The 72089-nt window shown below is 42.2% G+C and overlaps 3 protein-coding genes across 4 annotated transcripts; 1 reads left to right on the top strand and 2 right to left on the bottom strand.

Moving 5' to 3' along the window:
• Positions 1–13808: 13808 nt before the first annotated feature.
• Positions 13809–38166, top strand: LOC134533737 (probable cytochrome P450 6a13). The gene is made up of 5 exons (XM_063371345.1): positions 13809–14039; positions 19713–20730; positions 21991–22212; positions 30189–30440; positions 35988–38166. Exons 2-5 carry the CDS (start codon positions 19761–19763, stop codon positions 36155–36157), a joined length of 1614 nt encoding a protein of 537 aa, XP_063227415.1. The 5' UTR covers positions 13809–14039; positions 19713–19760; the 3' UTR covers positions 36158–38166.
• Positions 38167–50306: 12140 nt separating this feature from the next.
• On the bottom strand, positions 50307–57683 carry LOC134534509 (uncharacterized). The gene is made up of 3 exons (XM_063372987.1): positions 56926–57683; positions 53342–53441; positions 50307–50555 (listed from the first exon to the last, which is right to left on the bottom strand). Exons 1-3 carry the CDS (start codon positions 57681–57683, stop codon positions 50307–50309), a joined length of 1107 nt encoding a protein of 368 aa, XP_063229057.1.
• Positions 57684–63324: 5641 nt separating this feature from the next.
• Positions 63325–71797, bottom strand: LOC134533736 (large ribosomal subunit protein uL2m). Of its 2 annotated transcripts, XM_063371344.1 has the most exons (4): positions 71269–71797; positions 68678–68926; positions 65325–65537; positions 63325–63789 (listed from the first exon to the last, which is right to left on the bottom strand). In XM_063371344.1, exons 1-4 carry the CDS (start codon positions 71486–71488, stop codon positions 63584–63586), a joined length of 888 nt encoding a protein of 295 aa, XP_063227414.1. In that variant the 5' UTR covers positions 71489–71797; the 3' UTR covers positions 63325–63583. The 2 variants fall into 2 exon arrangements, with proteins under 2 accessions (XP_063227414.1, XP_063227413.1); XM_063371343.1 differs by having other exon boundaries at positions 63325–65537; positions 71269–71600.
• Positions 71798–72089: the final 292 nt, after the last annotated feature.

Below are 72089 nucleotides of genomic sequence, written 5' to 3'. Positions count from 1 at the left end.
ACGGAGAAGTAAAATGGTTTTTTCAAGGCCTGTAATGGGCGGGTGAAGCTATTGCCTGCAAGTAAAACTGGGCGCGCGATCTTGTTGCTGTCCGTCGGCATTAAAAGTGTCGGCCCAGACTAAAATTCTGATGAGTATATTTTGTTAAGTAAGGTGACAGCTTTCATTTGGTACATGGCTGATGTTCGGCCAATACATGGTGTGAGTCCTGGAGACGTTTATATATAAAGAAATTTGTAAAATATATGGGCTGTGTTTATCTTGATATTTCAACAATTTAATTTTTTTATTGTTTAAAACTTTTTTTGTTAATATTATGGTACATATATGTTGTTATGTTGTATATTTAATACATTTTTCTTTTTTTTATATGCTTTTATTTTCGTTAAATTATGTTAAAAAAGTGATGTTTTCAGCGTGTGTAGTAGAATTCCCTCCCATACAGTATGGCGCCATGTTTTGCTGTTGCTGTCCAGCGCATTTACTTGACCACGGTCTTCTACCTGCTGCCGACTTGTTTTGATTAATTCTAAGCCTTCGGCAAATAAAAAAACAGTTGTTCATAAATTGAGTAATGTTTTGTACAGAAATACATATAAATTAATGTACTTAATTTTAGTTTCTAATACATAATTTGCATAGGCGTGCCCAGAATTTCCTATTCCGGGGGGGGGGGGGGGGGGGGCTGATAAATTTTTAAGTCAGAAGCTGAATTTAGAATGTTAAATAGCCTAAATACGTTCACTCATTGCCGTGTTTATATTTTTTGTGCAGTATCAACGAGATATGTTTACTTGTTAATATTTATATCCGTATAGTTTTAACAATCTTGAAAATATGTTTTTTTTTTTCATAGACAATGTTTAAAGGGTACTGTACTTACAGATTCCCCCTCTAATTTCCCAATAGCTTGGTCCAGATCTACCTTGAAATGAACTTCTTTTTAGTTAATGCAAACACAGCAATTCCGACAACAGAACCTTAACAAACCTCTTAAAATATTTTTTTTTTGCTTGGTCTTTTAAATAAACTAAGGTGGCTGTATTTCCAGAATGATAAAATGTTTAAAAATATTGTTAATTAGCACGCTGCAACATTGAAAAACAGTTTGAGTGTCACAGTGCCAGAAATATACGAATATTAACGAACGCATTAGAGAAAAGGCCGATCTGAGTAATTACATTATGACGGGGGGGGGGCATGGCCCACCTGGCCCCCACCCTGTAGGCAAGCCTATGATAATTTTAACCACGAGAGAAGAATGATGTCGTGGTTTTGTGACATGCACTCTAACCATAAGATCATGAGTCTAACCTAATACATACACTAATACACAGTGTTACAGGGTGTGAATCGTTCAGCCCAGTGTGGCTTGCTGGGAGACTTCCCAGTGTTGGAAGATAAAGTGTCATTGCGGCCTATCTGGAACACTCATTAGTCTATGTATTGCAGACCCGTGGACACGCCTTGCCTAGATTAGCATAGCCTCTCGCTGGGACATGTGTCGGGAGAGGAAAGGAATGGTTAAGAAAGTATTCACAGTTCTAGGTCGCAGCAAAATATTGGTTTATTGTAGCGAGCAATCAACGAAAAGTGCTGCTACAATCGCACATCACACTTATTTGCACAGTAATGTAGACTCTCTATGTTGGCACTGGTCAACAGTCAAAAAAATTTTGTTCCAGCATCTGGTAGTAACCAGAGTTGTAACTCAGAAAAACCCTGAGCTGGCTGGTCCCATACATTGTTGCCAGTCACCTGCCGATGGTGCACAGCTACTGCATGAAAAAATAGGGGGGGGGGGTTTATCAGCCCCCTATTAAAACCCGACAAGAGGCTTGGAGCTCAATAACGATAGAGGCATTGTAGCCAAATGCAGATGGAGGCATTGTAGCAAGATGGAGCTAAATGCAGGTGGAGGCATCGTAGCGAGGCGGAGCCAAATTCAGATAGAGCCAAATGTAGATAGAGCTGGATTCTACCATATCCTGTCGATCATATCCTACTAATGGGATAGTATCCCTTTGGTGGGACTGTATCCTACTGATGGGATCATATCCCTTTGATGGTAACAACACCTGTTGGGGGTCCCTACGGTCACTTAGGCAGTTTTTGCCCATTGTCGACCTTTTTGCCCCTGCGGGCACTATAAATGAGTGCAGTGTGGCATATGCTATGTAATTAATGGCCCGCGCTGCCAATATATTAATAGCCACCTATGGGGATATTGACCTATGGTTATGTATCACTCTGTCAATCTTTTAATGTCAAAACTTATTACAAACTATTTATGTAGGTACCGGTTTTCAAAGCACTGTCATATGCCTTTTACTATTTAACTGTAATTCAACATGCGACTAAGGGAGGCATTCCAAGATATGCGGATTAGGTAGCGAATAAGCTCTTCTTGTTGGGATACAACTGTATCCTAAATCATAAGCCATATTCCAAAATGTGTCTAAACCCAATACCTGTTAGGTAATGAAAAAGCAGCCATTTTATTGAACTGTGCCCTGCACGAGGCTAGAAACTGATTTCAGAGCATTCTAGTAGATGTTTGGCAACCATCGCTACATTTTTTGCGCAAAAATACTACAGATAGCAGCACGATCACACAAAATAAATGGTACCTACCTATAATATTAATTTTCTCAAGTACTTTTAAAGTTGTTATTATTTGTTTTTATGACTATTAATGTGTACAAAAGGTATTTCAGGATAGTTTCGCTATCATAAAGTTTCATTTGGCACACCAACATTGCATGGTACCATGTCCCCAGATGATCACAAAAAAGACTATATACGAGTTAATGGTGCCAGATACAATTCAGCCATCTGTCCAGATTCAACGAAAAAGTGAGCTTTGTGTAGGCGCGAAATTTGGGCAACAAAATGGCAATGGATAGGACATCATAACCCGTGCCTAAAAATAAGGGACTGGACATGTCCTATCATGCACTAGGGGTATGGTTAGGGTACAAGTAAAGAATATTCAACACCTTGACGTCGTCTGGCCGACGACCACCCCAGAGCCCGACCTGCACCCGCCAGTATACGCTCCCGCTAACGGAACACACCCCTGGCCATGGCCCACCCGAGTCAGGCGAGCCGAACAGCAATTAAAGGCAAAACCGCGGAAACCTGAGTAGACAAGAGAAGAACCGTACCCATTCCTCCTGAAACATTAAATTAGGATTTTAGCGACAATAAAATCTCTTCCAGACACACCCGTTTGGAGTCTAGCGTAATGAGGTCACGCCTGGCGCGAGAGAGGCCGAGCCTCCCTCGGACGCCATGCCAGTTCGGCAGTTCAGCGCAGCTCATGGACCGGGGCGGACCTACGTCCCACGGAGAGGCAACATCCTTTGTCTACATTGAAAGTAACGTCCGGTAAATATAGTCACTAATTAACAAAACCCCCTTTATTACTTAACCTCTCCGTGAGTACCCGGTCCCTTTTTTCGGTCCAGGACCTAATCCGGCCGCATCAACTTAAGGACACCCCGCACCACACTTGGTCAACGGGGCTGCTCTTCAGCATACGGCACGGGCCGTCTCCCGCAACGTACAGAACTTTATTTAAGGTCACGCGCACAGCGCTGACCACAAACCCGCAAGGGGAACTTGGACAAACTTAATTGCGGTGCGTGTTTCACCACAGTGGGCACAACACCCGCGCCGAGACATTTGCATACGGGATTGGCCGTCTCCAATCGCCCGCCCCCTTAATTCAGTGTATTTGTGTATCCCGTATTTTGTACTGCTAACTTACGTTACCCGAGTAACGAGTGCCACGTAACTTGTGCGCGCCCCCTTAATCCAGTGTATTTTTGTATCCCGTGTTTTGTATTGCTAACTTACGTTACCCGAGTAACGAGTGCCACGTAACCTGTACGCGCCCCCTTAATTCAGCGTATTTTGTGTCCCGCCTTTGTGTTACGAAATTACGTTACCTGCGTACCCAGTGAGACGTCTGAGACATAACAGCATCCGAGGCCACGTAACGCGGAACACAAACAATACGGCGCCACGGAATAACAAGTAACAACCCCCCGGGGACCTCTGTAGAGTGTTGTATTGTGTACGACTCGCTCCTCTGAATAAAAGGTACGACACCACCACCTCAACTCCACGTCTCTTATTTAAAATCATCTCACGCAACACCGCCGCCGGCCCTAGTGGGCCATGCAGGGGCACATACATCCACGACCCCAAATTCACGACTAGAAACGAGCTAGTCTGGCGCCCACCCGGACAACACAGATCAAGAACTGCCTTTTCCCACTAGGAGCCACACCGGGACTCGAGCCCGAGACCCCGGACGACGGCATTTGGCGCCCGCTGCGTGGGGCAGAAAATAACGTGAAATTTTTTTTTCTCCACCTCCTGGACATTTTCGAGATAAATTCACCAACAGGCGACAGCGGAGACACGAAACGGCCATTTTGGACACAGGAAGGGTCGAAGGCCAGACAGACCGGCGCGACGAGGCGAGCGGACAAAGGACACTCCAACCACCCCCACCTCCACACGTCATCACGGCGAGGCGAGCAACGGAGCGACACCACCACCCCCACCCCGCGCGGACCGTTTTCGCCTCCTCTTTGTGCGGCTGTCCGGGCGCTCTCGGCCATCGCCTCACACGCCCATCCGCACCCCCGCCCATGCCGCGGCCATTCTCGGCCTCTGTTTTGTGCGGCTGTCCGGGCACCTGCCTAGCCGGCGAGCGCGACCCCGCGCGCAGACTTGCACAGCGCGCACAGAGCCACGAGTGAAAAACACGACTCGACACAGCTGAACACGCACGATAACAAGAGATGGATGCAGACGAATGCAGCGGGTGTTACCACCTCTACCCGAGATGGTACTTAAACGGCAGGATCGCCGCGGGGTACGAGTGTGGCTATTGTCAAGAGTATCGCACATACGGGATGACGATGTGTGGAAGCCGGTCGTGTCCTGGAGGAAGTAGCATGGGCTACCACTGCGACGAGTGTACCGACCTATGGCATCGTGACTGCACCAACGAGCGTGAAGGTACTTTGAGGCGCGAGTCCTTCACGTTCACGTGCGCGCGATGTACCGCAGAACGAGCCACCCAAGTGCAGTATTCGGGAGCAGCGCTACTAATTCCTCCCCTACGATACGCCGCGACAATTCACGACATCGAGACGCCACTCACGCGGACGCATGACGTATCACGAACTCACGCCCCGACGACATCCGCACCGTCACGTACAACCGTCCCGACGCCGACGACCTTCATCATGCCGCCAACAATCCCGCTCCCGTCGCCTCCTGTCCCGGAGCCACCAACCTCGGCATCCCTCGTAGACCTGACGCCTCCGGACCCAAGTACGGAAACACCGTCACCAGCGAGACCACGCTACATCAACCTGACGCCACTCACGCCGACGCACTACGCCTCACCAAGGACGCCTTCCGTCCCGACGCCGACGCTCGTCAACCTCTCGCCGCCAATCCTGCTCCCTCCACCCTCGGGCCCAAAGCCACCAGCCTCAACACCCCTCGCAGACCAGACGCCACTCAACATGACTGTGACGACGCTGGACCCGCCGAAGCCGACCGAACGACGCATGACGCCGACCGTCCCACCGCAGTCTGTCACGACGTCACGAACCCGCCTCGTGTCGGAGACAACTCACGACGCCGGGATGGCCTCGCCACCGCACCTGACCACCGTCACCGTGCCGCGAAGGACCATTCCGACGCAACCCGCATCGTCTCCGACACACGCCTCATCCGGGACGCCACCAGACTCGACAACGACACGTCGCGCCACACTGTCGCCACCGCCTAGCTTCAACATCATGCAGCCGGCCTCACTGCCACATGAGTACGCGGTCTCAAAACAGCAGCTGGACAAGGCAACGCCCAGGGCCACGACGCCGAGACGCCTGTGCGAGGCCCCGCCGCCAGGATTCGCCCCGCGGTGCCCGCCTGGCTTCGAGGCTCAGGCGCCACGACGCCGCCCCTCGGCCGGCCTGCCACAGCAGCCGCCGAGGCGACGCGCACTCTGCGCTCCAGAGGCGCCACGACGCCGCCCCTCGGACAGTCTGCCACAGCAGCCGCCGAGGCGACGCGCGCTCAAGTCGCTAGAGTCGCCACGACGCCACTCCTCGGCCGGCCTGCCACAGCAGCCGCCGAGGCGACGCGCGCTCAAGCCGCCAGAGGCGCCACGACGCCGCCCCTCCGTCAGCCTGCCACAGCAGCCGCCGAGGCGACGCGCGCTCAAGCCGCCAGAGGCGCCACGACGCCACCCCTCGGCCGGCCTGCCACAGCAGCCGCCGAGGCGACGCGCACTCTGTGCTCCAGAGGTGCCACGACGCCGCCCCTCGGACAGTCTGCCACAGCAGCTGCCGAAGCGACGCGCACTCTGTGCTCCAGAGGCGCCACGACGCCGCCCCTCGGACAGTCTGCCACAGCAGCCGCCGAGGCGACGCGCCCTCAAGCCGCCAGAGGCGCCACGACGCCGCCCCTCGGTCAGCCTGCCACAGCAGCCGCCGAGGCGACGCGCGCTCAAGCCACCAGAGGCGCCACGACGCCGCCCCTCGGTCAGCCTGCCACAGCAGCCGCCGAGGCGACGCGCGCTCAAGTCGCCACAGGCGCCGTGCCACAACACCGTGACGTCACCGCGGCTACCGGGTCGCCTGAGCTCCCTGCATCTGCCTGACGCAATGCAGGTCGACGCCACGGCACCTGGACGCCCGACCGCCCCACCACCGCACGTGACCGTCACTCGGCCGATGACACCTATCATCCGTCTGGCAAGACGAGCCGCGAAACGCCCGCATGTCAGCAAGGCTGAGCCGGGCCGTGCCGAGTGCCGCCCGCGCTTGCTGCCCGCCTGCCGAGAGCCACCTGACCTTGGTCGCCGCCGCCCCTGCCGGCCGGCACCCTGGCCACCACCGCACCGCCGCTCGCTGCGACGCACCGCAGCCACACTCGGAACCACTGTCACCCCCCGAGAACGAGTCCGGGGAGGTGCTTAGGGCACAACCGCATAACGACCACGCCGACACCACCCTCATGATGATGGAACTGGACGACGGGGACGAGGAGGCCTCTACTCCAAACCCGCCCGGCACACCGGAACGGGAGAGGAGGCTGTACCCATCCACGCCGTACCAGACGCTGAGGGCCAACGTCAACAGGCCACCTCGACGAGTCGACCCCCGGATGTTCGGCGTGGGACGACCCGGGACAGGTGCTCGGGCCCTACCAACTGCGGCCACCGCGAGCACCACCCGGGTGGGGCTGTTGCCGGAACTAGGAGGCGCCACGACGCCGCCCCCGGCACGCCTGCCACGACGGCAACCGGGGCGGCACGCACGTTGGCCCAGTCGGCCACAATCACCAGGTCCAGTGCGCTGACCCTATCAGCCGCTGACCCCGCCCAGGCGCCACGACGCCGCCCCCGGCACGCCTGCCACGTCGGCAACCGGGGCGGCGCGCACGTTGGCCCAGTCGGCCACGTTCACCAGGTCCAGTGCGCTGACCCTATCAGCCGCTGACCCCACACAGGCGCTGCGACGCCGCACCCGGCACGCCTGCCACGACGACAACCGGGGCGGCGCGCACGCTGGCCCAGTCGGCCACGATCACCAGGTCCAGTGCGCTGACCCTATCAGCCGCTGACCCCGCCCAGGCGCCGCGACGCCGCCCCCGGCACACCTGCCACGACGGCAACCGGGGCGGCGCGCGCGCTGGCCCAGTCGGCCATGATCACCAGGTCCAGTGCGCTGACCCTATCAGCCGCTGACCCCGCCCAGGCGCCACGACGCCGCCCCCGGCACGTCTGCCACGACGGCAACCGGGGCGGCGCGCACGTTGGCCCAGTCGGCCACGATCACCAGGTCCAGTGCGCTGACCCTATCAGCCGCAGACCCCACACAGGCGCTGCGACGCCGCACCCGGCACGCCTGCCACGATGGCAACCGGGGCGGCGCGCACGCTGGCCCAGTCGGCCACGATCACCAGGTCCAGTGCGCTGACCCTATCAGCCGCTGACCCCGCCCAGGCGCCACGACGCCGCCCCCGGCACGTCTGCCACGACGGCAACCGGGGCGGCGCGCACGTTGGCCCAGTCGGCCTTGATCACCAGGTCCAGTGCGCTGACCCTATCAGCCGCTGACCCCGCACAGGCGCCACGACGCCGCCCCCGGCACGCCTGCCACGACGGCAACCGGGGCGGCGCGCACGTTGGCCCAGTCGGCCTTGATCACCAGGTCCAGTACGCGGAGCCAACCAGCTGCTGAGCCGCGAACCACGCCGGGATGGAGCGGCCGGAGCTAGGGGTGGCCCCATGTTAGCGGGACCATAAGCGGCGCAAGGTCGGGCTTCACAGGGGGGGGGGGGCGTTTGACGTCGTCTGGCCGACGACCACCCCAGAGCCCGACCTGCACCCGCCAGTATACGCTCCCGCTAACGGAACACACCCCTGGCCATGGCCCACCCGAGTCAGGCGAGCCGAACAGCAATTAAAGGCAAAACCGCGGAAACCTGAGTAGACAAGAGAAGAACCGTACCCATTCCTCCTGAAACATTAAATTAGGATTTTAGCGACAATAAAATCTCTTCCAGACACACCCGTTTGGAGTCTAGCGTAATGAGGTCACGCCTGGCGCGAGAGAGGCCGAGCCTCCCTCGGACGCCATGCCAGTTCGGCAATTCAGCGCAGCTCATGGACCGGGGCGGACCTACGTCCCACGGAGAGGCAACATCCTTTGTCTACATTGAAAGTAACGTCCGGTAAATATAGTCACTAATTAACAAAACCCCCTTTATTACTTAACCTCTCCGTGAGTACCCGGTCCCTTTTTTCGGTCCAGGACCTAATCCGGCCGCATCAACTTAAGGACACCCCGCACCACACTTGGTCAACGGGGCTGCTCTTCAGCATACGGCACGGGCCGTCTCCCGCAACGTACAGAACTTTATTTAAGGTCACGCGCACAGCGCTGACCACAAACCCGCAAGGGGAACTTGGACAAACTTAATTGCGGTGCGTGTTTCACCACAGTGGGCACAACACCCGCGCCGAGACATTTGCATACGGGATTGGCCGTCTCCAATCGCCCGCCCCCTTAATTCAGTGTATTTGTGTATCCCATATTTTGTACTGCTAACTTACGTTACCCGAGTAACGAGTGCCACGTAACTTGTGCGCGCCCCCTTAATCCAGTGTATTTTTGTATCCCGTGTTTTGTATTGCTTACTTACGTTACCCGAGTAACGAGTGCCACGTAACCTGTACGCGCCCCCTTAATTCAGCGTATTTTGTGTCCCGCCTTTGTGTTACGAAATTACGTTACCTGCGTACCCAGTGAGACGTCTGAGACATAACAGCATCCGAGGCCACGTAACGCGGAACACAAACAATACGGCGCCACAGAATAACAAGTAACAACCCCCCGGGGACCTCTGTAGAGTGTTGTATTGTGTACGACTCGCTCCTCTGAATAAAAGGTACGACACCACCACCTCAACTCCACGTCTCTTATTTAAAATCATCTCACGCAACACCGCCGCCGGCCCTAGTGGGCCACGCAGGGGCACATACATCCACGACCCCAAATTCACGACTAGAAACGAGCTAGTCTGGCGCCCACCCGGACAACACAGATCAAGAACCGCCTTTTCCCACTAGGAGCCACACCGGGACTCGAGCCCGAGACCCCGGACGACGGCAACCTAAACCTTCTTTCGTGTTTTGGAATACCTGCCTAAGTCTTCGATCATAGCCTGTTTTGTATCCCGGTCTCTGCACTTTTCTTGCGCGAACCCAGCACCGCAGCAGAGCATCTCCCAGTACCGTAGCAGTAGAACTCAGCCCTCCGCCAGGGCCGGATGCATGCGGGCACTGCGGAACCATTACTATCTTGCCACCATTGAGGTAGTTTTCCATAGTTAATATTTTCTGAATCAATTTTCATCAGCTCCACGGCGGGTTTTTCTCGGCCAAAACCTAAATAGCTGACCACTTAATGAATATGTTAGCCCTCCTCTGAGAGGTGTTTTATGTTCCTACGATTTAACCACTTGTTTTACTGGCTCCGGCCACAAGCATGACCTGGACTTCAGTTCACAAAAACTTTGCCACTATGTTTTTCAAGCATCGCTCACATGGGGCCACCTGCGGACTAAGTGTGTAGACACATTTTTGGACGAGTTATTTCCCTGGAGCTTTGCAGGAGAGCATTGCCATGTTCACGAAGTGGACCACTTGTAGGGGCCTTCTGCCCAGGTTTTACACCAGACAGTGTCAAGGTATTTTATGTAATTCCATCATCAGTGTACTTTGTAACTTCTTGTACATTTGGTAACTTCCATCTTCACTCGTACAACGGACCCTAAGGGCTCTCCGCCCAGTTTTAGCACCAGATAGCGGCAGTTATAGAGAGCTCATGTACTATTCTGTAATATTTTGTAGGTGCCATGTAACTTTGTGTAACTCTGTGTAACTGTGAAGTAACCACGAGTAATCTGTCATCCCGCTCGCGCAATCTGTACCACGCCTATAGTGCACCTACTCAAGCATGCGACAAGCTAGGGACTTGGACAGCACCGTGTACAGTGTCATGCAATTAAGAATAAATCTACAGTTTGCAACAGTCTTCTTTAATTCCCGAATTAGTGCATGCTGGATACCCTTAACAGTTTAATTAGCTTCTACTGACCGCGAGCCACTGCCTTTGGCCACGTGGCCAACACCCATCCCCTGAGATACTCGCATGTACCAGTGCATTGTAATTCATTGGTAATTCATTCAGCAAATCATCCCATGAGGCAGCTGGATCGACGTCAATGGGATTGTATTCTACAGATGTGATAATATCACTTTAATGGGATTGTATTCTAATGATGGGATCGAATTCTACCGATGGGATCGCATCCCTTTTGTTGAAATCATATCCTACTGATGGGATCATATCCTTTTAATGTGTTCATATCCTACTGATGGGATCGTATTACTTTGATTGGATCGTATCCTACTGATGAGATTGTATCCCTTTGATGGGATCATATCCTTATTGATAGGATCGTACCTTATCGATTTGAATGATTGTACATATGTTAATCCTTTTTCGTTAAATGTGTGTAGTCAAATCTGTAGTCAGGACTGGATATTTAATGGTTTAAAACCTCTTGTTTATGTAGTAAGCTAAAATATTTTCAGGGATTCTCAGTTTTATAGAAGGCATAAAATATGATTAGTTTGTTGGCCTATTTTTTAAAAATAGATTTTCCTTGCACAATAGATCTGACAGTTTCGAGACTCTTGTTTGCTGGCTTGAAATATGACATAATTGTTTGAATGATATTCCAAGTATAGAAAAAAAATGATGGCCCGGTGGTTCGGATTCGCTTGGCCTATACGCCTAATATTGAATATGGTTGGACTCGTGTTTCGGAGATGCCTGGTATATATGTCTGACATTGTACATTACTTGGTTAAAAGGCATGTGAAGTTCTGAAGAAGAAGGTCTCGTGGTGGGGGGGCACACATTCTGTATGGCTGTCATTGGTTTTTACATGGATACGTACTTAATATTTAATACTGATAAAGATTACTTCGTGGTTCGGAGATAATTAGCCTATACACCTGTAGTTGGCACTCTAATTTTTAAAATGTGCACCTAATATGGCATCCATTGTAGGCATAGTGATATCGAGTAACTTATTATTCAACCATGCATGAGTCCTTGTTTGCAGTGAGGATGACTAATAAAATATATATTTTGGAGCATAAATTACTTTTTGCATCGACCATCAAACTAAGGACTGAAATGAATCGACTCAATCATTACATTAATAGGTGACTTTTTGATGATTTTTAGATTTTTTTTTTTTCAGAATTTCTTGCTTAGTACACATTTATAAGATTGTGGTCAATATGTCATCATCGGCTTATTGGAGGCTGGTAGATGATGAATTAAAGACTTTTGGAGGATTTTTCACCATGTTTTATTAAATAAGTGTTTTTAACCCAAAAAAATTGTATCGAGAAAGGATCGAACCAAGTACAGGAATAAATTGTGTCAATCAGTATATTAGTTGCTGTTTCTTGATAATTAATTGACATTTTTCCGAATTTCTAGCATAATAATTGCAGATTTTTCAAGATGGTGACCAATATGACCTACAAGATGACGGATGTCATGGTATTAAATACTATTGCTATCTAGCAAAAAAATTAAACTAATAAGGTGGCAGCACACACTAGCACATGATGTGTTTACATACTATGTGACACTAGCACTCCTAGTATCGAGTAGCCTATTGTAAACAAGATGATGGCAGCGTTGACTAGCAATCTGTTTGTTCACTAGTGCTCCTAGTAGCAAGTAGGTACTGAAAACAAAGATGGCGACTCGGTCTCCAACATGATGATACTCTTATTCATTCAAATTAAAGAAATTTGCATGTTCGAATATGTGTGTTATTTTTTATACATCCCTATTTAATTCGCAGACATTCCTGGAATATGACTTTAGCAGTTGAGATTTATTTTACGTTATTGGGAAATCCTAGTGTTTTTTCGATGAATATTGGAATTTTTCCCAAATTTCTAGCTACATAATTACAGATTTGCAAGATGGCGGACATAAAGACTTACTGAAGGCTGGTTTATGTTGAACTTAGGCTGCTTTTAGTATTTCGAAATGATTTATTAAATTAGTTTTTTTTTACATAAAATTAAAATATTTGCATCGGTCAAGGTTCGAACCAAGGAGAGGAACTAATCGAATCAATCAGTATATTAATTTTGGAATATTGCCCGAAATTATAGCTAAATAATTACGTATTTCCAATATGGCATCCATATTTCAAGATGGTGACACCACGGTAATAATAAATTATTACTAAACTCTACCATGTAAAAATTGACTAACATGATGGTAGCACATTATATTATTCGAAAACCAGATGGTGGACTCCAGCAGATGAAAACAAGATGGTGGACATGACATGACACTAGCTGGCGATGTAGATATATAGGCCTATACCTTGGCATAAGTGGTGGGAGGTCAGTCTGCCTGCGGCTTCCATGGAGGCAGGATCGGTCGCTGATTTTTTATTTTGCCCTCCCTGTTTTTGAACCAAGGACTCCGAGCTCCATGACATAAGTGCGTTTATGAAAAAATAATATTTTATTAAAACTTGATTAATTAATGCTTTTAAAAAATTTTAAATCGTTTCCAAATTTCAAGCATAAAAATTATGATTTTTCAAGATGGCGGCAGTAACGAAAATTGCAATTGTGATGTCATAATTAAAAATGGCGGAAAGCTTTAGAAAACAAAATGGTGGGATTCAAAATGGTGGAAAGTTCGAGAAAACAAAATGGCGGATACAAGATGTGGATCCGAAATGGCGGATCAGAAATGGCCACTGGGGTCAAGGTCAATGTCAAGGTCATCCAAGATGGCCACCGTGAAGTCAAAATGCAAGAAGGCGGACCCCATCCACATCCACACCCAGAACCCAAGCGCAGGAGCCCCTACTCTACATTACTATAAATAAAGTTGAAACAAAGTTAAAAATTGTTCTCCTGAAAAGTTACAATTTTTTGACATGGTGTCATATGCCTCCTGGGTACAGACACACACACAGTTGTTTATATATGTTTGTCGGGCGGGTAAGGACGGCATGTCCACAATAATTACTGTCGCATAGCGCAGATGGTGCTCGTGGGAGTGTCGTTGCGTGGGGGATGGTGACGGGGCAGGGGGAGTGAGGGGGGTGCCCCGCTTGGGGGCGCGCTTGTCGCGCAGTCAGCGATCACGCGAAGCCCGACGACGGCGCGGTGGCGCAACGGTCCGCGCGGCCGAAATAAAAACTCTTGCGTTATCGGCCGCGGCCGAGACCTCCAGGCGGGCCGCTATCAGCGCGACCTCTCGACACCGCCAGCAGCTCCTGTCAGCGCGCCCGGCGCTGGACCGGACTGAACTGACTGACTGACTGTCTGTCGGCAGTGGCGAGCGTGACGAGTCGCGGCGCGCCGTCCTCTGCAGGTGGGTGCGCGCGCCGTCTCTGTCCTTCATTGGGTGGGGCTCCGTGCAGGCTCTGATTCCAGGGGAGGGTTGGAGGTGCATATCGCCCGCCCTGCGTTCGCTGCTGTTGGTCTCGCATGCCGAGTTGGATTCTTCATTCTCTTGATTATTTTTAACTAAGGGATTTTGTTGTAAATGTATGCAGATAGCTATTACGCATTTCTTGTAGTCACTAGTTTCCTTTTATTAGATATTCACTAAACGTAATTTTTTTTTTTTCAATCTGTTGAAGGTCACGCAAGTCATTTTGTGCGACGTTTTACAGCTATAATGTAATATTAAGTTAACATAATCTGTTTTGAGAAAATATGAGACGAAACATAATTTGAATTTTGCGGGGAAAGCCCTCAAACAACAGTTACAGCATGAACGGCACGTGAGACCGTGAGACTTGCTCTCTGCAAGCTTGCAGAAGACTTAAACTGGGCTTCCTGCAGCACTTTTGATCCGAGCATGGCTTGGCAGGCTTGCTGCAGGATTACCGCGCGGAGACCAGTTAGCTTGAAGCAAGATTGCTGCATGCTGACATACATGCCACGAAAATCTTGCTGCAAGTAAGTTTGATTCGAGCTTAAATCAAGCATATTTTGCTATCTGGAAGGAGGGTTGAAATTATAACATGGAGCAGAGGTGAGTTGGTTTGGTGGGAAAATAAATAAGTACCTACTCTGCATTCATCTGCATGCTCGCGGCAAAGTCCGCCACGTTTTTAATTTGCAGAATAAAAACCCCGGGATTTTATACGCTGGGATTCGAACCCGTATCATCTTGGCGAGTTGTATGACCACTCAATCATCACTTCCCCCCCCCCTTTTCATTCACACTCTCCTCCACCTTATTCTTCACAAAGATACTTGGAGACTTTGACACGATACGCATTTACCTGTATGCACACCTATGAGCCTGAGATCGAAGGAAGCCAGAATCGACAGTAATAGGTCAGAAACTTGCCATGGATTGGTTTGGATTGCACATGGATATCCAAAGGATATTTCAAGCAAAGTGTCCTGCGTGTATTCTCTGGCCATCCATTGTCCCATTGTCTACTGCGTGCTAGCAAATCTTGTGGATATCCTGATATAATATTGAAGCTATAGCTGAAATATTCCTGCAATATGTTATTCTGTATGTGTGTATGTATGTATATATGTACATATATATGTGTGTGTCATGTTACTGTTCATATGTTACAGTACTTGCGCTAGCGTCCCTCAATACTAGTGCCCAGGGTAATTTAAAAATGAAAGCAAGGAGCGTGCAACACAAAGCAAAAAAATAAAAAATAAAATAAATTACAACACTGGTAATTAAAATAATTATTTAAAAAAAAATGATTAAAAATTAAACCTATGTTAACACAGGGTTTGAGGAGTGGGACACGTCTCTCTCTCTCTCTCTCTCTCTCTCTCTCTCTATTTCTTTCTATCTATATATCTTTCTATCCATCTATATCTCTCGATATATATGTGTATATATATATATATATATATAACTTGCATGTGTGCATACACTTGACGTGCCTGTCGACGTATGTCTAATCCAACATGGCCGATTGAATGTTCTTCCAGCTATTTGTGGACAACATGACACATCTACACATTTACGGCCAGTTTTGCAAATATTGCTGTATGTGTTCGTTTTAACAACCATTTACAAAAGCCTTTATGTAACTAAAGTCATAGGTACTTGCAAACTGACGATTATAGATTGGCACATTTGGAGCCACTGTAGTAACCACAGATGCGCAGCGGTGTAGTGGAAGAACTGATCTTCTACCACATGATGGGTTACGTGGCAGACCTTGCTGTCTGTCTCTCACTACACACAGAGAGCGGCTCGAATCCAAAGACATGCCCTCCTATCGGCCATCGACTCCGCTCTAGGAGGAGAACGCCCTTGGAATAAATAAGTGGTGTTGATGAATTGAATGAACCAGTGACCTTCACCTTGATTCCTACCCCCATACACCGTCCCGGGCAACTCTCTCTCTCTCTCTCTCTCTCTCTCTCTCTCTCTCTCTCTCTCTCTCTCTCTCTCTCTCTCTCTCTCTCTATCTCTCCCCCCCTTCAGCATGTTTATATCCATCGTCTTCTTTTGTTCTAACAGGGGATAGCACAGTGTTTTGTTTTATCAAAATAATAAAACCTTGGTAATATATATATATATATTTTTTTTTTGTAAAATAAGTACTCGGTCAGAAACCAAGGCAATCTTTGGAGAATTTGTGGAAATTCTCATACTTTATTCAAAGATTATAAAGTTTTTAAATCTATTTTAGGTATATGAAAAATTACACAATTTCCCATGTTACAATACAAACTATCACTTGATAAGTTTATCATAATTTTAACTCAGGCATCAAAAATGTAATTGAATTGTGTTCCAATGCATGACTCGTAGTGCTGGTAGCAATTTACTGTTTTCAACTTTTATGTAGTATAATGAGAAGACGTGTAAACAGTGTAGGTAACTCGTTTACTCGAAAAAGGTTACTTTTGACTTGGGATTACTGTGTTATAAGTTTATGAAAGTAATAACAGAACTTTCTTTCAAGGTTTATTTCTTAAAATTTGAAAACCATTCCGTTGAGTTAAAATGATCTCTGAAGTTGGTACGGACTCATGCCTATTTCGGTATACACCCATTATTTCGGGGGCCTACCATTTGTCGAAGAAGTGGACTTTCAGACAAATGGTATACACCACCACAATTTTCTCGGCTGAAGGAAAAAAAAAAAATGGCTGAAAATATATTCGCTGGAAAAAAAAAATTATATGCACCTACTAGTCGGTGTAGCAATTTGCTCAATATTAAAAATGTCTGAGTACATATTTTTTTAAGTTTGTTAGATTAAATAATTTTCAATCGTTTGAAAATCAGCATTCCTGGCTGCTAACTCTGAGTTCGAGTGCTACCTCAGGTAACTGTTGGCAATAGTTTGTAAGCCGTGTTCCACAAAACTTGTTCAAAACAAAAATACAGGTTGCTGTTATATTGGTAATGAAAAATTCCCAGAAATCATTATGGAATATAAAACAAAATATTTCACTAAATATGCTTTGATGGCGAGGTATATTGCTCAGATTGTTAAATACAGAATGATGTAAATTTATACAACAGAAGAGTGCAATCAAATCGCTTTAAAATGTACGAAATGGCTCATAAAAACTTATATCCACAACACATTTTTTAACGAGCTTAAGATGTTAAAAGATTTATAATCATTTTCTAAAACGATCTAACGACAACTCAGAATTCTATTCAACTGCAAACTATCCTTAATGATGTTTAAAATTTTGCTCAGTAATATTTATTCAATATTTATGTACGAAATTTGTTTTTCGTACAAACGGGTTCACCAGAGCCAATATTTTGGAAGGGAACACATATGACATGTATATACATACCAATACACGCTGAAGTCACTGTCAAATTTTAAGCAATTTATTTCTAGAAAAATATGCCCTGAATGAATCGGTGGTGAACATCGAACTTTGTGCCGGACGTAAAACTTAAAAAAAAAAAAAAAAAAAAAAAGCTTTAAAAATGTTGATGAAAGCGTTAATCGTACTTCTTGATAACCTTTGGTCGAATCATCAGATACACTTCCGAACATTCATTTTGAAAGTAAATGGGCACAGACTGAAATGGGTTGACTAAATCTACATCGCTCAGTACAGTTGTTGCGAGACATTATGCATGAATATTTGTATCGTTCAAGGCAAAATGTTAAAGGTTTTTTTTTTCCAAAGTGTAGGTACATGCGCTTTAGCATTCCTCTTAAATAGCATTTTATTTCCAACATTCTGTATTTTTAATTTACAAACCAAATTATATTTTTTTTCTTACGTAACAGAAGACACGTTTTAAAACTATATCCATGAAAAACCGATACCTTCTTTGGCTCCACGATAGTTTATATATTTAATAAAATCTCCTCGTGTTTTTATTAATAAAGAAGTTCAGTGTATTACATAACTTACAAATAATATATGTTTAAACTTTGCGAAGCTTGGACTATTATGAGCTTCATTATGTAACAAACAAATGTTTCAAAAATAAAGATCAGTGGTAAGTTCAAATGCTTCCAAAGAATGTTATCTTCTAGAGATTGCAACCATGGTTTTTAATTCTTTCTAAACGCCAAATGATAAACTTTTTTGACCCAACCTTGTTTTTTTACTGTAATCGTGTAAAAATATTCAGAAAGTTTTCCATTTTTTTTTTTTTTTTCAATATGTACCTAAGACCACTGTATCGTCTGTTCTGAAACTGTTATCTGCAAGTTTCATCAAACACGCCTACCCACAGAATTAAATATCTTGAGTCTAAATCAGCTACAAGCTGGCGTAGAATGATTAAATTCAATCAAGGAAGGCCACTAAAAAACACCATGAGCATCGTAAATTACTCTCCTGTAATCACTTATTGATGTGTAAACATCTTAGCTCTCGGTATATGGCATTTGGTAGAAGTAATTTCGTCGATGAACGGAAATGTGTCACGTGTAGCAATATAAACCCGTATATAGTTACTTTCATAAACATTAGGGTAGTACATACCAAACGAATTGGTGTAATAAATAAAACTTCATGATAGTAAAACTACCCTAGAATATTTTTGGTAAACTAAAATAGTCATAGTAAAAAGAAATCACAAGTTTAAATTACCTAAAAAAAAAACTGGCTTTACACTGGTTAGAATGCATATTCTTCTTCCCACACCCCAATAGTCTCGATAGCGTACTACGCGCGGTTGATAAGCTGAATGGGGTACTTTTTACTTGGTCCAAACCCTTGTCACTGAAAAAAAAAATGACTGAGAACACATTACTTGATTACATAGATTTTGCTTTAAGCCAATTTATTTTTATACATGTTGTTTGTTTAGATTAATGCTATAATATTATTACATTTTAAGCTCAGTCCATTGGAGTTCATATTAGTTAGGCCTATATCTTTTATGTTTACTTAAAATAAAAAAATAATTGTGTTATTAAAAATGAATGTCTATGAATTCGCATATTTATTAAAAATTAAAGCATTAGGTATAATAGTACAACTAAACTTTAACATTTAATGTTATAATTTATAGTTATCTAACATATGCGTAAACTTTTCTAAACTGTTTAATGAATTTTGACAAGGGCAATATTTTATTAAATTTTCTTGTCGAAAATCGGGTTCAAAGCTGGGGGTTTAGCATTTTTTCGAGGCTTGTTCGCTTTTATCGGAGCCGTTTCTATTGTTTCGTGCTACTATCTGCACGTAATGGCAGCAAGTAATGTTTACGATTCAGGCAACTTATTCTCATGGCGGCCGCAGAAAGTACATGTGGTATTCGCATCCAGAAATTTAGTTACGTAGGTACTTGAAAAGCGAATATTTTATTTATCATTTTATTTATAACGCTCGGAATTATTTAAAAAAATTTACGTTAAATTTCGTGTGAGAGTTTCGTATTAAGTTTATTTGCAACACGAGACCACATGAATTTGCTCTTTACCGAGGTTAGATGTTGACACAACACTGGCGAGTATTGAAAGACTCGCTCACAATATTTTTTATTTAGAAAATCCTGCTACTGTTCTCTTTGATTCTAAAATTAAGATACAATTTTTTTTGTTTGTCACAGGGAACAGTTGGAACTGACTGCAGAGCCGCATTGGTCGCGTCTTTCGTGATGGGATTCTTCTTCAGCTCCCTTCTCTGGGAGCTGTTCATAGTCATCGTCGCGGTGGTCGGCTACATCTACTACTTCTTCACGTCCACGTTCAACTACTGGAAGCGGAGGGGCGTCGCCTACGTGAAGCCCCTGCCGATCGTCGGCAACCTGAAGGACATGGCCTTCCTGAGGACCACCCAGGCGGAGGGCTTCAAGGACCTGTACTTCAAGTTCGTGGGCGAGCGCTTCGCGGGGCTGTACCAGACCCGCATCCCCATGCTGATGCTGCGCGACCCGGAGCTGATCAAGCAGGTGCTGATCAAGGACTTCTCGCACTTCCACGACCGCGGCATGCCGCACGACATCCCCAACGACCCCATCACGGGCAACCTGGTGATCCTGGAGGGCGCGCCGTGGCGCAGCCTGCGCACCACGCTCAACCCCGCCTTCAACGCCAGCAAGATGCGCATGCTGTTCCACCTGGTGAGCCAGTGCGCGGACCAGCTCGCCGGCTGCCTGGACGAGGTGGCCACCTCGGACCAGGTGGTCGACCTGCGCGACTTCCTCGCGCGCTTCGCCACCGACGTGATCGGCACCTGCGCCTTCGGCGTCGACTGCAACTCGATGCGCGACCCCGAGTCGGAGTTCCGCAAGTTCGGCGAGAGGATCATCTCGCCGCCCACCACGTTCAGCCTGGCGCGGCTGCTGCGCTACTCCGCGCCCGGACTGCTCAAGATGCTCGGCATCAGGATCTTCGACAAGGACATGACCGACTTCTTCATCAGGGTGGTGAAGGACGCGCTCGACTACCGCGAGAAGAACCACGTGCAGAGGAAGGACTTCCTGCAGTTGCTCATCAACATGAAGAACAACGTGGACGTGAACGAGGACGACGACGAGGAGGAGAAAGAGCAGCATCGCCTGGAGAGAGAGGCGGACCGGAACAACTTGGACTACGGAGCCAAGGGCAAGTGGAACTACGACATAGGTGAGCTTTGCCATGCTGACTAGTACCTAGTGTATGAATGGTGGGCCTGCGCCTGGTTCCTGGTTGTGGAGTGCGGAGCCGGTCAATGACCGACTGCCCTGACGTCACAGCGACCATTTAGAGTCAAATTTCCTTCAAAGAACTCGTTTCGTAATAAGTAGTTGAGGTGTCAGTCGCATAAAGCACTACCAGCTTGTAATGGGTATTAGGGCTCAGTAGAGGTGCGCTCGATGTTAAGATGGGTGGCCTCAAACAAGAATATTGTAACACCAAACAAAACGACATTGTAGAGTAATCTTTGTCAAATGGAAAGGTATTTCCTGTGTGAACCATTTATCACAAGGAGGAAAAAGTGATTACACAGTTGCTCTATCTCAACACCTTCCCACCTCCACGAAGTATGGGATGAAATATGATGGAAACATGAGATTTTGCTATGTGACCTACGAGGTGGGAACGAATATGGAATTGTGAATCTGGTTGCAAACTTATCCATATGCAAGGTTGCGGACATATGGTCCTGACAGTGACCATGTATCTTCTTGTGATTTTTGCTTGCAAACGCTTGCACAGCCCCGATCTATGACCGACAGTGATTGGTAGATCTCTGACGAGCAAACTGTAGGGATGAGGTTCATTTGGTGTCCTTCGAAGCGGTGGAGTCAAGTTGGGGCGAATACTTGGTGTGCATCCTAGATATACAAGTATATGAGCGACCGGCGTAAAAGCCATGATCTGTGGCATGCCAATCACCTTGGGTTGTTTTATATGGAGCAGGTGTTTTAAGAATTAAGTATGAGGTAAGCCTTGAAGGTAAGTTTGAGGTAAGCTTTGAATTTGAATTTGTCGTTGGTTGACCCAGTAGCCAAGTTACTTGTTAAGACTAGTGAACAGAATGCCTATAGTAGAGAGAACCTTTTCCTGGGCAGCCGAGATATATGCCTTACGCAGATAACGATTTGTTGTGGTCGTCATGGAATAAGGTCCGTTACGAAACGAGTCCGTGGAGGTGGGATAGCTCTATAACCCACCTAGGTGACCTGTATATGTTCAATCGTACGTGTAGCTGTAGGTAGAAGCATGGGTTTTACATGTAATATTGCAATAGTCCCAAATCCTTTACCTTAGCATTTAGCCCAGATTATGCAGATACACCATTCGGGTACCAGTTACAGGCGCAAAAACGTCTGTGATAGTACAGCCGAGCTCAAATATCTACCAACAATTAACGGAGTGAAGTGGCGACTGTGTTCTGTGCAGAGTTCGACGACAACATGATAGCAGCGCAGGTGTGCGTTTTCTTCCTGGGCGGCTTCGAGACGGCTTCGACCACGATGAGCTTCTGCCTGTACGAGCTGGCTCTGAACACAGACCTTCAGCGACGCGTGCGCGAAGAGGTGGACCAGGTGGTGCAGCTGCACGGTGGCAAGATAACATACAACACCTTGCAAGACATGGAATACCTTGATCTCGTCATCAAAGGTGAGTGTCTGATGTGCAAGAGAAGGTGGACCATGTATTGAAGGTGGGCCAGGTATTGCAGCTGCGCGGTGGCAAGATAATGTACAACACCTTGCAGAATATAGAGTACCTTGATCTCGTCATCAAAGGTGAGTGTCTGATGTGCAAGAGAAGGTCGACCATGTATTGAAGGTGGGCCAGGTATTGCAGCTGCGCGGTGGCAAGATAATGTACAACACCTTGCAGAATATAGAGTACCTTGATCTCGTCATCAAAGGTGAGTGTCTGATGTGCAAGAGAAGGTCGACCATGTATTGAAGGTGGGCCAGGTATTGCAGCTGCGCTGTGGCAAGATAATGTACAACACCTTGCAGAATATAGAGTACCTTGATCTCGTCACCAAAGGTGAGTGTCTGATGTGCAAGAGAAGGTGGACCATGTACCTATTGAAGTTGGACCAGATATTGCATCTGCGCGGTGGCAAGATAACATACAACACCTTGAAGAATATAGAGTACCTTGATCTCGTCATCAAAGGTGAGTGTCTGATGTGCAAGAGAAGGTCGACCATGTATTGAAGGTGGGCCAGGTATTGCAGCTGCGCGGTGGCAAGATAATGTACAACACCTTGCAGAATATAGAGTACCTTGATCTCGTCACCAAAGGTGAGTGTCTGATGTGCAAGAGAAGGTCGACCATGTATTGAAGGTGGGCCAGGTATTGCAGCTGCACGGTGGCAAGATAACGTACAACACCTTGCAAGACATGGAGTACCTTGTTCTCGTCGTCAAAGGTGAATGTTTGATGTGCACCAGGAGGTTGGCAAGCTTTTTTATATTACACATATGTGTTAATGAAGACGCATAACACACATGCAGTCAGCAACGTGGCGAACTTCTGTGCGTACAACAGATTCGCTGACTAGTACTACCTATGTTGGAAACAACGAACAAAAAAATATATATGCAAAACTGTTTTAATGTACATTTCTCAACTTAATCGTTTGGGCCATACTTCTATTAAAATGATTTGATTACTCCATTTTCTTATATTAGTCGAAAAATAAATGTTTAATGACTTAGCCACAGAAACTCGCAATATAAATTTTATTTGGATTATATTTTCTCAGCTGAACAAATAGTTATTGACTTTTAATTTAATCTTCAAACACAAATTATAAAATAAAGTTAGGGTAAGTATAGGTAAATAACTTACTTAGACTTATATCGCTGTGCGCATACTAAGATAGTTTAGGGAAAATAAATTTCTAAAAACACGACTCTGGTTCATCTACAACAAACACCCTGGGTTATCTCGACGTCATGAGAAGGTTGTAGGTATGTACGGGAGGAGGTGGACTTGGTGACACAGACACCATAGTAGCCCGCTTCCCAATCTACGACACTCTGCGTGACGCACCTTAGCTCTCGCCACGAGCTTCGCAGTCAGATGCGTGTGTCCGCGCGTGAGTTAGCGTCACAGTCAAGAAGCGAGTGGCCGGGAACCCCACAGCGGGCAGCTTAGCGGCCATAGACCTCGCAGAGACAAGCCACAGGAGCAGGCGCGATCCCCCCCTTTTTTTTTTTTTTTTTCCACTGCGCAGAGCCACGGCTCAAGTTATTACTGTTTACAGGGAAAATACCCATTTTTGAAATTTTTTAATTCCCGAAGAACAATTCCTGAATAGAAAATGTTTTGACGCAATACGATTTTTTTGCAATCCGAAAAAAAAATTTTTACAGTAAATACACTTTTTTTTTTAAGTATTGCCGTTGTATAGGTGTTTGTATAAGCTAAAAAAAATAATAAGTTAAAAATTAATTTGTAGTCTCTTGTTTATAAACGCTCTGGTTTAAATGCCCATTAACGCGCTTTTTACGCTTCAATAATTAATTGATATCTCAGCTAATTTCACAACGCATGTGTGCATCCCAACTTTGAGATGGTCAAATCAGTAGTAAAGTTAGGTGGTACATTGACAGTTTGATAGCTGTGATGATCGTTCACTCTCATCGGCAGATCTCGCCGGGCACAGGAAACTAAATGTAAATCAATCAAGTCAATGTGTCCCGTTGTTTTGTCGGGGAAAGGCACGCTGTCGCCCCTCTTGGGTGTGTTCCAGACATTCCTACAACGGGCAAGTTCGCTGGTCGCCTTCCCCTCCCCCCTCTGAGTTACTGAGGCTCTGAGATATGGGGCGCGTAATATATGTACTTGTTAACTTGATGTAAGCTTTTGGACATACGCCATTGCTAAGCACATGTATGTCTGTAGAAGAAAACTACAAAAAACACAAAAGACAAAAACACAAATTAAGCAAAAACTGCTGTTGTCAACAGGATATAAACACCACATAATATTCCATAACAGGAATTTGGTCAACAAACAAAGAAAAAACAAAGAAAAATGACTAACAGAACGAAAAACACCCCCACAAATGATGACCACAAAAAATATTGAACCCAAAAAAATTCAGCACAACAGTTGACACGAGACAAAAACACGACAAAACGAAAAGACGAAACAAACACAATGTACTTGTTGGATTGAAGAAAAAAAAAAGTTTGGTTTATTGACCAGTCGTATAAGATTCGGGTTGATTTAAATCGCGGTATTGCTGTGCAATGCAAACATTATTTAGTGTGACGATTTTTTAAGCGAACATCCTTTTGCAATAAATAATTATTATGAGTGCAGTGATCGTTTCGTCGCTTCCAATAAGTGTGAATACTCGAAGGAAAGTTGTACTTATACGTTTATAATGAAACCACTGAGATCAAAGCATTGCTTTTATAGTAATTGGTATCTCGTTTACGAGTTCATTTAAATAAATTTTATAATTCTTCAAACAATAGTTGCTGCAACTTAAGAGGAAATTTAATTATGTACCTTATTGAAATGATCTAGATCAATATATAAATTATTAGAATTAAGATTTCTACGAAGTGAAACAATCCACGTATACTTAATATATTAATATTATAAATAATATTCCCGTGTAGTTTCTCCACAAACATTGGCCTCAAATAATGAAGAAGAAAAATGCATTTTTAAACTTTTCTAAAGTGTATTCTGTTTTTTAAAGTTCTAAAAGTATTTATTTTTATTTTTAAAACATATTTTAATGTATTCTATTTGTTTAATTAGTAACGTCGAGAACTGCGACGGCGCTCGGTCTCGTTGCTGATTGCGCAACACTATTTGCCACATAAAAAATAAGCAATTAATAAATAAGTCATAGCTGCGAAGTCCAGATTAATTTTTAGGAAATTTTCTCCTCTTTTAGAATTTTTTTTGCTCCTTATTTTAGTTTCTTGTTCATCGGTAAAAAAAAAAAAAAAAAAAAAAAAACTTTTTTAAATTTAAATTTTTAGTAACTAAATATATAAACAACTAAAAACTCAATTTTTGGTTAATGTAATTATTATAACAACTTCAAAAGAATATCGCCAGTTTAGCAAATGTTAGGACACTCATTTAATTGTACATCACTCATATAATTAATGTTATGTGACCATTTTCCCCCTTAGTAGATTTTGTGCACGTCACTGAAATCTCGCACTTGGTTGGCTGAGGGGATTTATTCTTGACACTGAGTTCACCTGCGCATCTCTGTGTTGTCTGTGTGTTGGGGAAGCCTTCTTTTCACAGACGAGAGAGACAAACGCCCGATCGTGCATCTTCGGGGTTTATTTAATTTGTACAACTCATGATAACTAATGGTAAATTAAGTTAGGTTAGCTACATTATAAATAATTTAAAACATTGTGGACGGTTGATTTGGTTAGGATAGCTACATTAAAGATACTGTGAAATCATGTAGGTAAACGGTCTCCTAGCCCTGGAAAGCTACATATTAATAAGTTATTTGCTAAGCAACCTTCGGGGAACTTCGGGTTTGGCTCTCTTGTCTGTGAAATGAAGGCTTCCCTTTGTGTTGTCCACATAATCTGTTTAGTATCATCGTCGAGTTCGTCTGTTTGTCGTTGTGTTATCCAAGATCATTTTTTTTGTCTTTATTTTCTGTTCTTGTTGCTAATGTATTGTCTTTGTTAGCACACTGTGTTCGTCTGTACTGTAATAATGTTTTGACCAATTCCTACCATGGAATTTTCTGAGCTAGTTTTAATTTTTTTGAAATCAGCTGAATTTGTTTTTTTTTTTTTTTTCTGTGTTTGGAGATTCACAATTATTTGTCTATCATTTAGGTTTATTATGACATACAGTGCAACCAGCAATGCCGTATTTCCTTAAAAAAATCTTAAATCAATCGTCCCCATTGAAAAAAAAAACCATTAAAATAACGTATAAACAATATTTTTTTTTTTAATATTTCTTTAAAACATCATGGAATAAGAACTGTGTATGCTGCCAGCTTATTATATATACATGTAAATAAAGACGGCATAAACCCAACAGATTACCTGATAATATTTTTTTTGTAAGATACTTTCGGTCCGCGGGCTTCCAATTGCTGTTTACCACCTTCATAAACTATTTTTTGTAAATTATATACAAGTTTAATATTTTGAACTACGAACATCATTTCTAATGCTACACAACCGTCCCTACTCTAATTATTTGGTATTCTCTTTAGCAAATCCAAACACCACAATTTCAATAGGACTATGCTTTAATTCGGTAACTTTGATGTGAAATATAAAAATTTTATAAAATACAAGTAAATTGAAACATACACAAAGTAAATAGGGTTTGTTATGATGATTTACAATAACATAAAATAAAACTGGTCTTTTGCAAACACTTTGAAAAAAAAATTACATTAAAACAGTTTATTTTTGTTTTGTGAGGCTTTTGTGCTACTGTGCGCTGAGCTTAGTTTTACGAGGCACTAACTGTTGAGTACACATACGTTTATCGTCTTAAGCACACAGTTCAAACTTCGGTTGATTGAAATGCGTAACCTTTAACCTTTCAACTCAGCTCAGGTTAAGTCAATAGATCGCGGATCATCTCACGTATGACCATACTAATACAAATAATACAATAATTCTTGTTTATTTGCGTGTATATTATTATAACGCTGATTCAGTCCTATTTTCGATTCTTTCATCTATAAACACGTGACGTAATAAAAGGCCATTAAAAAATTTATTCATAAACATAAACGTGTTTTTTTTCTTCAAATTTTTAGGTTTTGATTGCTGTAAAGTGATTTGTTATAATGATGTAAATGACGTATTTTCACCAACTTCAGAACGTTTGAATGTAGTGAAGGACGTAAAGAGGCTGCGTTCAAATTGATCAATTTTGTAATTTGCGATTTGGTAGGTTTCAATTCTGACGCAGGCATCATCATTCTCTTGTTTGTGATAGCAACACTCCGAATAGGGTGAGGTATATTAAATATTTAAGAATCATTTTACTGAGTTTCCGAGTTAAATTTTCCTGATATATTATAAGAGTTACTTTAAACGCAACAATTTAAAATACGTAAAATCATCACAAATTTTTCATTGAAATAATCATAAACAATTATTTTAGCCAAATATCGCATGTAATGGTAATTTACAGGATTTATTTTGATCGCCACGCCTAATTTATTTCTTCAAAATAAATCAATAAAACACATTTTTAAAATGAAATGTTTAATCCAGATTAGGTAATAGTAACTTTGTGAGTTTCGTTAGATAAAAAATACGAAATGTATTTTATTTTGTACACATTTTTGGGTTACGTTCAGCCTCTCTCGCGTTCACTGTGCCCCCCCCCCCCCCCCCAACTCATTTTCCCGAGAGGAAAAAATAATTTATTTAAGTCGAACCAACACAAAACTGTGCTGACTGAGTCGTATTTAATAACAATTAAATAAAACACACAATATCAAATACAGGTGTTTGAAACAAAACATGTTCTCTTGTCTTTGTGTTCGATCTTCCTGTTACGACCAGGACACCCTCGCGAATAATTACTGCTGAAAACCAGAGAAGAAAAAACAATAATTAGCATTAACAATCGATTAATATTTCATAAAAACTTGAAAGCCTTCAAAAATATCTGGTAAATATTAAGCTTGGTCCACAGGCATATATTATAACAAGACGGTCTAAAAGAAAGCTGGCTTTATTGCTTGACGAGCATTAATATGACTTGGTCGTGGGAGTCACAGCCCAAAGAAAACAACTTTCCCACATCAAACTTGTTTTTTGACAATTACTCAGTTATTCATTCCAAAATAAATATACCTACAAGAGAAAATTTTTATATACACTCGAGGCAGCGACTGAAAATAATACTACACAATGTTGTCCAAGTGCCTCTTCAAACAAATAAAAAAAATATATTTATTTATTTACATAAATGACTTTAACAAATTGCTACGATCATTAATCCCCCTCTGAAGCTAGGGATTTTCGAAGGCGGTCACTCGCTTCGAAGTAATGCAGGAGACATCCAGTTCCGGGTGAGCGGCGAGTCGTCCGCCGAGTAGCACCCTCCTTATCCCACAGCGCTCCACTCTGACTTATTGGCGGGAGCAGCTAGCAGGACCTACTCTATAACCCCCTCTGGAAGACTCGACCACTGGGACGGACTCTCCTCTCGTGACCCCCCACCTCTGCGCACTCGATTACAACTGTCTAAACTTGCGAACGTACTAACACTAACAACACCATGTCAACGTGGCCGAAGAGAAACAACGAAGTCCGCTGCGCGCGTCAACACAAGACTCGTTTTATCGTTAGTAACTGTCGGTTTTTCGTAGATACTACTGTCTGTACCCTGCCTGCCAGCTCGTCGCCGCTATTGATGTGCTTAGCCCCTTTTCTGCACTAATGCATATGGCTTACTCGCTTTCTTACAACACGCTCGACGAGTAAAAAGTGTCACATCGTCGGCAAGTCTTTTAAAGTACCGGATGCTATTGTGACCACCGAATTGTAGCTACCCAATTCTGATTAGCGAGTGTTTGAAACGAGTGCCAACTTGCAGGGCGACTCGAGTATATCAGTTCCCGAGCGAGTTACCAATATTTCTCTCGCTAAGAATATGTCTTAAATCTGGCATCAGGCACTCACTAGACCGAAAGGCACTAGACCGAAAAGCACAAGACCGAAAGGCACAAGACCGAAAGGCACAAGACCGAAATTTCGGTCTTATGACTTTCGGTCTTATGCCTGGTACCCCATCGGGCATCGTCGTGGCTTCCGGCAGCATAGCGGCGGCGTGACGTTCTTCTGTGCTTCCATTCTGATCCTCTGTGGCCCCGCGGAGGGGCATAAGTACACAGCAGCTCGGCGCCCAGAACGAACCACCGAGCTGAAGTATCACTCCGCGCCCAGAGTTAGATGGAGGCATAGCGAACAGTCTCGCACTACTTGCTGATCACATGACCCGGCGCAGAACCTCTTTCTCTGGTAGTCAGGCAACTGGAAATGCTTCTTCGATGTATGGCGGGTGGTAAGCACATGATCCAAAGAGCGTTGCGGAAGGCAAAATTACACCCGCAACAAACTGTATTCTAAGTAAAATCTTTAAAAACAAAGCTTCATTATCACTGAATATATATATATATATATATATATATATATATATATATACTAATAATAAAACTGTTCGAGGTAAAAAAAACTTATGTGCATTGTATGACAAAATGTAAAACAAGTATTGAAAACCTTTTAAAGTCAAGTTTCACACAGTGGCGGATCCAGAGGTTCACCTCGGAGGGGGAACTCTAGGATTTCAGAATAGCTAGAGAAAAAATGTCTTAAAATTACTAAATTTGTATTTGATCTACTCACACTACACGTAACATCCAACCACCAGATTTTATGATTCTACAAAAAAAAATTCATTAATTATATTAAAATATTTTATTGGTTTCAGAAACAATCATTTTTGTCGGCAATGTTAATGTAGCAGACAACTGGTTTTTCGGGAGGGGGGGGGGCACTTGCCCTTGGTGCCCCACTCTTGGATCCGCCACTGGTTTGACATGCATGTGGGTCCGAGTGTGCGAGCGGGTGGCGGTGTTGCAGAGACGCTGCGCAAGTACCCGGCGCTGCCCAACCTGATCCGCGTGTGCACCAAGGAGTACCGCATCCCGGACAGCGACGTGACCGTGGAGAAGGGCACGCCCATCATCGTGCCCATCTACTCCATCCAGCGCGACCCGCAGTACTACACGGACCCGGAGCGCTTCGACCCGGAGCGCTTCCGCGAGGACAACGTGGAGAAGCGGCCGCCCTACACCTACATGCCCTTCGGCGAGGGCCCGCGCATCTGCATCGGTCAGTCCCTGCGCAGTGCTGCTTCAGACGAGCGCATGCGCGAGTACAGGTGGTCCCACACGATTCAACTTTTTGTTCAATTCGAGGAATGCGTCAAGCGCGAGCAGCAGCGCAAGTGACGCATGCCACTAGCGCGTGCGTTATTTACAGGAATTTGGTAGCGCGCGGCTGTGCGCAAGGAGTCCCGCCGTCAGTGTGAATCTCGTGCGTCTTCGTCAGTCGCTTTCTGGCGGGCTTCACTTTCGATACAATATGTCTCCATGACGCATGCGTTGCTGCACACACGTGTGGGAACAACCTACGCGTGCCTTGAATTCACTGAGCGCTTTCAACTTGCGTCGTTCAACATTCTCCAAGTTGCATGCGCAAAGCGCATTTAACTGTTGAATCGTGTGGGACCAGCATACTGCCTTGCAGCGCCACCCACGCAGAATGGGGACTGGGGGAGAAACTCCAATTGCTGAGATTGAGACCACAGAACAAGGAGGGAGACCTAGTTTATGGAAGTAGTTTTGGGCCGCTAGATAGCAGCTTTCATAATATATTCCTAACATAGCTACATTGATTGTGAGAAGTAATGCATAAGCTATTGTGAGGAAAAAAAAACAGTGAAAATTAATTCACTCAATTTTGATAGCTACATATTTTGGGGTGTGGCATACCATACATTTTTGCATCTCCTACTACTAAATAATATATAACAGGACTTTTTTTATTACAAAACATCATTAGTGTTTTTCGCACAGTTGAAATAACTTTTAATAAACAATTAGTCATCAAGTAGATAAATTTACATTATTAACCTATGTCAATCAACTACCTATTTATACTAACCTAAAACTTTGAATTAGAACCTCTATCCCGAGTTTTTTGCAAGTAGTTATGGGCCCACCCAACAGATAGCGTCACATGTAGCGCAAAACATGGTTTTAGTTTCCACTGCAAGAGTCGCACTTCTATATCTTCCTCCTTGTTCTGTGCCTGAGCGTAAAGCGTTGTGTGTTTTGAAATTTGCTAAGAGTGAATCTGTAATTTCAGTTCAACGTTTCGTTTAAAGTTTAATAGTAATTCTCCATGTGACCAAAACATTCGCTGATGGTCACGATGAGACAGCGATTTTGCGTTGGCCTCCGCGTTCACCTGAAGTAACGCCTGCGATTTTTTTTCTTTTTGGGCTTTATAAAAGATCGTGCCTACGTTCCGCCACACTCTAATGATTTGCCAGAGTTGATACACAGCATTGAAGACGCTATTGCTCCCATTACTCCAGAATTGTTAACCAAAGTGTGGGGAGAATTGGGACTTCTCAGGCACAGAACTAAAGGTGCACATATTGAACATTATTGAGTAAAACTAGGTTAGTTTACCTTCAATTTTACGTATGATTTTTTATGAATAGTACAAAAAATCTGTTATAATATACCATTGGAACGCGGACATTATATTATGGACACCCTGTAATATTTCAGTGCAAGTACGCGTTTTATTTTGTTCCAAGTTAATTTTAAATAAAATTTCATTTAGATTGTTAAGTGTTTGTTATTCGTGCACCGAGAATACACCGACACCAAATTCTAATTTCAATGGTTGTTAAAAATTTGAAATTAGACATTTTGGTGTCTTAAATTGGAATTCAAGCGGTCTACGTACGAGTAGGCAAGGACCGCAAACTTTATGAAAGTTTTAACTTTTTTTCATTTTTGTATGTTTGTTTTGTTAACCAGCGTGAGAGTGCATTGTCTCAACTAGAACGAGAGAGAGATAACGAGAGACCGCGAAAGAGCATAGAATAGTCATCTCGTGGTGAAATTTTACAAATGGAGAGCGAGAGAGAGAGAAAACTTTTCGAAGCCCTATTTTAAATATACTTTCAGTGTCTCTCCGCCAAATCGCAAATTCAACATTGCAGTAGGTTCATTTTCTTGTGTGGAGCCATCGAGTTTAATGGCGAATCAGTATTGTAGTCAGTTTAACAATGCGTTAAGTCGGGGTACTGCTTTTACTGATTTTCTGCCAACTTGACTAGGTGTAAGCCGAGCAATGTTTTTAGTAATGGGTGGTTACAATTTTTTTTCTGAGGTTTGTTCCAAAAGTGCTAAGATAAACCTGAACGGACTATAGTCCCACACACCTGAGGACTTACAATCTTGAAGACTGAATCCCGTCCTCTGTTCATGAGGCCACCATTGTCCAACTATAGTCGTCCTTTCCTCGAGGCTGTAGTTTAAGTGGGATTAAGTGAATTAATTAGGGCTTAATGTCTCGTACACCTCAAGGTCATAACAGAGAGTGAGTGTTGGTGAGATGAGAATGGCGCATTGAATAAGCACGGAAAAGGGAGTACCCCGAAAAAACCTACCGTCTCAGGTCAAAGTCCACCACGTTTATGACTCGCGGATTTGAACGAGTTCGCCTTGGTAGGATGCAAGTGAATCTTAACTCTTCTTTCTTTCTTTTTTTTAGTGTTTGGCTCGCTGTTGATTTTCATTTCCAACGAGTCAATATTTCCTCTTTATTGCACAATGTAATCGGCTTGCTTATTGACATATTATTTTGCTAGTTACAAGTTTTTGACCATTTTTTTTTTTTTTTTTTTAGTGTAGAATCTTAGCACTCGGAATACGGTATTGGTAGGAGTAATTTCGTGAATGTAACGAAGTCAATTGGAACGGAAAGGTGATCGCTGTCTATGAAGTCTCAGAAATCTTGAAAATATGGCAGGTCCGCGTGATTCATCCGTATATATTGATTTCGTGAACATCGCAAAATTTACCTCGTGCATAAGTATTAAAATATAAAACTTTACAATAGTATAACTACCCTTTATTACTTTGTGTTATAATGTATTGTCATAAAGTAAACATGACAATTTAAATATATATTACAATTCTGGCATTACCCTTAGTTAACATTGAAATGCGCTGCGTTCATCATACTGTAGAGACACAGCCTACGTATTTTCGACTCCATTAAAAAAATAATAATTTTGTGATATTTTTACAGTTAAATCTTAAAGGTTGAAACAGCTCAGTAAGGGTAGGGTTTGTTTTTAGGAAGTATTTACAATCTGATTTCAGTCGTTTGAGCAAAAACAAATGTACAAGCGTACACTTGGAGTTATAATGTGTGTTTTAAAATGTTTAGGTTAATAACTTAGAAATGCCGTAGAAGTATAACTTTTAACATGTGCACCTAAGTACACGCTCCCCCGGGCCTCGCGCCGCTAGCCGGTCGTTACCATGGAGCTAATATACAGTAATACATCTGGAGAGGACAAGGGAAGGCCAGCAAAGGATGCGAGGTGAAGCCGGGTATCGGCGTTTATTCCCTGCTTCCTACGCTGGAAGAAAACGAAAACGAGCCAAACTTGTCTCGCGCGGCCGTAAAATCCTCCAAACTAAACTCGCAACAGCTCCGAAACTATCAAAACAATCAAACTGAAAATTTTACTGGATTATCTGTAAACATTCTTCCCCACACCGCTTTAATCTTTTTTTCGAAACATGAATACTTTCATTTTTAAAAATTAAATACCTATTTACTGCCAATTTTTTTTGTAAATACGCAGAGTAAATTTCAACATCGAGGAAAAATTTTTGTTTGCAACTATAGGTGGGGGACACCTGCGTATGAAATTAGGAAGAAGCTTCAAATTTTATTTATATACCACTCTTGACGCATTCAACCCCATACTTTTATTTTTACAGAGAGTTGAAGTGGGAATAATGTTTCAGTGGGTAACACTACCGACATATGTCTTCGTAACGCACTTCTTTTTGTTATTATACTTCTCAAATTTTATAATTTCATACACAACGTTTATAAAAAACTAATTCTTACTTACTTCATTTAATCTATTACAAATATCTTGTAATATACGTGTATTAGTAGAAGTTAGAAGTCTTTTCAATATCATGTTCATGTTCCAGTCTACTTACTCAACCAAAGTAACATGCAAACCTTAGCTAAACACTGGTAGAGAATTGTTTGTAATAACTGTAATGCTATGCATATACTGACAATGTAAGAAACTTTCAATTTTATTAATTGTTTGCATAAGAATTAATAATTTAAAAAAATCATAGAATAGGCCTTTATAGACTGAAAACCTTTCACGTAGTTTCAAGTAGCGTACATAAAAGTTTTTAAATATATATAATTACCAAATATTGTTGAATATATTTAACATTTTTATACATGTTACAACACACATATAATAAAAAGCCTATATAGGATATAAAAAGACAGACGCCAAATTTTAGCATTTTGTATTTCTTTTCTCTGTGTGAATAAAATAACAGTTCTTAACGTAGTTGCTAATACATACTGTACTATATTTCTTAAAAAAATACGAAAACCCCTGACATCGTCACCATAACAATGATAAATTTGCAAAATAATTAAGGTACGTCTTTTAATGCTACGAAGCACACTTTTAAGAGAAATGTTTTAAACTTATGTTGGGATTTATCTAATATCTTAAAAGCATTGTGAAACCGTTCCTTTGAGGGAAACCTTAATATACCGAACACCATATCATCCTTTAATCGAGTTAGATTTTCGCTTCTTAAGACCCATTTGTCTTCAAAATGCACTGTACACAATGCATGGTTCGGAGACGCAGTCCAATTTTTCCGCTTTGTCGCTTTTTCCCAGATCTGTCGTTGATCGTCACGTTTTGGAAATCTATGAAAAAAGTAAAGAATTATACTTACAACTGAAACAACTTCTCTTTGTTAAATAGTTTTCTTAGGTTTTTCGAAAAGTTCGAAGATTAGTTACTTCCGTTTAAAAAATTTGCCACTTTTTTCTGATGCTTCAAAAGTTTTGGGAATTAATTTAGTTAACAAATGAAAAAAAAAAATCTTTAATACTTGTGAAAAGCAACGCCATCCGGCTTGGAATTCCATCGATTTGTACAGCCATATGCGCTACAGGAAATCACCATTGTAGCCGCACACCAGCGCCACTCAAACCTCAAGGACAAGTGGGCTGGGGCTGCGTTTGCAGTAGAAATACGCTCTCTTCCTCTTTCTTTTCAACCCTTCTTCGCAACCGGCTGGCTTCGCTCTCGCCCTACACATGTCCACTCCAGATCTTCTTACATGCTCCTTGGTCGTTACCACAACGCCGAATGCCAAATTGACCGCAACGCCGATACCTAGAAAACTGCTGTGTACCACAACGCCGAAATACAGTAACGCGGAAAAATGTTTCTGCGGGGTGGATGGAGGGGGGGGGGGGCACAGGAGCAAAAAGAAAAACAACTGAATTAAATTGTGTGTGCTAACCTTACCTAACCTAACCTTTGTGGCAGTCCTGCAATGACATTTTTCGGCGTTAATGTATTTCGGCGTTGTGGTAATTCGGCGTAGTGGTGCACAGTAGCTGTCGGCGTTGTAGTCAATTTGGCATTCGGCGTTATGGTTTTCGGCGTTATTATACGTTCGGCGTTGTGGTGTGTCCCCCCCCCCTCCCCCCATGTGCGGCGTGGGAGCGACAGGAGATCGCCAACTCAACCACCGTTCCCCCGGGTCCGTGTTCCAGGCCTGAGGTTCGGCATGATGACGGTGAAGATGGGTCTGAGCACCATGCTGTCTCGCTACGAGTTCAGCGTGTGCGACAAGACCGCCATACCGCTGCAGATGGACACCACCAAGTTCGTCATGAACACCGTGGGAGGCATCTGGCTGCAAGTTCAGAGGAGGCAGCAGTGAAGCTGGCCTTCGAGTGTTCGTTTCTGGACTCCGTGGCCGCGTCTTGTGGCCGGATGACTTTCTATAGCCATCAGAAACACTCGCGTGACATGTTCCTCAGACACAAGCTATGCTGGTTGCATCGGATCTGAACCATTTAAGCCAAAGTAGGTCATATTTAAGCTTACCACCTCCTCCTAAAAGTAGAACACTGAAAGATCACTGGTAGCAAATTATGAAAAGTCCTTAAATATTTCCTCAAATTATTATTTTTTTTATTAAAGCAGCCCAAAATCTGTATGTTTCTTCTTTAACCACGCACCAGTTGCTGCTTCTCAAGTGCTCGACTTATCACTTCCAGGCTTCAATTTCTTGCACAAAAGAAATAGCTCTTGGTAAAAAAAAAAAAATCATTACTGCGCTTCATAAAGACTTTTCACTCCGGGTTTGAAGTTTCCCACTCCCGGCAGGGAAATGCTTGTTTTCACGCACCTTAGAGCAAACCAGCAAGATCGTCACGGCTATGTTTATCAGTCGTATTGTCGGTGCCTGACACGGAGGTACAAGAGAAAGGTCCATCGCATTCTTATAACTGGCACATCGTCCATCTGTAAACAGTGTACAGATTTGGGTTCCAAAGAGATATGGATAAGTCTTTAAGTTTTATCAAGTTTTTAAAAACATGAAAAATTTGTAAACTTAAACAAGATAGGCATTATTTGTATGTTCCATGTCATGTAAAACATCGACCACATTGTGTTCTTCTAACACCAACATAGTAGCCTTTAAAACACATTAGCGACTTATTTTTACCTGTATACAATGAACCAAAAAGTAAAGATAGTACCTAGCCATGTACTGTTACTAGATTTATTCAGCCAAGGTCCAAGTTAGATGTTACAGAGCGATTCTTATCTTCTACATAAAAAAAACTACCACTTGTTTACGATTAACAGCATAACAGTTACTCTGAACTGATGAAAACAAAGATTTGTACGTTTATTCACAAATGGTACTACAACATACACATATGTTTTTCCAAATATGGTTAAAGTTAGACTGTATTTTGACACAGGCTATATTCAAGTGCACTACTAATGAAAATTAATATCATTACTACCGTGAAACCCGTAAAAAAAAGTTGTATAAAATGATATAACTTCAAAACCGTGCGAGCTGTTTTCGCTGTTGCATGCCATTCAATACTGACACACACTATATATATATATATATATATATATATATATATATATATATATATAAATTGTGCGTCTATACATATCACAGACACTGTTTCTTGACATTGCCGTCTGAGACCAAGTTAGGACAGCTGAGATGAGTTTGTCGTCATGGTATTTTCTTAAACTTTTCCAGCAGATGAGTTTAAATATGTTTAAATATTGTGTGGTTGAAAAAGTTTAACAGAAGAATATACAAATATTAATGTTATGTTCATCAGCTCTTTGAGAAGTGTTTCCATAAAATGGTTCCCTGTGGTCTTTTATATTGCTGAAAAATAAATCCCATCAAAAATATGTCTTTTTCATTTCAACAGGAAGATTATTAGACTATTTTTTTTGCAGATAATTCACGTGTTTTAATGGATAAAAGTGTTAATGAAACGAGTAAAGATATTTTAGACTAAAGTTAGTTGTGCCATGCTGAGTCCATGATGGATGGTCCATATCCATCAATATTCTATGGGTCTAAATGTTTTTCATGCTGATAAAATTGATCTTTTAGTTCAAACAGGAAACTGTAGTTTTCCTTGCTAGCTTAAGTACACTCATTAAAATTATATCCCTTTAAAAATACTTTTAATTTCATGTATATTCCACAATATCAATATTAGGCCGGATTTAGCTAAGAAAATTTTTCACAAGCAGTAAAAAAACTAACAAATACTTTAAATAGCATTCGCCTGTTTGTATATTAAACTACAGTACCATATAAGCAACCTAAAACCAAATAAATGGTTTCAATTAATGCAAACATATCAATACGATTGACTTTGGTAGCTTTTTTTTGTGCTCACTAGTGGAAACACTAATGAAGAAATATTTAGGATAGTTTACAATGAGATCGATATTGTGTCTACTAAGTGAGTGATTAAATTTTTTGTTCTGTGATTTAATTTTGGTGATTCCACTCCTTGCAGTAATGGTTGATCTTATCAAAACTTATTTCAGACAAAAGTGTTAGTTAATATTTAGAAATACTACATTAACTTCAAATACATTTTATACTGTGTCTACTATGCCTAAGGGATTTATAATTTTTTGGTCGTTCAAATCATTTTTCCACCTCTTGAGCTAATGTTTGGTGTTATCAAAAAACCTTTTAAACAAAAATGTTTTCATACTCTTAAGAGGTATGATAATTAAAAAAGATGCAATTTTTATTTTAAAAAGTTAGAATTATAAATTTATTTTCAAAAACCTTCCCCGTTTCTAGTGGTCTGATTTCTCCCATTAACAAAACAGATACATGTCAGTTTGGAAGCAGTTTGTGCAAAATTACAGCACTTTTCGGATTCATAAAATGTGATATAGGTATAGGCCAATGTAAATAAAGGATGACTCAGAATTCTACGGACAAACTTTTCATGCATCGGGTATCCAACTGAATACTGTCTTCGATATCTAAATAATTTCATAAAATTTATTAAAATAAATTTATTAAAATCATTTTTTCCAGATCTTCTCAAACAGAAATTAGATTTTGACAGTTGCCGAGGCTCGATCTGTGAACCTCTGTTTGATTTTTTACGTTTTATAAAAAAATTCTTATCATGTAATTTATAATATTTTAGACAAATTATTTTTTTTTAAATTTCAGGGTTACACGTTAACACTTGTCGAGGCTCGATCGGTGGACCTTGTTTTACTTTAAAATAAATTGTGAATAGCTTTTGATATAAAAGTATATTTTTATTTATTTTTTATATAGTACAAGTTTTGAGTTTTTAGGCCAAACCTTAATTAGGGTGTACAATTTCATTAGTGTGTCAAATTTTGGCCGATATATCGTATCTCAAGACACAATTTTAAGATGTATGTCAAACTCAAGGTCGCCTAAATACAATATGGTGGCAGGTCATTGGCATGCTCTCTTACCCTGCTCTTAAACCTGTACCAGAACCCCCTTGTTTACACTACTTGTGTTATCTCGATTTTACAAAATAATTAGTAGCATTTAATTGGATCTCGGGCGGATACAGGTTCTTACTCATGCTACAGGCTATAAACTTAGTAGATTGCAATTTTATCAAGATTTTATTTACTTTTAATTTTTTTTAGTCCCATATCAGCTCATTACCGAATTTAACAAACTTTTATTTTTCACGCACAAACATTCTACATACAAGTATATAAGTAACACCTTGGTTTATTTGAGAATTATTGAAACCGTACAGTAGCTACTGTAGCTACACTAGTAAATATTTAACAATTTAAGTTAGTTTTAGAGTCTCTTTCAAAAGAAGTCCTCAGCATACATTTTTCTTAGAAGAGTGTAGTATGAGAATGCACTGCTCAGCATCTGCAAGTAAAAAACCAACAGATTAATAAATTAGCCACGAGATCGTAAAGCGAAATCTAATTTTGCGTAACGGATGTCATAGAAGTAGGATTATATGAAAATAGTAGTATAGGAATAGGACTTCTGGCACTGGAGCTGGAGCCAGGATTAGGATGGGGATTAATGTTTGACCGCCATGACATCACGGCGGACATCTTGGAAGACCTTTACCTTAACCTTTGAACTTGACCGATGACCTTGACCGTTGAACTTTTACATTGAATTTGAACTTTGACATCAGTCACCATCTTGGATTCCACCATCTTAACATCGAGCACCCCAACCCTCGAATAATGCAATTTTCATTACGGTCGCCATATTTAATTCTAATAACATATCCACCATCTTGTATCCTAATTCACAGCCACTTTTTTTAGATTCTGACGACAGCTGCCATCTTGAAATCGAACTCCAAATCGCTAAATTTGCAATGTTCGTTACGGCCACCAGCTTGAAAATCCATAATATTTATGCTAGAAAATCGTTGAATCGAAGCCCCAACTCTCTAGCGTTGCGATTTTCGTTGCGGCCGCCAACTTGATAATCATAGTGATTACCTGATTATAATTGGAAACAATTTTTTACTTAATCAAAAATATTAATATCTTAATTATTAACGCACTTGCGTCATGGAGTTAGGAGTCCTTGGTTCGAAACTGACAAGGTCATTCGTTTAAAAATGGCAACGGATCCTACCTACACATAAGCCACCGGCAGACTGACCTCCCACCACTAATGTCAAGGCAGATATTACGCCAGAAAATATGACGTCATGGTAGGCATCTTGGGTCCGCCATCTTGTTTTCAGTAATAGATACAAACAGCACTAGTCTCACGTATCACGTATTCCACTTGCCAGAAAGTGCTGTCGTCATATTAGTTTAATATTTGACCGATAGAGCGCAGTAGTATTTATTACCGTGACATCCGCCATAAGACAACCATTTTAGCCTGCTTGAAAATCTGTAAATTTAAAGCTAGTAATTCGGAAAAAACTACAAAAATCATATAAAAAAATAATTGTTAAAATAATGATCAATTCTTTCGATATCAGTCCTAGGTTATATCTTAGCTTGATGCAAAAAAATTTCATTGACGACTTACACATGGAAGCCGGACAGCAGGACCGGCCTCTGGGCCCTCAGTATGACGGCGAGGTGCGTGGTGACTCCCGACTGCGAGTACCGCCGGCCCAGAGAGTGACACGGAGTGTGCCGGGTACTCACAGAGGTGAAGGTCTCCAGGTTGACGACGTACACGTGGAAGCCGGACAGCAGGACCGGCCTCTGGGCCCTCAGTATGACGGCGAGGTGCGTGGTGACTCCCGACTGCGAGTACCGCCGGCCCAGAGAGTGACACGGAGTGTGCCGGGTACTCACAGAGGTGAAGGTCTCCAGGTTGACGACGTACACGTGGAAGCCGGACAGCAGGACCGGCCTCTGGGCCCTCAGTATGACGGCGAGATGCGTGGTGACTCCCGACTGCGAGTACCGCCGGCCCAGAGAGTGACACGGAGTGTGCCGGGTACTCACAGAGGTGAAGGTCTCCAGGTTGACGACGTACACGTGGAAGCCGGACAGCAGGACCGGCCTCTGGGCCCTCAGTATGACGGCGAGGTGCGTGGTGACTCCCGACTGCGAGTACCGCCGGCCCAGAGAGTGACACGGAGTGTGCCGGGTACTCACAGAGGTGAAGGTCTCCAGGTTGACGACGTACACGTGGAAGCCGGACAGCAGGACCGGCCTCTGGGCCCTCAGTATGACGGCGAGGTGCGTGGTGACTCCCGACTGGGAGTACCGCCGGCCCAGAGAGTGACACGGAGTGTGCCGGGTACTCACAGAGGTGAAGGTCTCCAGGTTGACGACGTACACGTGGAAGCCGGACAGCACGACCGGCCTCTGGGCCCTCAGTATGACGGCGAGGTGCGTGGTGACTCCCGACTGCGAGTACCGCCGGCCCAGAGAGTGACACGGAGTGTGCCGGGTACTCACAGAGGTGAAGGTCTCCAGGTTGACGACGTACACGTGGAAGCCGGACAGCACGACCGGCCTCTGGGCCCTCAGTATGACGGCGAGGTGCGTGGTGACTCCCGACTGCGAGTACCGCCGGCCCAGTGAGTTACACGGAGTGTGCCGGGTACTCACAGAGGTGAAGGTCTCCAGGTTGACGACGTACACGTGGAAGCCGGACAGCAGGACCGGCCTCTGGGCCCCCAGTATGACGGCGAGGTGCGTGGTGACTCCCGACTGCGAGTACCGCCGGCCCAGAGAGTGACACGGAGTGTGCCGGGTACTCACAGAGGTGAAGGTCTCCAGGTTGACGACGTACACGTGGAAGCCGGACAGCAGGAGCGGCCTCTGGGCCCTCAGTATGACGGCGAGGTGCGTGGTGACTCCCGACTGCGAGTACCGCCGGCCCAGAGAGTGACACGGAGTGTGCCGGGTACTCACAGAGGTGAAGGTCTCCAGGTTGACGACGTACACGTGGAAGCCGGACAGCAGGACCGGCCTCTGGGCCCTCAGTATGACGGCGAGGTGCGTGGTGACTCCCGACTGCGAGTACCGCCGGCCCAGAGAGTGACACGGAGTGTGCCGGGTACTCACAGAGGTGAAGGTCTCCAGGTTGACGACGTACACGTGGAAGCCGGACAGCAGGACCGGCCTCTGGGCCCTCAGTATGACGGCGAGGTGCGTGGTGACTCCCGACTGCGAGTACCGCCGGCCCAGAGAGTGACACGGAGTGTGCCGGGTACTCACAGAGGTGAAGGTCTCCAGGTTGACGACGTACACGTGGAAGCCGGACAGCACGACCGGCCTCTGGGCCCTCAGTATGACGGCGAGGTGCGTGGTGACTCCCGACTGCGAGTACCGCCGGCCCAGAGAGTGACACGGAGTGTGCCGGGTACTCACAGAGGTGAAGGTCTCCAGGTTGACGACGTACACGTGGAAGCCGGACAGCAGGACCGGCCTCTGGGCCCTCAGTATGACGGCGAGGTGCGTGGTGACTCCCGACTGCGAGTACTGCCGGCCCAGAGAGTGACACGGAGTGTGCCGGGTACTCACAGAGGTGAAGGTCTCCAGGTTGACGACGTACACGTGGAAGCCGGACAGCAGGACCGGCCTCTGGGCCCTCAGTATGACGGCGAGGTGCGTGGTGACTCCCGACTGCGAGTACCGCCGGCCCAGAGAGTGACACGGAGTGTGCCGGGTACTCACAGAGGTGAAGGTCTCCAGGTTGACGACGTACACGTGGAAGCCGGACAGCAGGACCGGCCTCTGGGCCCTCAGTATGACGGCGAGGTGCGTGGTGACTCCCGACTGCGAGTACCGCCGGCCCAGAGAGTGACACGGAGTGTGCCGGGTACTCACAGAGGTGAAGGTCTCCAGGTTGACGACGTACACGTGGAAGCCGGACAGCACGACCGGCCTCTGGGCCCTCAGTATGACGGCGAGGTGCGTTGTGACTCCCGACTGCGAGTACCGCCGGCCCAGAGAGTGACACGCAGTGTGCCGGGTACTCACAGAGGTGAAGATCTCCAGGTTGACGACGTACACGTGGAAGCCGGACAGCAACACCGGCCTCTGGGCCCTCAGTATGACGGCGAGGTGCGTTGTGACTCCCGACTGGGAGTACCGCCGGCCCAGAGAGTGACACGGAGTGTGCCGGGTACTCACAGAGGTGAAGGTCTCCAGGTTGACGATGTACACGTGGAAGTCGGACAGCAGGACCGGCCTCTGGGCCCTCAGTATGACGGCGAGGTGCGTGGTGACTCCCGACTGGGAGTACCGCCGGCCCAGAGAGTGACACGGAGTGTGCCGGGTACTCACAGAGGTGAAGGTCTCCAGGTTGACGACGTACACGTGGAAGCCGGACAGCACGACCGGCCTCTGGGCCCTCAGTATGACGGCGAGATGCGTTGTGACTCCCGACTGCGAGTACCGCCGGCCCAGAGAGTGACACGCAGTGTGCCGGGTACTCACAGAGGTGAAGGTCTCCAGGTTGACGACGTACACGTGGAAGCCGGACAGCAACACCGGCCTCTGGGCCCTCAGTATGACGGCGAGGTGCGTTGTGACTCCCGACTGGGTGTACCGCCGGCCCAGAGAGTGACACGGAGTGTGCCGGGTACTCACAGAGGTGAATGTCTCCAGGTTGACGACGTACACGTGGAAGCCGGACAGCAGGACCGGCCTCTGGGCCCTCAGTATGACGGCGAGGTGCGTGGTGACTCCCGACTGGGAGTACCGCCGGCCCAGAGAGTGACACGGAGTGTGCCGGGTACTCACAGAGGTGAAGGTCTCCAGGTTGACGACGTACACGTGGAAGCCGGACAGCACGACCGGCCTCTGGGCCCTCAGTATGACGGCGAGGTGCGTGGTGACTCCCGACTGGGAGTACCGCCGGCCCAGAGAGTGACACGGAGTGTGCCGGGTACTCACAGAGGTGAAGGTCTCCAGGTTGACGACGTACACGTGGAAGCCGGACAGCAGGACCGGCCTCTGGGCCCTCAGTATGACGGCGAGGTGCGTGGTGACTCCCGACTGGGAGTACCGCCGGCCCAGAGAGTGACATGGAGTGTTCTGGGTACTCACAGAGGTGAAGGTCTCCAGGTTGACGACGTACACGTGGACGCCGGACAGCAGGACCGGCCTCTGGGCCCTCAGTATGACGGCGAGGTGCGTGGTGACTCCCGACTGGGAGTACCGCCGGCCCAGAGAGTGACACGGAGTGTGCCGGGTACTCACAGAGGTGAAGGTCTCCAGGTTGACGACGTACACGTGGAAGCCGGACAGCAGGACCGGCCTCTGGGCCCTCAGTATGACGGCGAGGACGCCGCTCTGGAAGCCTGGCGAGCCGTCCATCCACGGCGTGCTGAAGGCCGCGTGCATCACGGACAGGCTCTGCGCCCGACACGGCGACCCAACAAGTAACCAACTGGCTGTACATGCTATTTTTGTTGAAGTGAAACATCTAATGCGACTTCCAACAAGGTTGCGTTAAACGTTTAACGCTACCATGGAGGGGGTATGAAAGCACTGTTGCGTTAAGCCCGGTATTCACAGTGCGAGGCTGCTCGCTGCGAATGCCTCGTGGCGAAGGCTCGGCTTTGCCTCGGACTGTGAATACCGGGTGTGCTCGCTACGCGGCGTTCGCGTCGCACAATTCGAGGCGAGCCGTGTGCTTGTCGGTAGAAGAGCAGTGCTCAAAGGTGCCTCGCCCCGAGCTGTGCGTCAAGTGAATACCTGCGCTGTCTGCCTCGCATCGTACAAGACACAATTCTGCACTGCAAACTCAACAAGCCTCCACAACGAAACTGTCATCATGGATAATCATGAAATGATCGGACAAATTAAATGTTATGAAACGAAACGTTTACTGTGGGACTCGAAACACCCTGAATACTATAACAAACACAAGAGAGAAGACTTGTGGCGCGAAATATCGCTATCAATGAATGTTTCTGTAAAAGATCTGAAAAAGAAGATGACGTCTCTGTTGGGCTCTTACCGACGTGAAAGGTCAAGGGAAAAGAAAAGTCAAGTTACAGGATCTGGTATGTTTATAATCATTATTTTACTACATAATACAATGTATTTTGGAATTTTACTATGTGAGTTGAATTGGTTAAAAACTCAAATGACAGGATCAGATGTTTTGTTATCATTTAGTGTACTGTATAATACAATGTATTTTGGAAGTTAAATTGGCAAGAACGTAATCGAGGTTTTAATGTTACAGGCCAAGGAGATGTTTACAAGTCACAATGGTTTGGATATACATTGTTTGACTTTCTTTCTGATAAGGACATGCCAAATGACACATTCGATACAATGGAGAATGTAAGTACATTTACAAAACATTTCTGTAGTTGAAGCTTACAAATAAGGATGTAACAACACACATTAATAGGTAGTTATTTTGCTATAGAATTGAGCCATTAGTGGCAAAGTCCTCAGACAGATGGTTCATATTTTTTCAAGCCACCGGATTCCTTGTTGGTCTTCCATGTTCCCGGGAAACATTAATAGTCATTTTGCCATGGAATTGAGCCATTAGTGGCAAAGTGCTCAGCCAGATGGGTTCGGATTTTTTTGGATGTTAGATTTGCTCTTCGAGGTGTCTGTCCAATTGGGATCAAGCCACCGTATTCATTGTTGTTTCTCCATGTACCCGGAATAAGTTGACCATTTTCTTCTCTGTCTAAGAAACCAGGCGGTGTGTAGATAGGATTTGTGATAGATCGTTTTCGCAAAAAATTGTGTAAATATACAACTACTAAAACTACTTTCTTAGCCTTCTCGGGTTGTAGTAGTATTGGTTTTCTCAAAACACGAAATGCAGAACTAGCTACTCCAAAAGCATTCTCTACGACCCTACGTCCTCTGGATAGGCGGTAGTTAAAAATTCTTTCAATAGAACCAACTGGTGGAGTACCTTTAAATGGTGTCATAGTATATTCATTTAACTCAAATGCTTGATCACCTAATAAGAAATAAGGAACGTTAATACTATAAGGAATTTGCACTGCTTTTGGTTTCGGTATGTTCAGTTCCTTGTTTTCTAACTTTTTGTACAATTGGGTATGTTTGAAAACGCCTCCATCTGAAAATCTACCAGGGCAGCCAACATCAACATACAAAAAATTGTAGTTGGCATCAACTAATGCAAAGAGCACAATACTAAAGAAACCCTTGTAATTGTAATACTCAGTTCCACTGTTCCATGGTGCTTGAAGCTGGACATGTTTCCCATCCATTGCACCTATATCATGAGGGAAGTTCCACCTTTCTTCGAATTCCTTTGCTACAGCTAACCATTCTTCATTAGAAGAGGGTACCTAAAAAAAAAAATACATTATCAATTTAAAAGAACAGGGATACCTGCTAGTGGGTAGTATTTGAGTAGACCAATTCCAATATGTCCCTTGTCCATGTCGCAAAACTTGTGGATAATCACACAAAACGTATTAGAAAATAATTTAGATCCTGGTAACATTTAAATCATGAACAACATTGACATAGGTTGTAATACTGTTTATATTTACAGTGATAATGTATTACGCTCAAAACTGTGAGTGTAAAAGGAAAAAATAGGTTGGACATAGGACATTTTGTACAAGTAAATAGGACGAGAGACGTTTTGTAAAAGTATATAATGAGGATAAGAGACATTTTGGCATTGTAAACAGAGGACAAAGGTCACGTTGAATCACTTAATACGTAAAGCATAACAATTCAACATGGAAGCCGTAATGACAAAGAGGACGTTTTGTTTATGTAAAAAGCCACATTTCTTCAACAGCCATGTTTGTTTTGGCCATATGGAGAAGAGACCCTTTGGAACAGTACACAGCTTTCACCATTAACAATAGCAGGGAAGAAAGACGTTTTGGAAGCAAATTATTGCAGAATCATAGATGTAATAGTATAATGACTTGAATAGAACCAAAACATGTAAAAGCATTATATTATGTGCTCTTGAGTTTAAAAAATTATACTTTATTTTAATTAGACTATTCCTTATTAGCTTTGCTAATCGGGGAGTTCATTCTGCCGCACCCTATCCAACATTGTATTTACAATTTTTTTTTTGGTTACAGGCTAATACGCAAAGGGGTCCTGAGGAAAATCGAGAAGAATCATACAATGATGAATCTATTGTCGATGAACCCGCAACGGTCGAAGATGAACCACCGGCGTCTACAAATACAACAATGGTGTCTGTAACTGCAACGGCGGCGTCTACGAGTACAGCGACGGCGCCTACTTCTAACATTTCCCAAGCTAGGAAAAGAAAACGTCGTAATGATGCTGACAACGCACAAAATGAAATGCTACTTGATGCATACTCCATTTTGAAAAAGACATCGGCTACTCCTACTGACCACTATGAAACCTTTGGAATGCATGTAGCAAGTGAACTGAGGAAATATGACTCCAACACTTTACCTTATGTGAAGAGGGCAATATCAAATGTGTTGTTCAGAGCAGATATTGGAGAATTTACCCCCAATCACAACGTCCTTAATACTTATGGGTACTACAGTTCTTTCAGTACGCCCACACAGCGTTCGTCTGGAAGTACCTACCATCCAACTCCTACGCCTCCACCTTCCGATGCTGTACTTGAAATTGAATCAAGGCCTCCTCAACAAGAAGACACTTTACTACACTACCTGACTGACGAAAGATAATAACATGAAATGTTGTAATATGCAAGCTACATTGTTAAACATTACAATATATTGATCTTTTGAAGTACCTAAATTGTTTTCTTACCTTTATGTAGTCCCTTAGGGCTTCAATCAGTGCATCACATACTTCTGGAACAATCACAGATATTCGTTGTTTGGATATACGAAAGAGGTATTGCAAACTTGTAAATGAATCTCCAGTAGCTAAGAATCTCAGAGTAAGAGCTAATCTTTCCTTGGTGGTAATAGCACGTCGCATGTACGTGTCACGTTTTTTCACGGCAGGCTCTATCAATGTAAGTAAATGGTCAAAATCTTGCTTGGACATTCGCAAGAAATTTGGCACGTCTTCTTCAAATCTCACGTCTTCTAGGAGTCCGTTCCCATATTCTAACCGAGTTTGATACAACTTTTTGACCCACCAACGCTTACGTCGCTTTTTCCGTTGTTTTTTTCCAATAATCGTCGCCATCACAATATAAGCAGCGGCAGCAACTTGCACATTTCTAGAACCAAGAGACATGTTGCATACTGCCTTCACTACGAATGCGGGTGGTTCGCGTGCTCGCAGTGAGCGTTCGTGGTTACAAACTAGCTGAAGAGCGTATGCCTCACCCTGAGGCAGATGGCGCGAGGCATTCGCAGCGAGCAGCCTCGCACTGTGAATACACGCCTTTAAACGTTCAGCGCTCCTGGGGAGGGTGAATTGAAAGAGACAGAGCGAGAGTGAATGCGTGGCACTCGAACGCATGCGCGTAGTATACCTGTTACAGGCCAGCGCGAGCGTTAGCAACGAGTAGCGTCCAATATTCCAAGCACATGCGCGTGGTATTCTTGCTATGCAGCGAAGTAAACAGTGTGAGCGTCGTGAAATTTGCTGAAATACGTACTTTTGGTTATATTTTATTGTTCTATTTCAATTTATAATATTCTTTATTTCATTTACTTGTTTTTATAGTTTGATTTGATACAATATGATTTCACTAAAAATTAATTTCTACCCCTTCCTATTTTCATTTCCACATTACGAAGTTTCACTTATTCCGTGTGGAGGGACTCCACGCACTGTTGTTTTTTGCTGATGTACACTTCTAATGATATCCGGCATAAATGCTTTTTGAACTAATTTAAATAAAAGCTTGGCATTATTTTGAATTTTCATTTAATTGTAAAATAACTGTTATTAAATGCTACATAACTGTTAAATTTTTACTAACTGTCCGTTTTAAAAAAATGTGTTACAAAATTATTGTTTCACAATTAGAAAGAAACAACCCTGTCTTGTAAGCTCTCCGTGAATGTCATCTCATTTTCGACATTCGTACATTGTCATAGACACATGCGCATGTGTATTTAAATTTATTTTTAACGTTTTGTTGTCACTCAGGTGTTATCAGCACTTCAGTAAATACACAAACACAATACGTGCACCATTTTTGCACAGAATTTATCTTGTCTCACGGACGAATGGTGCATGGTTGACTAATAATATGAAAACCCAACAGACTGCTATCTCGTACACTTGGCTTTAGCGGGAGTGTGAAGTAAACCACATCAGTGACCGCAGTTAGATACTTGACGTTCCACTTCCCAACCAATTTATTCAATTTTATTTGTAAATTACTCTAAATTATACCTGCTGCTTAATATTTTATTGCATAGTGCAATGCCAGTTTTGTTTTAAATAAACTAATATGTTGCAATTTTTGATGCTTTTATCTAGAAAGGAGAGAGAACTGATTGTGTTTTTCGTTTGTATTTTTGACATGAATTTCCAGCAGGAATATGAATGTCTTTAATTTCGGGTTGGGTGTCACCAAGGTTGAAGATTCGACACTGCTTAGAACTCGTAAACTATGAAAGCTACAGAGTTGAAGTAAATATATGCCTAAGTTCATCTAACGGTTTGCGGGAAGGGTCCAAGTGAGGTGAGTACCTAGGCGTGCCTCAGGCTTTAGCCCGTCGTACAATGACACGGAAACAGAGACGGATCACGTAAACGGAGACGGATCTCGCGGAACGACGGCACGCGGACGTAGACGGACCCGTACGACATCAGCTCGGCAGTGCTGTGCTCTTCCGTTCACGTCGCTCCGTGCGGCCAAAATAAGCCGAGTACACACCTGGCTGCGGTGGTAGCTTTGTTTATGTTCCAAATACGTTAAAAATTATTGTTTCACGGACAAGAATATCTAGCGTTCTAGTATTACTTTGTCGTTTATTATTATGTTAAATTCTGCCCATTATATGATATCAATCAAAACATTACTATATACATATTTTAAATCGAACTGCCATTTGCTACGTTTCCGCGCATTGTGGAAACAGCAGACGCGATAGAGGAATGTTCCGGGTGATCCGTCTCCGGCTCCATGTCATTGTATAACGGGCCTTAAGTCATGCGGGGAAGTAGGCGTGCGTCTTCAGCCACCGGGGTTCCTGGCCAACCACGGCAGCTGACGCCTCTGCGGGGTCGCGCCAGCCCGAAGCCAGCCACTGCGACACGACACGGGGTGTGGGAACAGGCGGGGACAGCCTCACCTCCTCGTAGATCTGCGTGCCGAACCAGCAGAACAGCAGCAGCTGGCCCATGTGCGTGAGCAGGAACAGCCCGTTCTTCAGGAGGTGGACTCCGTCATCGCTCACCTGGCGACACGCGACCACTCCTCGGAGGGGATGCATCTGCCACGGCCCTCCTGACAAGCTATACAGCGCCCCATACACCAGCGGATATGCTCGCCGAGCCAAGTCGGCTAGCCGGGTAGATGAATGTAGCAGGTCGGAGCGTGCTAGCCATACGCATGCGCTAACTTCCCCCCCCCCCCCCCTTCACCCCAGCAGTAACCAATGAATTCCCCGATATAAACTATACATCATTTTAAAACTGGAAGTGTGTGCTACAAAATTTACTTGAAGATTTTTTGTGTATTTCCAATATTTAAAAACATTCAGAACAAGAACTGCGCATTTTGACATTAAAAACCCGTTTTTTTTATGTTTGTGATTTTATAACGCCTTTAACTATCAACATTAAAGAAAATATTGTTAGAAACAAAATTAAAAACTAGATTTTTGAGGACAAAACACGCTAGATATTTACTACTTTACACTATTATTTACGTATTCACAAACGATTCTGTAAAGGTCAACATTTTAGAACTTCCGAGAGGGGTGGGGGGGAAAGCACAAGGGGGAGAGGCGGGGACTTTTGAGGAAATACGTGTCTTAGAAGGGTCTAACATCTGACAAAAATTCAGCGACAACAGGCGATTTTTGGCCTTCATTTACTGCGCTATAGTGTATGGAGCGCTTAAGGTACCGGGAGGAAATTATTTTATCGAGCCCCTTCCCTGTTACCTCATGTACAACTTTTTCGAAACCCCACATTGAAAACCTTTTTCCTCTAACTCTCACAAAAGATTCATTTGGAAACGAGCTGCCAAGAATAGCTTGTAATACTACAATAAATATATTGTAACTTTGTACAGCACATGACTATGGTTATTTGTGCATATATTAAATATGTTTTTCGAGATAATACTGGGTATTTCGTACAAAAAATGTAGCATGATTGATGTTTCATTCAAACCATAGAAACAATTCTAATATTCAATCATTGGATTTTTTGTTTTATCATGCTTATTAATGTGCACAGTGAATACTGGAAAGCTAGTCAGAGAACAGTTTAGAAATAACTTTACTATTGGAGGTACTGGGACAGCACAAAGCATAAATGCCCAGGTATGAATCTGAACCCAGTATTACTGCAAACACTATTGTGTAGTGATACAAATGTTTTCATGTAAACGTTAAAATTTAAAAATATTTCAATTTTACGCAAATGAATTTAAATTACAGATTTTTTAAGTTACGAAACACACAAAAATAATAACATGATCGGATTTCCATCCCGCACTATGCAGAATTATTATCATTTTAAAATAAGATTAAAATTAAGAGGTTGGATCTAGGTCAGTCCGAAAATAAACTTTTATTGTGCAATAGGATTTAAAACCTGTTTAAAAATATCCTTTATTTGACGAATGAATTAAAAACCATATTTCGTCCAATATTATATCCCATAATTTGATGTCACATAAATATAGTCAGAGAAGAAAATTTGACACACTCCATTAAGTTGTATTTGCTGGTACTGAACACTGAGAGACCACCACTTCGGAGGGCCTAGAGTATACTCTTATCATAGACGTGCGCAGTGGAGGTGCCGGAGATGCGTTGCCTCGCCAACGGGCTGAATTACGAACGAAATAAGTATTTGTCTATGGGATTAGCAGTTTCTGAGAACACACAATTGTAAGAGTCACCAACCTTATAATATGAAACTGTAAAACCGTTGGAAAAATGTTATTAATCGGGCTTATTTTCATTGCAAAAATTCACCGAAACTTGTAGAATTCTTTCTGAATTCATTTAAATGCATTGGTTTTCACTGCGTAATATTTTAATAGGCCTAAGTGGAAACGTGATGCGTGCGATAAAAATAAAATCGTAGCCCTCTATAACACATGTGATTTAGTGTAACTTCATTCCATAAAATAAGACAACGAAATAACAATTATAATTAATTAAGTCATAATTTTTGAAAGTTTTCGGTACACTTAGCTTTAAATATAGAAGGCGGAAATGATAGCCGACAAGCAAGAAATTGGTGAGTGCTTGCGTTAAGTTTTTGCGTCTTACGTAATACCTTGAATGAATATTTTTACAAGTCTTTATTTATATTTTTTGCATCCTGGTTTTCTTGCGTTCTTGCGTTTTTTCTAGTTTATAGTTTATAAACTCGGCTTTAATGTCCCATGTGTCCTTCACCATTTTAAATGTTCGTTGAGATGGAAACGCACGCCAATAACGTTTTCGCTGGGTACGATTCTCATTGGTTGATTACTTCAAACATCTAACATAATTTATAACCATCAACTAACTAACCAGAATATTGTTTAATGCTACAATCGTTGCGTACAAAATTACTGTAAGGTGTATTAAACATACGTAACTACTTTTTCTTAATGGTTAAAAATCATCCAGGGATCTTACTAAATTTACAAGTACTTAGTTTACTTACTTTGAATATGAATCAACAAGCTTAATCTTGGTAAATTAATCAAACATTCGAAACCTTGAAGTCTACAGCAAATATACTCTTCTTCCTTCCACGTACCTAGTTACCCTGTTTACAATTTAATACGAAATTCTGCAGTTGAAATGCATAGTAGTTTCTACTATGAACCAGTTATTTGAAATTACGAAGTACCTACTCTTCAATTGCCCGAGGTGCATTCTTCGGTGAAAAGTCTGTAAATTTACTAAAATATTTAGCAGTGTACCTGAGCTGCTTGTAAGAAACATACCTCAAATTTCTTGAGTTTATTAGACGCGGAACCAAGAGGGAAAGTCGGCACAGACATACTCACCATGGTCAGGTGGAACAGTATGATGCAGTAGGACAATGAACTGAAGAAACACTGCATGAACAACAAGGGGCTAAAGATGTCGCCCACGGTTGCTGACAACCTGCAAACCAAACAAGAGTTTATCGCTGGAACTTACTAGTTTACTTCCCCTACAACATTACATGATTATACTTTGAGATCACTAGATTACGTTCCCTGCAACATTATTTACAATAATACTTTGAGATTAATAGTTTTCTCTCGCTGCAACATTCTTTACTAGATTAGAGATTAGTAGATTACTTCCCCTGCAATTTTCTTTACAACTGTACTTTGAGATGACTAGTTTACTTACCCTGTAACGTTCTTTACAGGATTACTTTGAGGTAACTGTTTTACTTCCCTTTCAACGATCTTTACAAAATTACTCTGAAATCAATAGTTTACTTCCTTTACTTCCCCTGCAACGTTCTTTACAAGATTACTTAGAGATTACTAGTTTACTCTCCCTGCAACGTTATTTACAAGATTACTTAGAGATTAGCCTACTCGTTTACTCTCCCTGCAACATTCTTTATAAGATTAGTTTAAGTTTACTAGTTTACGTCCCCTGCAACGTTTTTCACTAAATTGCATTGAGATTACTCGTTTACTTCTCCTACAATGTACTTTAATAAATTGCTTCGAGATTACTAGTTTACTTCTCCTGCAATGTTATTTACGAGATTACTTTAAACTAAAAGCATGAAATTTCATTGTGATATTGACTTAAATTTGTGCACAGCAATTGTTCGTTAATTCCATACTATTAGGACACACTGAAAATAACCGTTTCGAAAACTTTTAAGTTAACGTTTTACTGCAATGCGTCGAAACCTCCTGGTCCATCCGATATTTATGAAGTGCTTTGTAAAAGAATAGTTTAATTGGTTTATACACAACTGCAGAAAGTTAAAAACAAAAATACATTATGTGTAAGCTTGGAATAATAAACGCTAATATTTATGAGGAACATCTATTGGCTTGAATATATAATTTTATATATTAACTTGGTTCTTTAAAAAATTATTTGTAGATAAATGGACAATTAAGGTATTCAATTAAACAAACGGCTTGTAGAGGGTTTTAAATGAAACCCACCTGTATGTAATATAATGCAATTTCATATACGAGGGATGTTCCGAAAGTAATTTTCGTAATTTTTATTTTTACACGAACACTTTATTGCCAAAAAATATATGACATCATGAACTTGCATTATTTTTTGACTAAGTCGCCAGCGACGTTGAGACATTTGTCGTAGCGTGCAATCAGTTTGAAGAAATCACTCTGGTAAAACTTGGTGCTCTGCGGTGCAAGAAATTGTCGCACAGCCTGTTCCACCTCAGCGTTGTTTCGGAAGTTACAACCCGAGAGTACAGTTTTCAATGCAGGGAACGGGCAAAAGTCCGATGAGGCAAGATCGGGGCTGTAGGCCGAGTGATCCACTATCTCCCATTCGTGTGCGAGCCTTGCTGTGTGTGGTTTTGCGTTGTCGTCCAAGAACACAACACCGTAACTCAAGATCCCTGATCTGTTTCTTCGAATGGTGACCCTGGGTTAGGTGAGGATGTCGCAGTAGCGTGCCGCATTGATAGTAGTGTGGTCTGGCCGATCCGGGGACAGGGGCTTGGGACATAGGATTCAGGATTCGTGACCATAGACCTCTGAAGTCACCAAATACCTCGAAATTTCCCGAAATTTTCCCTATTTTCCTCAAATTCCCTCAAAGTTTCCCTCGAAGTATTCCCATTTTTCCCAAAATTTCCCATTTTCCTACCAAATTTCCCTGTTTAAACATTTTTCGTTTCTTCCATTTTCCAAGCAGTCACTCAATTCCCAATAGTGGCTTGATATTCCCACTACCAGCCACCCAACAAACCACTAAGTGGAATGGAATATGCTTTCTGATTGATGGGAACATGCATGAAACATTTGTTTCAGGGTAGTCCATCATATAAATTATTTATAAATGTTAGAGCTATGGTTTTGTACATCCCTTTACTGTTTGAGTGTACATACATCGACCGAACATATCCATAAACAAATCCGTCTTGGATTTCCTTCCACAATTTTCAATTCCAGAACTTAACACCATCCTGGATTGCATCTTCATCCCCTTGGACCTATAATGTCACTGCTGCCATCTTGAACTGCGTAATATTCCTCTTTGACTTACGACATCATCAGTCATATTGGATTACATCATCATTAAATGTGAAATATATCATCAACATTGCTCTTCTAATTTGGCATCATCACCTTGACTTATAACATCACGGCCACTTCTATATTGGATTAAGTTATCATCGCCTTTGAACTATGAAATCACCACTCCCATCTCGGATTTAATTTTATCAAGCTATATCATTCCACTTATGCAGCCTTCTTGGCTTACATCACAACTGTTGAACCTATGTATTGAGGATTGCAGATTAGGGATTTTCACATTACTGTAATACAACCACCATTTTGAATTTAATTTGATCATACTCATTCTTATGCTTTAGCCATCTTGGATTACATTTCCGTCTACCGATTTTGATTGTCATTTCTGGTCACCATCTTGAATTATATCATTTCATGCCATCATCTTTGATTACATAATTTTCAGTGGTCATCTTGGATTAGATACATAATTTCCGGCCTCCATATTGGATTACATCATCACAGTGACTATCTTGACCTATTACTGCCCCAACACCATCACTTTTTGACTTATGTCATCCCCACAACTATCATCTTGGATTACATAATTACTACATTTTACCTATAACATCACCTATACAATATTGTACTATATAATCAGCACCTTTTACATATATCACCATCACCATCTTGTCACATCATATTCCATTATGCCTTATAATAATCTTTTCCCTACCATATCCATCCATTTCCCACCATGAACCATGTCCCTCCATGTAACGCCACACCCGTCCATATTCCACCATTTCCACAATGTAAATCCTCAAAGAAAATATATATCTCTACATATATTGACATAGCTACATACTAATGCAATGCAACTTTGTGTCAAAATTAGAAAGCAATCGGTGAAGAACTTTCGGAGATTTTAGATTTTGAACGAACATTTACATGTTTATTTATATAGATAAGTGAACTATTATATGGAAAATAATACGATAGCTCATATTTTCAGTGTGTTCCTTTCATACAAATGGGTATTTAGTGGCAAAGTGTTATCTCGTGTGTTGAGAAAGCCAGAGCTATGATATGTTAATCTCTAGCTCAGACATGACTCATTATCTCTTTATTAATGGCTTAGTGACCTTTTACCCGTAAACGTAGCATGTCGTTTGAAACCAGCTGCCCTTCATGTGCCTTGAAAGGAAATTAACTTTTAATTGTAGCTTTAGAAAAATAATTGTTTTCAATTTAATTTTATTGCATTTTTTTTGCAGCATACCACAACGTGGACTTCAAATGTTTCAACGCCCAACTAGGGAAAACGAGCTCCTGGTGGCGGCGCACGCACTCGCACAGCCGGCGGTGCCCTAGGCGGGGGTCCCTAGGCCAGGGACACTGGACACTGTAGAGCTCACCTGTAGAGCTCCTGGTGGAGGCGCACGCACTCGCACAGCCGGCGGTGCCCTAGGCCGGGGTCCAGTTGCCGCAGCAAGTGTCCGAGCGCGCGGAAGCGGGCCCGCAGGTGGATGAGCACGCTGACCAGCAGCATGTCGGCCGCCAGGTTGACGGCGTTGCCGAACAGGCCCGGCCCCACCAGCTGGAACACCAGCGCGCCCACGTGCCCCAGCGAGTCGCCCGCCGTGTCGAAGGGGAACTCGGCCGGGTACACGAGGTTGCGGTCCGGGTCCAGGCAGTGCTCGTCGACGGAGCGGTTGCCGGCGGAGCAGGGCGCCACCGTGGGCGCCACGGTCAGCGCCGCGTGCAGGAAGAAGAAGCCCGTGCCGAGCGCCGTGAGCGCGCTGAACCAGCGCGTGAGGCGGTCCGCGTGGCGGTCTCCCTCGGCCAGGATCCCCGCCTCCGCGCCGCCCCCGCTGCGCTCCAGCCCGCGCATCAGCGCCGCCACCTCGGCGCGCCGCCGCAGCAGCGTCAGCATCTTCAGGAACGTCACCACGTACACCGTGGTCAGGTTGAAGCCCTCGAGCGCGTCGCCCGGGTCGTCGATGTGCGAGAAGGGGAACGCGAACTGCGTGCAGAGGTGCAGCACGAAGGCGCACGCCACGAAGGCCGTCAGCAGGTGGTAGGCGCGGCGCGCGAGCGAGCCGTCGGGGTAGTCGTTCCACACGCCCACGAACCTGAGCAGCCGCACGTTGGCGGCCAGGTACTCGGCGCCCATGCTGCCGCTGCTGGGTCTCCCCGCGGTCACCCCGCTAGCTCAGGCCACCACCTCGCGACACGGCATCAGCCCTGCTACACCACCGACGCTTCAGTCGCGAGGCGAGTCAAACATTCATACATAATTCTAATAGTCTCCGTTAGTTCCTTCGTACGTCCAGATGACCACTGACCTCTTTTCCAACGATCTAGACACGAGGTCTGTTCTGAACTGCGTGTTCTCCGGGGTAAAAGAATGACTAACTCCTTCTGAAGAGGGTCCAAGAAAGCCTATTTGTACCTTCAAGTTCCTATACAGATTTTTTTATATATATATATTTACCGCCGGGGTGTTTTTTTTTTCTTCCTTCATTCCGTCTCTTTACGCACAAATAATTGGTTGGTTTTGTCGGAAAATTACGGTGTTGTCCGTGCGTGTGCTTTTCAAAGGGCGGCACCTCGTAAATAGTTGATGACTTTCGACTTGCCTTCCCTCCACATCAAATGCAGTACGTACCTAGGATAGCCCTTTTTTGTATCATCGCCGCGTGGAAAACAGATAGAGAGTTTTGCCGCCCGTGCCTGCGTAACCTGCTCAGTTATTATCTCGTAGCCTCGCACTAGACGGCAGTATCTTGGAGCAAGAGGTTGTTACTGAATAATTTTTCATTCCGTTACTACGCAGGAGCTTCAAATGAACTCGAGAGGCTACTTTAATAGAGTTATATTTAGTGTACAAACTAAGATCACTTTTCAAGTTGTAGTGACCCATTTTCAAACCGGCCAAGGCCGACTTGAAGCAAGACGAAAGGAGCGCGTGGATATTTCCAGTGGTGATGCACCAGCCATTGTCAATCTCTCCCACAAGCATTTGCCTGCGAGGTATATTCATAATTAGAATGAGCATATGGCTAGCAATAAAGCAACGTTTGTTAGGGATGGTCACTTAATGAAATTTAAACTTATGTAGGCCTATGAAAAGAAGGAAGGGCACTTGTTAGTTCAGCGATGCAGCAGTGGCTAGCCGAACGACAGGAGTCTCGAAAGCGTTGCATTTAAATGCCTCAACGCTGAGCCTGTGACATTTCCCCCTAGACCGAAATTATACTTCTTTAGGTGCGTTGAGGGTGAAACTTCAGTATGCACCAAAAATGAAATTAAATAAGTGCACATTACACAATGGAAATTTAAAATGTTAAAAGTCAAATGCACATGCATGCAGAAACTGCTATAGCCACATGCCAAAGTCTTCAAGATGGTGGATCCACATGTGGTAACATGCTCCCATATATATTAACTTTCGTGAACATCGGAGAATGTACTAAACGAATTGATGTGCTAAAGAAAACTTTATGGTACAGTAGTGAACCTAAGATGAAATACATTTCATAACAAGATAATTTAGGACAAAATAAAAGTTGCAGTCCAATAGATACATAAAAAAAAATTAACCTGAAACATTTCAAAATAAATATTATAACACTAAGTATATGCATTAATTTTTTTTTTCCAAACAACAGAAATCAGTCTGTAAATACTTTCTACAAACAAACCTTAACGTTATTGAGCTGATTTAACATTTAAGATTTAACAGTAAAAATTTAAACATGAAATTCTTTTATTAAACATGGCATCAAATATATGTACTCTAACAATTTCAATGTTAAAAGAAGATTGTCAAAATTGTAACATGTATTTTTTAAGTTGCCATTATTACTTTTTATGACTATAAATTATAACATATAGTATTAAAAAATAGTTGTACTATTATAAAGTTTAATTTGGCACATCAGTATTCTTAGTACATCCCCAAAGTTTGCGAAAGTTGACATATACGAGATTTCTGTGACTTTCACAGATGGCAGCACCTCTGTTCCAATTGACTTCCATTCCAGTCATAAAATGACTCCTACCAAATACAGTATACTGAGAGACAAGATGTTAGATAGCAAAAATTACATTTAAAAATTCTAAATCCAACAATAATTATCGTCAAAGAATATATGGATATTAAAAATATTTTTTTTAATATTTCTGTGAGAATATAACAGCTTGAAAACAAGTTTCTACTGATAACTTGTCGTACACAGGCAAACAAAGACTGATAATACACAAAAGTTAACCTGTTAGCATTTCTTTGTTGAAAGATTGTTTACGCGGGCCATATGAAACTGTACTGCAGGTATAGTTGGTCAACACTGCCTTAGATCATCCCTGCCGAGGTGTTCTTGGTTGGCCCTGGATCAGAACAGTAGTTGGTATTGTGGTGAACTCCAAGTGCTGGGGCAGGCTCCGAGGAACGGTCCCTCCCGTGAAAGGAGTTCGCCGTGGGAGCGGAGTTTACACTCCAACGGCACTATCGACAAAAAGCAAGGGGTGACGATAGCACCCGGGCCAGACCAGGTACTGTCTAAGTGGAGTATCTCAGACCGGTAGGGGGACTGACAGGGCCTCGGTACAGTCCAACTGGGGTGTTAACCTGCTGCTCCCTGTGGATGGGTAGGCCATACCTGCCTCCATCCGTGTGGAAGACCACAATCGCTATACCCTCACAGGTAAAAATTGGCAGCGTTGCTGCTGAATACGTATGCCCTTAAATCCATACCACTCTTGCTCAGTATCCTGGAGCCTAGGCACAAGATCTTGAGAGGACAATATTTGCTACAAGTGTTTTGTTGGAATCGAGGGAAAGAGAATGGGTTTATGATTATAAAGCCGACAGAAGGGAGAGACTGCAGCAACTGTCACTGATTACACCAATTCAATAAGCAGTCTAGTCATCAACAACAACCTAGTTGCAGTTCCTTTTCCAGTTATGATCTTTCTTTAACAAACAGTTGGCAGTCAGTGGTTCAATGTTCACATCAAGCAGTTGATGAAAAAGTGTGAGTTAAAATGCGAGAGTCATGGTGCTAATACTGCCGAGGGCACAGTATGTTTTGCAGTAACTTTAAGCTTATTTACAACTTAAAAAAGAAAGTGATATTCAGAAAATTAAGTTATACTGTTATTCCAGGGTTGTCACTTAAACAAGCGCCAAAGTGAAGCAGTTACTCCATGACAGCCTTTTCATGTTGACACTGCAGAATAAAAATTGCTTATCTTACTTGTAATCATAATTGAATGAAAAGTTAACAATTTTCCTCTCTTCAATTGTAAATTACCTGACTTGTTTATAAAAGCTCGTTATACTTCAGAATTGTGTACAATATGAAGTCAAATTAATGGTGAGTTGTTATTGGCTGCAGAAAATTGGCAGTTAAGCGGTCGGCAGTCCAAGTTTAATCATCTCAAACTTTCAGCCGACTACATGACTATGACTACTCATTGTGAAAACATTAGGCTGTCGATTGCTCATTCTGAAAAGGCCATCATTTAACACATTTGAGACCGATGCCTCGGTTACAGTATACTTCATTCTTTGATCATTAATATTCGTTTAATCTTTTATCAGCTTGATGATTTGTTCTTATAGATCACATATTCCTTCATTTTCTACTAAAATAGGTACTGAGCTGAGTAATTGAAGTGCAGTGTAATATGATACACACTTCACAAATCTCTTTCTAAGTGTGTAGCTTGTCTTCTTTCATTTTAAAGGCCACCATGTGATTTTTTTTTTTGTGGTTTTTGAATGTTTATTTTGTTTATTCAGTCACTTTTAATGCTTTGTACTAGTGTTATCATACAAACATTCTGAACTTCATTAAGGCTGCCGCTTCTTCTCGAAAATTCAAAGTTTTTGTGCAAGATAACCAAAACTTATGCTAGTTTTTGTCTGGAAACTGAACCTACATTGATGAAACCACAATTCCTTTCTATTTCTTTTAGAATTAAACTGCCTACAATTACAGTACTAATGGCCAACTGCACAATTAGAGTTCAAGTGTGATCTCATTTCATAAACTGGTTTGATCATTGGTTCAAACACATTTTATGTTGCACCATTGTGTTTTAAATGCTGAACGAAGATCATTGGGAAATTTGAAATGAACCTACATTTTGGGTGGTTCATGGACAAAGATCTCGGATTGACAATGTGCGAGCAAACATGTTCGGTATTTTTATGGTCTTTATGCAAGTGATTGTAATATGATGTAAATATTAGAGCATTATTTACAAAGTTACAAAGTTATGTATAACGGATGTATCAAAAATGCTACATATTCTAATATTGAAAATACTCCTCATGAGATACATATTTTAAGTGCTTGAAATGCTCATTTTAGTTAAATGCTTTAATAAGGTTTATTTTGTAATAATTACTGTATTTACCTCAATATAATGCTATAATTTTAACGAAAACTGTAGAAACTAAAAGTGGTGGTAGCATTATGATCGCAAACTTGTATCTTGCTATTGGGAACAGCTTAGTTGAGGAACTACTGCCTCTTACATGTGTCACACCACTTTAGACAACTATTAATTACTGCTTCTTAACTTCCACTTAGTTGAAAAACTACATGTAAACTGCATCACTAATGCCACTGTAGTCCGGGGCTTCCTGAACCTCTCCACATATGTAACAGATGAGAGAAGGCTAAAGGAGAGGGTGCAAATGGAGTTTTGTCACTGGGATGTTTCTGCTTCTCTTCTTCATTGTGACTGCTGGGGAAGATGCTCCTCACAGACAACCACCGTATATCACCACATTCTTTGCTTATAGACATTGTGAATTTCAGTCAATTTTTTTTTTTTTTTAACTCATAATCAAAAAGTTTGGGATCACATTATTTTCAGTTAAATAAGGTAATTTTCATATTAAATGTAGGCTTTTTATAGTCAAAACCTATTAATATATCAGAGAACTTTAATTTGTAATAAGTTCTTAAATATAATTTTTGTGTTTTCAGTTATTACTTATTAATAAAATAATCATGGCAACGGCCAAATGTGCTGCTAACTAGTGGCAACTGCATTAATCTCTTGCTAAATATGTCACAATTTATTGCAGCAACTTCATATCGTTACAGCCCACAAATAGAAATGCATCTTAACATTTCTTCGACACTGCGGTTACCTCTTGTTGCAGATTGAAAATGTACGAACTTCGGTTCACACAAGCGAAGATCATGTAGACCCCGTATGTGTTAAAACAATGTTAGAGGAATGATCCAAAGATCATTCTTGGGCTAAGATCATTGGATCGCGGTTTCAAGCACAGAATGGTGAATCTGAAATTTCCAGATATAATTTTGCATTTGTTAACTTGTCATATTTATAAGTAGGCTACTAGCAAATACAGAAGAGCTTTTTTTTAAATTCCCAGGTTATTCACATTTTTATAATTTATTTCACTTTTTGGCTGTTCCTTAGAATCACACACTATATATTTTCCTCTTTACAACACTTTCTTCACTATTAAATTTTTTTTTACTACTCATTTGAGAAGTGTACAAGTAAGTTTTTTCAACTAAGATTATTTCAACAGCGGTACACAGGGGCTGCAATTATGCAGTATGGAATTTCCTTAATTTTTGGCTTAATAATGACCTCAATTGCAATTTTAAGAATGCCTTTTATAATCTGTAATGACATAAATTTTAAAAAAAAAGTTTATTTTCATCTATATTAACACTTGTGCCAAAAAAAAATTGGGTAGAAAAAACTTACATCTGTAGAAAATTTAAATTTGAGGGATATATGATTTATTGTAAAATACATTTCTGAGTGAGAAATGTTTATTTTTGAGGAAAATGTAAAAAAAAATTAAAGTAAATACCATTATGTTTTATGATATAATGATAAACACATTTTTGAGTGAAACAAACATGTGTCAAAGAAAATGTAACATAATAACAGTTACTGAATACTTACTTTGAAGTAAGTTTTGGGTTTCAGACTGGTATTAAAAAAAAGTGCACACAAGGTGATAAAATATTCAAACAGTTGTAATGTACAGCAGTCAGGTGCACAGAGCAGTTAGTAATGCAGCGACAGCACAACGGGCGGCCGCGGCTTGGGAGGTGGGTCACCTATGACCCGGACAGGGGGCAAGGGGCGTATCTTGCGGCCGAACCGCCCGGTCTTGCGCTGCCACAGGCCCGACCGCGGTCTGTACCCGAGCCAGCGAAGTCGCTGAGCACTGCCGATGGGGGTCTTGGAGTGCTCGATGTTGGACACTCTCCCTGCAACCGACACACACACGACCACTCAAACTGACATTGCCTAGCAAAGTGGCAATGTCCGATACAGCAAAAATACATGTTTGAATTTGTCGTTGCAGCAAAGATACAATTCCTACACAATTAACCTAATGCATCTTTCAATAATTGAAATTACTTAACTAGTTTAAATAAATATCTGGCAGTAAAATTTTAATGTCACCAAAATATCTCACCTCCACAAAAAAAACATAAAAGAAATGCACATTGACCTGTAAATATGCGGGGAAAAAAATTCAATTCAACTCTGAAGAAAATCAAATTACGTATTTAGAACAGTCCTCTGGATAGGTTCCTAGAGCTGTGCTACATATGTTTTGAGTTTTAATTTTTAAAAAAAAGGTCAAAGTTAATGTTTAGGTCTCTGGAAGACCTATGACAAATTATTGTCACTACTTAAATACTACTACATATAAGCAAACACAGATGGCTAACACACCAACAGCAGTACAGGAAATGTGCTAAATGTGCTTAAGGTTACTGCCGACCTATTGACCAGACATTAGCTGAGATTGGGTTTTACTTGTCAATTTACATTTGGTGCAATTCACAGCTCTTTTGCAATAACACTTTCGAACAGAAAGTTCTGTGCATTATTAAGGGGAAAACACTGTTACAAGGGAAAATAATAAGAGAAAGCTGTAATGAATTTGTAATTGTGTGTGTTTATTGAGTGAATGTTCATTTCAAGATTTTCAAATATTTACAAAATAAGCTATATAACAGAGTAAACCTGATCGAGATGATTAATAAAACAATTGGTTGCATGTGTATAAGTTTAATAGGAAATTTACTTCTCAAAGGCATAAAGCCAAGCTAGAGACGAGTGAGAGATGGTAGCAAGTGAGGGAAATACTTTGTTTCCTGTTGAGTCACTGATCAACAACAGGTCGAACTGAGTGCAGACGAAACAAGTGTAACGTGACAAAGTGTCACTGCATTTTGCACATCTCATATTCGCCTCACCATGTAACATTACCTGTGAGTACAGCACCAAAACAGAAGATGTTTTACAGAGAACTGCATTAAAGATGGGACAGGTTTCATGCACTACTGAATGAATTCAAACATTTAGATATCATACAGAATATAATTTAAACTTTCTTCTATACCTGGAGATGCACTATCGTACATGTAATTGTTACTATTTACTTTTATATTTAGAATTTTTTTATCTGTCTAAACTGCCAAAGATACCACCTAAGCGGCCAATTAATTTTATTTTTCATGCAAAGCATATTTTGGGCAATATCTATGTTTTGTATAATTTATGGCTAGCAAAAAGTGATAGTAACTGCGTAATGACATTTGTGACCAAGAGGATTGGACAAATATGTGAGAGAAGGTAAAAGGACCACAGTGACGCATGGCAACAAGAGGTTCTGAAATTAAAAGTAATGGAAATGTTTTACCAGCTGACCCGGCTACAAGATGGATACAGTAATAACCATCACTAGTACCGCAGGTCCAACAAGAGGGACCCGGGAGCAGGCACGCACCCACGACAGCCATGCACTCCTTGGAGAGGGAGAACTCCTTCTTGGAAGGCAGCTGGACTATTGTTCGATCACCGATGTGGCGCAGTATCGTGGCGAAGGTGCCTGCAGCGTGTACGTAGAAACCCCCTGTGCCCGCGTACTTCTCCACGGAGCACACTTGCGTGCCAGCCTGCAGCGCCCCCAAGGGGTAGGCATCCCCTTCACTGGCGCGCACTGCAACACAACACCACACATCCGGAGGCATTCTTCTACCAGGTGCTTCCTTACCACTGACCCTCAATTCTTGGATTCATTTATAATGGCTCGTTGCACTGTTGAAGTCAACGTATAGGCTAGAGCAATTTCCTGTTACGAAGCCTGCCTAGTCAGGGGTGTATCCGTGTTAGCAAGGCAGAATGATATGTGCGACATTCACTGGTATCATCTTCTAACCACAAGACTCTGAACTGGCTCACAATCTTCCCGTTGCTTGCGCATAGGACAACTATCAGATTCAAGTAGTAACCACAAATGAAATGAAGATAAAGGTGCAATGCATGTCTCTTGGGTGCTTTCAGTTATCTGTACCAGGTGTTTCGTGCCTTACATTTAATCTGAAAACATGTGTTTTAAACATTTTCTGTAACTTAAAAATACAGTTTAAAAACTAATTATGGAAACAGAACTTCACGTCCACCCTCGGCATATTCTTAAATGCTTTTTGTAAACAGACACAATTCGGGTAGCTTACGCAGTTTAAAAATTGTGTGGTTATTTCTTAAACTTTACACACTGTATGTGTGCCCAGGTAGACAGGGCCCTTACAAAGTTTCTGAAAGTAATTAGAAATTTAGACTTAGGAACAGGAAAAAAATGCATGTAGTCTAATTATAAGTTCAGTGACCGTATTTTAAAATTTACTATGCAATACATTTTTTTAAGTGGGAATTCCTTTAAAGGGTTTCAATGTACAGCTAGCAGCATTGCAGCTACACTTTCTTCAATATGCAAAATTAACTGTCTATCATTCTCTGATTCATACACTTTACACCACACTTTTTTCATTAATTATAGGATATCAAAAATGTAGCAACCCAGGCTACTTCCCTCCACACTTTCTAAATAAGTTTATTAAAGATTTATTATGTTTTCTGAATATATTTATAGTACATGGTGAAGTTTCTTGATATCATGTAAATAACAGTTGTTTATTCTTATAAGAAGTATTGATGTGTTTTCCATTTGTTCCAATATCAAAATTTACATTATTTCATGCTTTTTAAGTGTTTCTGATGATATGCTTGGTTCATGATGTAACCACCACTTAAAGTTATTTTTTCCTGTTTATTTGTTTAGTTCATTAATATCTGCTTTAGCATATTTTTAAAGTATATTTTGTTGTATTTCTTTGATTAGTAAATGTGTGGGTGTATACAGGGATTGTTCTAGAACAATCCGGCTAATGTAATTGTTTATATCAGTTATATAAGCGTGAACGAGAGAAACAGTCAGTACCTGTGCTTGGGAAAGACTAGTGATTTTGATTGTGAGACTGTTGCTATGGGTCCGTGATTCGCTGATTTATTTCTGAGCATTTTTGTAATTGGGGAAGATGCCTGTTGTCGGTCAACGTCTGTACGAGGTACCAAGGGGTCGCGTTCGGGTGATGGCTCACATTTTATATAATAATGTAGTGGTATAGACAATTTTGCGGCTCAGGTCTGGGCTACGCCGAACTTGAAACCTTTTTGAACATAATAAGTTAAAATTTGTTCGACCACAGTCCAACAAAGAGTAACTTCATCATTGGTCCGAGAACCGAGTCCTTCGGCTTGTACCAGAGTTACAAGCAACCACAGAATTTACCAACGAACAGTATATCATTTTCACTTACGGTACCAACGAACAGTTAATTTGTGTTTTGGAGTCACTGAAGATGTTTTGTGCAACCTATTTGTATTTTTCGTCATGTACTTGTTTTCATGGTCGGATAATGGCAGCCATGGTGAATTGTAAATTTTTGTGATGGATTATTTTTAAAAAGCAGTAAAAATCAGTAGCCGTTGTCCAAGAGACTTTATTTCAATAATGAATCATTGACATTAAATTATTTTTTTCTGGAACTTAAATAATACTTAAATATTCAATCTAAATCTCTTTGAGTGTTTATGTATAAGCAACCTAGACCAATTTTGAGCTAGCCAGAGGTCTGGATTGTTACAAAACCAATAGGGAAAATTAATATTTTATTATCTTTTCAGTTTGCTGCCAACTTCCAATGTCAGCCCAAAGGTAATTTTAATTTCAATTACATGACATCATTTTATTAATACTACTGTACTTGCAACAGAAATACAAAATGGCAATCTTAAGATCTCCACCATGATCATTATAACCAATTGTAAAATAGCGGAACACCAAAACGAATAAAGTCGGTTCGATATTAAACTCAATGTTAAGATAATTTCTTGCAAACTAAGTTACTTTAAGCTGCTGTTCACACTAGAGATCAAGTACCAATGCAATGAGGCAATTACCATTTCATCCCTCGTAATAATAGACTGCGTACCTAACACCCTAAGGTCACAAAATAAATTATCAGTAGTAATCTCAGCATTTAATCGACTACACATGATACTTAAGATACAGAAACAAGCCCACATAAATAAACATTATGGTATTCAAATTACCTACCTCGGAAAATTAAAAAGTAACACTGAAGGTATGAAAAATTGTTATAGGGATGAGTGATCCAATAAAATATTTAAATATACCGGTATATCATCTCCAGTAAAGTTTGACAACAAGATTAAGTAGATATCATTAAGGATGGGTGCACACAGCATCAGACAAGATGGAAAACAACACTACGCAATGCCTCGCAACAGCTTAACACTGAATTATCACTAAGTTATTTCTTCAAATATTCTTGAAATTAAAATGTTGTCATGATACTCCTTCAAAGATGGATTATATACCAGAGGTATTTTCTATACTAAACATACTAACTAATCTGTATCCAGCTCCATAAATACTTTACAAGTGAGTATTTACTCAAATTAAAGTAACAATGAAAAACAATTTTAACTAGTTAGTATAAACTCACTACAGTATGCTTCTGGTGGCTAATTTTTTTATACTTGTGCACGGTAGAATACTACAGACATCAGACAGTCTGCTCGCGACAGTTTTGTGGCCTCGGGCCGCGTCTGCTTTTGTGTGAATCGCTTTTATATAAATACACTGAAGTCAACAACTACACGACAAAACGCTGTGTCGCGCCTCATTCAGTGTGTACCCAGCTTAAAATAAAACTTAACTTTTACATAATCAGTGTTACAAAACACAGACGGAGACCCTGGAGGGGAACGTACCTGGGATCCTGGGTATGTGCCGTGACGTTTTGAGGATGTCCCCGGCCTTCATGTTGGCGGTGGCGAGGATGTACTTGAGACGCTTGCCGCTCGCGACCAGCGCCACCTTGCCGGTCCGGCAGCCGTCGTCGATCACTTCGATGACCTCCTCCAGGGCCGGCGGGGGTTCCTTGGGGCCGTCCCGCTTCCAGTCGACCCAGTGGTACTTGTGCTTGATGCCGCCCCCGATCCCCTTGGCCACCACGCGACCTGCCGCAGCCACCACCGCTCTCTTAGCATCTGCTCAGTGATCTGTGTTATCATACAAGCTTTAGGGAGATTTCCAAGAAATACTACATATTGTAGTCATTGCCATGGTGCAACTTTCAGAATTTTTTTTATAGTTTTTTGTTTTATGGTCCATAGAACCCAAAACCATCATCAACTCAAAAGTTTTTATTTGTGTGTGTGTGTGTGTGTATGTGTGTATGTGTGTATGTGTGTGTATATATATGTATGTATAAATAAATCACATTTTAGGGACGCATAACTGCCATAATTTTTCACAAATCACTTCCAAAATGATCCACAAAAATATTATCATCCAATTATGATGTTATGTTGAGTAAAAAGGAAAAAAAATATTTTGTATTCATCTTACCATCATTATTCATTGCTACATAACAAGTTTTTATGTGCAGAATCTTTCAACGTACTATATTAAAACAACAAGCATCATGTACCACATGATCATGCCATCAGGATCAAGGGATAAACTTGGTTTATGTGATGCAGTAGGTACTTTTACCAAGGTTGGTTATGTTAGGTTAGCTACATTTACAATGCTGTAAAATGGTGTTTAAGGTTAGTTATGTTAACCTATCCAACTATTCACTCAATTCAAAATTATTTTTATGTAGCTAACATAACATGCATTTTTCACAATTCTACAGTGTCTTAAATGTAGCTAACCTAAAATAACCATTTAAATTGTAAACTACTAATAAACTATTGGAAATATCACACTGTACTTTAATAGAATCACAATAAAAATGTCAGGAATTATAAAATCATTTTTTCGATTTTTAATAGACTTTTTGGTGATGCTCCTAATGGAAGAAATAACCTAAAACAATATTTTCAACCATCCACAATATCTAAAGAATTTAAACCTAACCAACCATTATCACTATATCACAGTATTTGTAATGTGGCTAACTGAACCAAACCACTGCATTCTAAGAAAATAATTGTGAAACATGTCAGAAAGTACGAAAATAATGTAGATGTAAAGCGCGGTTCCAGGGTGGGATGAAGGGGGGGGGGGGGGGGGGGATGGATTTTCTGAGCCAAATTATATTTTTTTATTTTATTTTGGAGGGTATATTTATGTTAACAACTTTAATTCAACTGTAAAAGTTTTTCTTTCAATAAAAGTTGTTTAAAACAATTTGAAACAGTATTTGAGACCATAAATTTGTCCAAGCCTAGCTCTGACGTATTTAGGCTCTTTTACAATGCGTCTCTCAAAATGTGCCAGAGTGTGGGTGCGTGGCGCATTAGGAAAATGTGCAAGAATTGTCTCAAACCACATTGGACTTGCCATTCTGCCACATTCCCAACTGCCAGCAGAAAATAAATTTTAAAAAAAATTGTATATACCACTTTTTTAAAAAGGACTATAACTTGACCTAGCCCCATACAGATTTATAATCCCATACTTATACCTAACCCCATTACATATTGTCCTGAAATTATTTTGATTGTTAATTTTTACGAAAATACATGTACCTAAGCTTTAAAACAAAAAGAAAAATGTGGTGCATGCAATAGCAAAGAATGTAGGGAGTAGCTGTCGTTGGGAAAACTCACACAAAAGTTCACATCAAGTGCAGTGCTATAAAATTGTTAGTGACCTAGGTGATCTATTCGTATTCCATTGCAAATCCCCCGGTTTTCGTGATCATCGGGGAACCTACCAAGTGTGTTGGTGTGCCAAATGAAACCTTATGATAATGAAAATATCCTGGAATACACTTAGTACACTTTAATAGTGATAACAAGGAGTAATTGCAACTTTAAAAAGTACTTAAGAAAATGAGATTAACATCATTTAATTCCTACAATCGTGATATATATAGGATTTTTGCCGTAACAATTGAATCGATGGTTGCAAAACTTCCACTAGAATGCGTTGAAACCAGTTTCTAGCCTTGCACAGGTTAACGTTTATTAAAATGGTTGGCCATCTTTTCCCTTACTGGAATTTGGTTTGGACACGTTCTGGAATACAGCCTGCGAATTACGTTTCGGTTGTATTCCAACAAGGCAGTGCTTATTAGCTTCCTTATCCGAACGTCTTGGAATACCATCCTTAATGTTGTTTTGCGACTGAATCCTTTGTCTGTATTATAGCCCCTCCTGAAAAGTCCTACAGGAGCCGCCCTTGGTAGATGTTTACTTTATCATCATTACGGAAAAGTTATTCCCACAAGCATCCAATAACCTCTCCTAAATGTTAGTTTACCTGTCAGGAGTAATAAAATTATAATTTAATACTATGAGTAGGTCAATGCAAATGTTAGTGAAATAACTAGAGTAATTTAATATACCTGTTTCAGGATCCCTTCCAGCTAGATTTGTAACATCTAACGGCTTAACAGTATATTTTTCAGGGAAATGGACTATGCGACGAAAGCTCCGCCCACTACCTGGTTTTGGGAGGTCAATTAATTTAAATCTATAGCGGACAGTTTGAACGGTTAGATTCAAAGGTTTCAATATAGTATCAAAATATGCACCAACTAACAACCCCCTACAAAAGCTAGCCATCTCGATCAGTTAGGAAAAAAGAATCGTAAACACCTAAATACTTAATTTTAAAAAACTATACACAACATTTATAAATATTTACATTTACAGTTCCATAGAACGAATATAAAAAGCTAAAACCTTTGCTTAAATCTAAATATGGTTTCCGAATTTTACTACCGCAATGAAAACAAAATGTTATTTTTCTTTTTAGATAGGTATTCTGATATCACTTTCAAATTACATTGATTTTTAACACATCTGTAAAACTAAATTTTTTGCTTAAAAGTAGTGGGCGAACACATCTACATATTTAAATAGAAACAAGGTGAAGCCTGTTTTTTTAGAATCTGGTCTACGCCTTGTTGGTTAGGTGCCCAAAACATCGACTGATGTGTTATCCTTGCATTACGAAAAAAAAGTTTTCAAAGGCTGTAATTTACAAAAGTGAATGCGTGTTTAACGTCAAAGATTCTAATTAATACTGACTATGTGAAAACAGTTTTAAATTGTATTATATAGAAACGACTTTAAATTCAAACTCAAAATTACTAACCATCAGAGTTGATCATTTCCTCAATGTTTAGGGCATGAGACTATAGCACAATGGCGAGGTAAATGG

Source organism: Bacillus rossius, chromosome 7 (genome assembly GCF_032445375.1).
Source record: "Bacillus rossius redtenbacheri isolate Brsri chromosome 7, Brsri_v3, whole genome shotgun sequence".
Classification (NCBI taxonomy): domain Eukaryota; kingdom Metazoa; phylum Arthropoda; class Insecta; order Phasmatodea; family Bacillidae; genus Bacillus; species Bacillus rossius.
Note: the sequence above shows the minus strand (reverse complement) of the source record. Positions and strands in the feature narration are given on the sequence as shown.

Excerpts from the sequence above, each read along its gene's own strand:
- LOC134533737 (XM_063371345.1), top strand. The coding sequence starts at position 19,761 with ATGGGATTCTTCTTCAGCTCCCTTCTCTGGGAGCTGTTCATAGTCATC. Across the intron at positions 20,731-21,990 it reads CAAGTGGAACTACGACATAG|AGTTCGACGACAACATGATA; the intron begins GTGAGCTTTGCC and ends TGTTCTGTGCAG. Across the intron at positions 30,441-35,987 it reads GGGCCCGCGCATCTGCATCG|GCCTGAGGTTCGGCATGATG; the intron begins GTCAGTCCCTGC and ends TCCGTGTTCCAG.
- LOC134534509 (XM_063372987.1), bottom strand. The coding sequence starts at position 57,683 with ATGGGCGCCGAGTACCTGGCCGCCAACGTGCGGCTGCTCAGGTTCGTG. Across the intron at positions 53,442-56,925 it reads CTCCACCAGGAGCTCTACAG|GTTGTCAGCAACCGTGGGCG; the intron begins GTGAGCTCTACA and ends TTTGGTTTGCAG. Across the intron at positions 50,556-53,341 it reads TACTGTTCCACCTGACCATG|GTGAGCGATGACGGAGTCCA; the intron begins GTGAGTATGTCT and ends GCGTGTCGCCAG.
- LOC134533736 (XM_063371343.1), bottom strand. The coding sequence starts at position 71,488 with ATGGCTAGCTTTTGTAGGGGGTTGTTAGTTGGTGCATATTTTGATACT. Across the intron at positions 68,927-71,268 it reads TGGAAGGGATCCTGAAACAG|GTCGCGTGGTGGCCAAGGGG; the intron begins GTATATTAAATT and ends TGGCTGCGGCAG. Across the intron at positions 65,538-68,677 it reads GCACATACCCAGGATCCCAG|TGCGCGCCAGTGAAGGGGAT; the intron begins GTACGTTCCCCT and ends GTTGTGTTGCAG.